At 44.4% G+C, this 69,327-nt stretch overlaps 8 protein-coding genes and 1 non-coding gene across 13 annotated transcripts; 5 read left to right on the top strand and 4 right to left on the bottom strand.

Moving 5' to 3' along the window:
* Window positions 1–23,259: 23,259 nt before the first annotated feature.
* LOC133924339 (chlorophyll a-b binding protein CP24 10B, chloroplastic-like) lies at window positions 23,260–24,442 on the top strand. The gene is made up of 2 exons (XM_062369830.1): window positions 23,260–23,544; window positions 23,625–24,442. Exons 1-2 carry the CDS (start codon window positions 23,330–23,332, stop codon window positions 24,172–24,174), a joined length of 765 nt encoding a protein of 254 aa, XP_062225814.1. The 5' UTR covers window positions 23,260–23,329; the 3' UTR covers window positions 24,175–24,442.
* A 2,758-nt stretch (window positions 24,443–27,200) lies between these two features.
* LOC133924338 (PLAT domain-containing protein 1-like) lies at window positions 27,201–28,332 on the bottom strand. The gene is made up of 2 exons (XM_062369829.1): window positions 28,201–28,332; window positions 27,201–28,114 (listed from the first exon to the last, which is right to left on the bottom strand). The coding sequence occupies exons 1-2, from the start codon at window positions 28,246–28,248 to the stop codon at window positions 27,596–27,598; spliced, it is 567 nt and encodes a 188-aa protein (XP_062225813.1). The 5' UTR covers window positions 28,249–28,332; the 3' UTR covers window positions 27,201–27,595.
* Window positions 28,333–32,944: 4,612 nt separating this feature from the next.
* On the bottom strand, window positions 32,945–33,968 carry LOC133923528 (PLAT domain-containing protein 3-like). Its single transcript, XM_062368811.1, has 2 exons — window positions 33,782–33,968; window positions 32,945–33,674 (listed from the first exon to the last, which is right to left on the bottom strand). Exons 1-2 carry the CDS (start codon window positions 33,833–33,835, stop codon window positions 33,180–33,182), a joined length of 549 nt encoding a protein of 182 aa, XP_062224795.1. The 5' UTR covers window positions 33,836–33,968; the 3' UTR covers window positions 32,945–33,179.
* A 2,150-nt stretch (window positions 33,969–36,118) lies between these two features.
* LOC133924337 (uncharacterized) lies at window positions 36,119–41,491 on the top strand. Of its 5 annotated transcripts, none has more exons than XM_062369825.1 (13): window positions 36,121–36,402; window positions 37,072–37,145; window positions 37,427–37,510; window positions 37,670–37,750; window positions 38,015–38,095; window positions 38,965–39,057; window positions 39,178–39,357; window positions 39,479–39,546; window positions 39,679–39,730; window positions 39,877–39,930; window positions 40,056–40,148; window positions 40,390–40,456; window positions 40,935–41,491. In XM_062369825.1, the coding sequence occupies exons 1-13, from the start codon at window positions 36,261–36,263 to the stop codon at window positions 41,024–41,026; spliced, it is 1,161 nt and encodes a 386-aa protein (XP_062225809.1). In that variant the 5' UTR covers window positions 36,121–36,260; the 3' UTR covers window positions 41,027–41,491. The 5 variants fall into 5 exon arrangements, 4 of the variants coding, with proteins under 4 accessions (XP_062225809.1, XP_062225808.1, XP_062225811.1 ...); XM_062369824.1 differs by having other exon boundaries at window positions 37,385–37,510; XM_062369827.1 differs by having other exon boundaries at window positions 36,259–36,486.
* A 675-nt stretch (window positions 41,492–42,166) lies between these two features.
* Window positions 42,167–45,041, top strand: LOC133924336 (lipoyl synthase, mitochondrial). The gene is made up of 4 exons (XM_062369823.1): window positions 42,167–42,744; window positions 43,455–43,666; window positions 43,776–44,155; window positions 44,609–45,041. The coding sequence occupies exons 1-4, from the start codon at window positions 42,296–42,298 to the stop codon at window positions 44,735–44,737; spliced, it is 1,170 nt and encodes a 389-aa protein (XP_062225807.1). The 5' UTR covers window positions 42,167–42,295; the 3' UTR covers window positions 44,738–45,041.
* Window positions 45,042–46,002: 961 nt separating this feature from the next.
* LOC133923526 (uncharacterized) lies at window positions 46,003–46,918 on the top strand. Its single transcript, XM_062368810.1, has one exon. The coding sequence runs from the start codon at window positions 46,114–46,116 to the stop codon at window positions 46,738–46,740; it is 627 nt and encodes a 208-aa protein (XP_062224794.1). The 5' UTR covers window positions 46,003–46,113; the 3' UTR covers window positions 46,741–46,918.
* Window positions 46,919–51,864: 4,946 nt separating this feature from the next.
* On the top strand, window positions 51,865–55,498 carry LOC133924335 (uncharacterized). Its single transcript, XM_062369822.1, has 5 exons — window positions 51,865–52,118; window positions 52,227–52,300; window positions 53,153–53,282; window positions 53,863–54,171; window positions 54,998–55,498. Exons 1-5 carry the CDS (start codon window positions 51,999–52,001, stop codon window positions 55,265–55,267), a joined length of 903 nt encoding a protein of 300 aa, XP_062225806.1. The 5' UTR covers window positions 51,865–51,998; the 3' UTR covers window positions 55,268–55,498.
* A 282-nt stretch (window positions 55,499–55,780) lies between these two features.
* TRNAR-ACG (transfer RNA arginine (anticodon ACG)) lies at window positions 55,781–55,853 on the bottom strand. Its single transcript has one exon. It is a non-coding gene; the product is annotated as a tRNA-Arg (tRNA).
* Window positions 55,854–56,157: 304 nt separating this feature from the next.
* LOC133925508 (sugar transport protein MST1-like) lies at window positions 56,158–57,362 on the bottom strand. Its single transcript, XM_062371413.1, has 2 exons — window positions 57,315–57,362; window positions 56,158–57,231 (listed from the first exon to the last, which is right to left on the bottom strand). The coding sequence occupies exons 1-2, from the start codon at window positions 57,360–57,362 to the stop codon at window positions 56,158–56,160; spliced, it is 1,122 nt and encodes a 373-aa protein (XP_062227397.1).
* Window positions 57,363–69,327: the final 11,965 nt, after the last annotated feature.

Here is a 69,327-nt window from a genome sequence, read left to right as displayed (position 1 = left end):
GGGTCTGCTTGATGTCTAGAAACCGCAGGGGCCACCTCCGGAAAGCTTGCCGCGTGGCATTCGGCCCGCCTTGACCTCGGTCGCGACGAAGGGCCCATTCGCAGTCTCTGTCCCATCGGCTGCCAAACGGGCCCGGGGGCTACTGTCGGTGTATTTAGAACCAGGGGTCCCTAAGTCCCGAGGCCAAACCGGCCGCCCACCACATATCACCACCCTGCAAGGTAAAAGCAGAGACTCGGGAGAGGGAGCTCGGGGCTGCGCGTGGCAGCCCCCGAGGACTCGGTGCCCCGAAGGTCCCTCTAAAGTGCTCGGGAGAGGGTGCTCGGGGCTGCACGTGGCAGCCCGCGAGGACTCGGTGCCCCGAAGGTCTCACTCAAGTACTCGGGAGAGGGTGCTCGGGGCTGCACGTGGCAGCCCGCGAGGACTCGGTGCCCCGAAGGTCTCACTCAAGTACTCGGGAGAGGGTGCTCGGGGCTGCGCGTGGCAGCCCCCGAGGACTCGGTGCCCCGAAGGTCCCTCTAAAGTGCTCGGGAGAGGGTGCTCGGGGCTGCACGTGGCAGCCCGCGAGGACTCGGTGCCCCGAAGGTCTCACTCAAGTACTCGGGAGAGGGTGCTCGGGGCTGCACGTGGCAGCCCGCGAGGACTCGGTGCCCCGAAGGTCTCACTGAAGTACTCGGGAGAGGGTGCTCGGGGCTGCGCGTGGCAGCCCCCGAGGACTCGGTGCCCCGAAGGTCCCTCTAAAGTGCTCGGGAGAGGGTGCTCGGGGCTGCACGTGGCAGCCCGCGGGGACTCGGTCCCCAGAAGGTTCGCGCAAGATCGTTCAAAGACTCAAAGGGCCCCGTCGCCAGAGTGTCATCCAGTCAAGGGCCCGATGCCGCATTTAATAGGCGCGCGTGGCCTGGCATTCTGACATCCTGACATTCTCGGCTGCCCACGCCCCAGTGTCAGACCCGGCCATGCCCTGGCTGGGGGGCGTGGGTTCATTAAATGCACGGGTCCCGTCCCGTTTCCACTTGCGCACCTCGGGATAACGTTACCAGAATCGAAGCACTCGGCCTGCCACCCTGCCCTGGCAGGAGAACAAGACAGAGTGGGCGCACCGGGCACCTCTGAGGCTGTCCGGTGGGCCTTTTTTTTGTGGCACCCCGAAGCTTCCGCAGCGGCTAGTGGTCGAATGCGCGCCGCCTTCCTCCACCGCCCCTGTCACTTCACCAAAATGAGATGATTAGGCCTTTCTCCGTGGCACCTGGGCATTGGCATCCCCTCTTTCCCATTCAGGATATGTCGAGGTCGGCGCATCTATAAAAGGAAAGGAAGGAGGACGCTAGAGAAGACAGAGAGACGAACAACGAAAAAGAGGAGGACAAGAGAAAAACAAGAGGTCAGTCGAAGAACAAGAAATCACCACCCCCGATCACAAGACAATCAAGAAACCAGCTAGCTAGAACATAAGAGCCTCCTGCTCTTTGTAAACAGCTCTCCCTCGAGAACCAGATATACCCTTGAAGGATCTCCTTCAAGGATAGATATAACACTCATACAGGAGTAGGGTGTTACGCCTCCGCGCGGCCCGAACCTGTCCAAAAACCCGGTGTCCCCGCAAGCCATCGCATTTTATTTCCTTTTCCGCTCATTTCCCGTGCAAGCTTTTCTAGGATCATCCCCCCGGCCGAATCTCTAAAAAGGGGTCTCTCGGGATCCCTGCGACAGGAGTTCACTCTCCGACAAATACATTCAGCGTGAGGCCCCTCAATACATTCAGCGTGAGGCCCCTCAATACATTCAGCGTGAGGCCCCTCAATACATTCAGCGAAGATCTCATGAGAGGGTAACGAGGTCCAAATTTGCTTCTCATACTCATTTTACTGATTCTGCATTCGTTGCTTTCTTTGAGCCTTATGATATTGAACATGCTTTATCTGATTTCTATTGGGTCAATGCTATGAATGAAGAGCTTGAAAAATTTGAGAGAAACCAAGTTTGGGTCTTTATAGAGCCACCCTCTAATTTTCATACCATAGACATAAAATGGGTTTTCAAAAACAAGCAGGGTAAGTATGGGTCTGTAGTGAAAAATAAGGCTAGACTAGTGGCTTAAGGTTTCACTCAAATTGAGGAGATGGACTTTAGAGAGACCTTTGCACCAGTAGCTAGGTTAGAAGCCATTAGGATCCTTCTAGCATTTGCGGCATCCTAAGGTTTTAAGCTGTATCAAATGGATATCAAGAGTATTTTTCTAAATGGTTTCATATAGGAAGAGATCTATGTCAATCAACCCTCAGGCTTTGAGCACCTTAAGTACTCTCACAGAGTATACAAGCTTCAGAAAATTTTGTATGAGTTTAAGCAAGCACCCAGAGCTTGGTATGATAGCATTAGATCTTTCTTGTTAGAGTATGGGTATGTCATTGGGTCGGTTGATAAAACTTTATTCACTCTCAGGCACGGCAAAGATTTCTCACTTGTTCAGATTTCCATTGATGATATTATTTTTGGTGGCTCTTCTCATGCACTTGTGGTCAAGTTTGCAGAAACTATGAGTAGAGAGTTTGAGATGTCGATGATAGACGAGCTCAACTTCTTTCAATGACTTCAAATCAAGCAATGCAAGCAGGATACATTCATCCACCAAATGAAGTACATCAAGGAGTTGCTAAAGAAATTCGACATGAGCGACGTGAATCCCTTAGCGACGCCGATGGCTACCTTGACTATGCTTAATCCGGATGAAAATGGTGAAGCGGTGGACCAATGAGAGTTCAGGAGCATGATTGGCTCCCTCCTCTACCTGATGGCGATAAGACCAGATATCCACTATGTCATAATGCCTCTATGCGTGCTTCCAAGCTTCATTGAAGACGTCTCACTAACGAGCGGTGAAACGCATTATGAGGTACCTTAAGCTCACTCTCAAGTATGGACTCTGGTTTTCTATTACCTATTCGCTTTCTCTTCGAGGTTTTTTCGATGCGGATTTTGTTAGTTGTAGAATTGTTAGGAAGAGTACCTCTGGTACTTGTTATTTCTTGGGTACTTCACTTATGTGTTGGTTTTCTCGCAAGCAGTCTAACATTGTGCAGTCTACTACTGAAGCTGAATATGTAGCTACCGCTAGCTGTTGCTTATAGATTTTATGGATGGTTGATACCTTAAGAGACTTTGGGTTAAATTTCAAGAGTGTGCCACTTTTGTGTGACAATATCAGTGATATAAGCCTAGCCAATAATACAGTCCAGCACTCTAGAACCAAACACATAGATGTGAGATCCACTTTTTGAGGGACCACAATAAGAAAGAGGACATAGACTTGAAATACATTGATACCCAACACCAGCTAGCCGACATCTTTACCAAGCCTCTAGAACTACTAGATTTGCCTATTTGAGGGGAGAGTTTGGTATATGTCATCCATATGATATTGTGTGAGAGAAAGTTGTCTTTGTATATATTCTATCTTACTTTTGTTACATTGGCATTGTATTGTATCATGTAAGATAATCATAGTAGTTGAGTTTTAACTTGTATGTCTTTAACATTTTCAATTTTTAGACTTGAATTTAGACTAAATTGAGTAGTTATACTGAGCAAGCTTTTAATCTTAGGCTCCTAATGATGCTTTGATATGAAATATTTCAAGCAAGCTAGCTTTACTTAAGATGAAATTTGGCAATTTTATGAATCATGTAGACTATAAAATGCTACATTTTTTATCACCATGTTCGTAATTACTTTGGCTTAGTCAATACTTGTGTTAAGGCTAGTTTAATGAATATCTTGCTCTAGGCTTCTTGATTCATGTCTGTGGATTTGGGAATACTGTACTATATTTTTTATCTTTGTCAAATGTTTAGCTCATGATAGAACCTTGGGGGAACTTATGTTCCTTGTGTCGCAAAGACACTATTTGACTTGATCATGTGAAAACTTGATTCTTTGTGAAAATATGAATAATCTTGTGAAATTAAGTATCTTGTGCTAAAATATGATCCAATACGCTTGTTTTGAAGCCTTAAGATATTTGTCGTACCCAGTCGCACGACACTTTGCTTGGATAAGAGGCAACTTGAGGATAAAAATGAAAGAAATGTGCCTAATTACTCAATTTTATTTTAAATTTATATGTAAACGTTTGCAAAGCCTACTGTCATAAATGCTTGTTTGCCTAGTTTGATATTGAAGTTGCCTAGTTCTTAATATTTGTATTGCCTCGGCACGAGTGGATGTTTATGTGGTGGTCGCTTTGAACATGATTCGACTCTGTTAAATTAAATGCACCAACTAATTCTTTGTGTTTAACTTGTACAACTTTATGGTCTTGTGTCACTGTTTATTTTTTAGCCTCTGTGTATTTGTGAGCTCCATCTTCTACTTTTCATAGCCCTTTGATGTTTCTAACTTTTGTAAATACTTTGTGGTATACTTGTGAAAAGTCATTAGGATTACATGTTCATGCATTGCATAATATTTTGTTCTTAATATTTGTATTACCAAAGGAGGAGAAATGAACGAAAAAGGGGAGAAATGGAAATTTTGCACCAAATCAAAGAAAAATCTTGCATAAATGAAAAGCATTCATTAAGGGGGAGCATTTGATTTTGTATTTTTGAATTGTTATTGCTCTTTTAAAGTTTTTGGATTATCTTTGTCTCTCTTAGGTCTTATGCAACCTTTCTTATGTCAAGTGACATGTTTTTGCTCTTTTTCTTGAGTTTTTTGTCACTTGGATGAGCCTATCTTCTTCAAACTAAAAACTTTGTGCTTTGAGGTATTTTCAATGCACTCATCAAAGGAAAGATTGAGAAACTAAGTTAAAATGTACCTTGGTTTATATGTGATGAGTGATTGACAAGGTTGCCGATTTGGTTTGTCGAGTTTTGGATTGCTTGAGTTTGGTTTGAGCATTTTGATTATGGATTACCTGGAGTTGGAGTTCGAGAAATATGTTTACTTCTCTCATGGTGTGGAGGCGACGGATCCAACTTGGCGATCGACGGTGGGTGATCGAGGCTAAGTGAGTGCTTGGTGTCAGACAATCAAGGAGGCCGGACGGAGTCGAGGGTGATCCTAGCTATACACGTAGAGTCAAGAAAAACATGAAACGGGGGATGAAGACTGCGTGTTGATAAAGTCAAGCGAAAGGGATGCTAGTACAAGTGACAAGGCGGTCCGAGAGATCGGGAGCGGGAGAGACTTACCGGCGGCCAGGATCGCAAAACGAAGTACATGTGTTGATATCATAGTGCTTGCTTAAGGTGTAAGCAAGTGGTGAGTCGTGCTTTAAGAAGTGTGCAAAGGGTTTCACGATTGGACCTTAAAACCATAGGAGAATTGGAGGAGTATGTGGCACCATCGTGAAGCTTGCGTCGAGGTGAAGCTAAGTCGTAAAGGCGTCATTGCCGTTCGATGAACGGAGTAAGAAATAGACCAAAATACCCTCGGTTGTAGTAAGGAGTGTACTACAAGAGAGATGTATTTTGTTAATAAGCTAGGAAACTTATGGGTCAAATTTTTTAGGCCTATAAATGGAGAGGTAGGGCTATTAGAGAGTTTGAACCAGCCACTTAAGCCTCTTGTGCCACACATTTGAGGGTCTAATGCTAGGCTTTTAGAGGAGAGGATGATGAGTACTTAGCCTATGTAATAGGTGTGAGTTTTTGAGAGAGAAATCTTTATAATCCGTCTAAAATAGAGCGGGCCTATTTGAGTAATGAAGTTTATGTTTTTGCTTATACTTTAATTCTCCTCCTTCTAGTCTCTCCTATTGCAAGTTTGCAAATTTTCCTTTTTCGATTGTGATTTTCTTATTGATTTTCGTTTTTACCTTTGAGCTGCAATTTTTCAACCATGAAAAGTTGTTCTTCTTATTGTTAGAGACATAAATGTTCATATACTCATGTATTTGATAGAGTATTGAATCCTCTTGTCTCTAGACTATTTGCTTCTTTCGGTGATTGTCTTTTTACTTTATTTTTCGTTCAAGTTTCAAGCTTTTGTGTTCAAGTATACATAGAATAGTTTTGAATAGAGGCTATGGTTCATATTTCATCTGTGGAGTTATGTTGACTTATAATTTTCTTTCTCATTTTGTCTCTCTAAAGTTTATATTTTTATTTGTGCATTTTTGACAAGTGTTGGGTGAAAAAAAATAGGTAATTTATTTCATAAGAAATTTATAAAATAACTATTCACCCTCTTTAGTTGTCATTCTCGGTACTACACTAGCATTGGACGTCCGTCCAGGAGGTGTCTGACAGGCAGTACAACATTCTGCAACAAATCGGCAACCCGGGTTCTATCCCCGGCGTGAGAAGGTACAACACCCGTTTTTTTTTAAAAACATTCTGTGAACACAATCACAATAAATTTGAGTGTTCTGTTTTCAACACTTAAATCGAGTGTAAGCCCCACCATGAACCTAAACCTTGTAAAATTCTTCTGTCCTACAGAGTGTGCTTCGCAATATATATGCACTACTCGTATATGTTGTACCGATGTATACCAGTTCACACCATCATCATCATCATCATTATCATCATCATCATCATCATCATCATCATTATTATTATTATTATTATTATTATTATTATTATTATTATTTTACAAGTGCGGCTCTAAATGCACGCCCTTCATTAGAGGGCAAACACCATTATTATTTGAGCATTGGCCTCTGAAGAGGAATTTTTCGTCGATCAGGTTCCGAGATAAATGGGTAGGTAATAACTAGAAGAAAAGAACATTTTTTGCTGATCCCAGCAAATTAGTCGTGCTCTAACACCGTGGAGACCTTACTGCCGCTGCACAGTACAATTAGTTGGGCACAAACAAAAACAGAGGTCAAAAACTACTGAAGGTTAGTTGTCACTTGAGAGCACAAGTAGTTTGCTTCAAAAAGGGAAAAATGCAAAAACTTCCTCAAAATCACTTAGATTTTGACTTTTTCTCTTAAAAGTTATTTTGTTGCAAAAAAAAAAACCCTTAAAAATTTGACTTTGTTGCAAAAAAATCCCCCCAAAATTCAAAAAAAAATCACAAAAAAATTCTAAAAAAAACTAGAGACAATTCTAAGACCTTCTGTAAAATTTGTTTTCAAAAATAATATCCTTTGCATCATATTTCATGGAGAGGAAGTTTGGAAAAAAAATGTGCAGCTCATTTATTAACTCATGTTATTTTAACTTTATCATGTCTACCATTATTTTTGTTTAAGTAAACTAATAAAAGTGGTTTCACTAATTTTTGGGTGTTATGGATTAGTTATAAATTAATCTATCTGCAATACATTTACTCAATCATGCATGTTACAATAACTATTTCAAGATTTCATGCATTTTTATAAAATAGAGGATCATGTAAGAAAACTAAAAAAATTGTTTCATAATTTTTAGATTAGTAAATATCTAACTATGCATTTAACTCGAATTAATAAATGAGCTGTACGTTTTTATTTTTTTTTAAACTTACTCCCCATGAAATATGATGCAAAGGATATTATTTTTTGAAAATAAATTTCACAAAAGATCTTAGAATTGTCTCTAGTTTTTTTGAATTTTTAGAGGTGTTTTTCAACAAAACCAAACTTTTGAAGGAGTTTTTTGCAACAAAATAATCTTTAAAGGGAAAGTTAAAATTCAACTGACTTTTGAAGGGTTTTTGCATTTTTCACCTTAAAAAAGGACACAAGTAGTGAGTGCTTGATTCTGACCCTTGTCTGAAAAAGAGCGGACATTAGCGGGCGCAGACCTCCTTTCATTCAGGAATCTGTCAGCCACACTTCTGCGAAAGATCAGTGACAATTCCCTGCTTCCTAGTCCTTTCGATATAGTTTTGTCTGCTTTCTGAATGGCTGAAACCATGGGGAGAGACTGAGACCCATCGGGACACAATCTTCTACAGTACTAGATTCACATGTCTTTTGCAGTACTGCAGAGGGTCATGCTCGGACCCATCGAGCTCGAACCCCAGAAGAAACTACTCCCGAACAAGTCCAAAAGACCTGCCCGTTCGACACGTTTCTGCAGCTACTAACCTAGCCTTACTACTAGTCTACCACTAATTCAGAAGCTCCACCAAAGCAGCCAAGCAGGCCGCGAGTGGCAGCTGCTGTCACAACCGAGAGATTCCAGCACCATCGACGGCGGCCGGGGCTCCGTTAGCGTTAGGTACAGCACCAGAACGATCGACGGCTATTCTTGGCTACCTCACTAGCGCAGCACAACGTGAGATGAGTACAGGATTTCGGCGTGTTTGGTTGGTATCATAGCCAAGCCTTAATGAATACAAAGTTTAGCACGGCACGTCAAATATCTGACAGCAAATCAAACGCTAGCCATAATCAATCAAACCTACCTAACTGAGGTGTAACAACATGTGACAACAAACGAAACATACATCATCTCACGAATTACGACGTAATTCTACCTGCATTGCCAAGGATGTCTCTCACGCCGGGTCATTGCAGCAAGAGTGACAGCAGCCACATCCGCATGAAGTCAGCTGCAAGTCGAGGCCTTTGGCCGTCGATGGAGCTCGTCTACGCGCTAAGAGTGTGGTGGGCTGGTGGCACTCACCAACCCTGCAGCCAGGACGACAAGAGAACGGAAACTACACGTCAATTTACCTCCCTTGCATACCAAGTTTCCACGGAATTCCAGTTTGCGCTGCAAGACTAGGACCCCTCCTCTCTCTATATGTACTCAATTTACTCATCTCTTACTACACTCCTGTGCACTTCACACAACTGCAAAAAGTTAGGAGTAACCCAGAAAAAAAGAGGCTAGGCTCTGCAGAAACCCAGAGAGAGAAGAGCGAGTTAGAGAGAGAGATGTCATCCATGATATCAGGGGACTTCGTCGTGGCCTACGTGCTGAAGAACGCCTGCAAGGATAAGATTAGGAAGGATGAAGCGAACGCCGTCGACGGCGGGGCGGCGGCACAAGAAAAGAAGAAGGCCGGAGATGGAGGAGCGTCGGAAAAGAATAATCTTGATGCTGGCAGCAAGGGAGACGACGGAGGCTTCTTTGGGTTGGCGAAGAAGAAGGTGCACCCGAATGTTGAGGGAGCTGGAGCTTCTTCTTGAGCTACTAGTAGTACTATTTTGCAGCAGTAGCACTTGGTTGGCACTTGCTAAAATGGAAATTATTTGTGTCCTTCTTGAAGTCAGCTGGTTTCAGCCAAGATTGTAACTGGGCCTTTTTCCTTCCCTCCCTCCCTTCCTTCGTGACTGAATAAGAAGTGTGCAACGGAAACTAAGTGGATGCACACTTTTAGGATTTTTCATTTTGAAATTCTCCTAACTGATTTAAGATTTTACGCCCCTTCCTGAAAACAGTTTTAACAAATAAACATATCTATTGGGAAAAATGCCCTAGCCTATGCCCTAGCCTATGAATACCTCGATAATGTACTGCAGCATACTAAGACGACTATAATTCACAAATTAATATAGCATAAGTAAAAATAACAACGGATCAAAAATAACCTCATATATATATGATTGTAACATAATCTTAGAGACATGATGATAATTTTTTCTGCCACATCTTCCTATAAAATGAGCCCCCCAAGTGGCAGGTCGGGGTACATGACCTTTTTCACTCATTCCATAGACTCTCTTCCTCTCATTCTCTCTTTTCTCTTAGCTTAGTGTTCTTCTCCAAGCTTGAGTCTCTCCTGTTGGGAGGAGCTCTCACCGCGCTCTGTCTAGGACATGTTTCGTGCTCCAATAAATGGTGTCGTCCATGGGGATCTCCAATAGATGGTGTCGTCCATAGGATCTCTGCTTCGGCCTCGCATGCTCCGTCGACTCCGTGCCAAACATGCGTTCTGTAGGCTCTGCATCGGACCAGGCTCCGACTTTGGCCTCGCATGATCCGTCGGCTCCAACCGACTTCGGTTTCGTGAGCTCCGGGTCCATGGACTTCACACTGGATCACACGTTGACCCTATTCTGAAGTCGTGACTTAACAAGTCCGGCCTCGCAGGGCTCCGGTGCAAGGCCAACTTCCAAGTCGTATGGTCCGGAGTCAATCCCACGTGTCAGCTCTGCAAGCTGCGTACATGGGTTGCTTCGGCATCGCGTGAATCTACCTTTGCTTCGTGGGTTGATGGGTCACTTCGACCTTCCCGAGCCTCCGAAGTCATCCTTCGTGGGTTGCTTCGACCCTTTGCGGGCGAACCCTTCGGCCTTATGGAGCTTTGGCTAGCAATGGCTTCACAGGTGCCAACACCTGGCATCTGCTGCAAGCTCCAAACAACCTCACTAAACATGGGTTAACCCACATGCACCCTCTTTGACCCGATTTGCCCTGTGGGCCCAATCAACTCTAGGCCGTAGAGGTCAGTCACATGGAGCTCCGTACGTCATATGTTATAAGCCTCAGTCACGTAACGCACTACCCCGACTGCCTCGTTCCTCAGAAAAAACCCACAACGATGGCGTGAACAATCCTGTCATAGTGGTACTTGCTCTACACATCGAAGGTCATAGGCTTTGGTTGCGTGACACGCTGTCTCAATGGCCCCATGCCTCCATAAAAGCCCACAACGATGGCATAAGCCCATAACAGTGGCACTAGCTCCGCACCTCGAAGGCCATAGGCCTCGGTCGCGTGATGCTCTGCCTCAACAGCCCCACACTTCAGCAAGAATCCCACAATTATGGCATTAATAAGCCCATCACCGTGGCACTAGGTCCGCACTTAGAAGGCCATAGGACTTGGTCGCGTGATGCACTGCCTCGACGGCCCCGCGCCTCGGCAAAAGCCCACGACGATGGCTCAGTCAAGACGCGTCCTCCGTCCGCTCGCGACCGAAAGATGCGAGGGGGTTAGGGGATAATGTAGGATCCATGACGTGCCCACCGCTCACAACCGAAAGACGCGAGTCAAAATGGCGGGCACTGTGCAACGATGAATCAGGTTGCACACTAAGCCAACCAATAATAGCTAGCTTAGACGGTCCTGCATATTTTTCGTAAACCCTATCAAAACGCATTACATTACCTTCAAGCATTCACAAGAACCAAAAAGGGCTATTGCAAGGGTCGAGATCCCCATATTTTTTAATGGCACACGAGAGTGTGATTAGCTCCAGGGCCTCAATATCATCACGTTGCCCCTCGGTTTCAGCGTTAACTTCACCTCCGGAGAGCTAACCTTCCCTATTCTAAGGTTTTGGGATGATATTTTTCTCGGTTAACCTGGATTCTTCTACTCGGAAGAGGGTACTTCTCGGGTGGCTCACGGAGCTACTCAAAGAAAACTCAGTACCCGATTAGGTGACCTAGGGGCTACCAGGACCCCGATTGGATAGAAGTCCTACCTGGAGGCTCGCCAACGTTTCAATTAAGGGTAAAGTGTCATGAGCATTGAAAAATATGATCGAAAGGAGATGGCCAAGGGTTCATAAAAATCATCAAACTGATGGTTTTTATATCCAAAAGACGCTTACATGCATAGGTTGCCTCTCCGAGTTCCTGGCTTTTTAGCAACTCAGAAAGAAGGAAACACAAAGAAAAATAACGCTAAAAGTCCCTAATGGTGGCACCTACACTTCAGGTGTCTCCTACCACAAGGGCTGAGGTAGAAGGCGGCCCCCGAACTGCCATAGCCATTGGACGAAGAGGAGTTAGGGGACTCTATGGAGTTCCTTTTTGCCATCTCGGTCTCCTCCTCCTTTGCTTCCTTCTCCTCCTCTTTGATCTCCTTCTCAAGGAGGTCCCATTCGATTTCCCCCTCGTCATATGAGGAAACGTCGATGACTTCGATCGAGGAGCCCGCTTGGGCCAAAGAAGGGGATGTGGTGGCTAACGATGGCACTTTCGGCGATGGTGGGAGCACGAGGGTTGGAGTTGGCTCCAGCTTTGGAACTAGCTCCAGCCCTAGGCGTGGCCCCTTTGGATCGCCCGCCCTCGGTAGCACTACGGCTAGCGGAACCAGTGTCGGCATCAGAGGTGACCCGACCGGATCACTTGCGCCTGGAGTGGAAGAAGACGCCATGATCAACGAGGGAGGATTTCTCTCTCTTGCTCAACAATCAATGGCTCGCGAGGTAAACCTCTGTTTATAAAGCTCTGCCAGTCGTAGGCATATGCCTCGAGAAGGAAACGGGGTCGTCGCGAAGCTAGTTCCGTGACTTTTTCGATTATTACTTAGGGGCACGTGGTGATACCTCGGTTAGCCCCATGATGTTTCCGAGTTCCACTTGATGCCTTGGTTTTTTGCACACATGTCTTGTCTCATTTAATGTTCGAATTTCTTTTGTCGCGTGTGAGGGCAGTTGGCGCAGGACCCTAGGAGAACATGTGCATTACCCCGTCAGACACGCTATCGTTACCTTCAGTCATCATGTACTTGCTTCAGAAAAAGAGAAGAATATCTCACCACCACATGAAATCTTCGTTGTGATGGTTCAAATTTCGAAAGACTTGCCGTTAGAGAGCCTTCTTGGACCACCACGCTGCCCCTCAGCTTCTACATCGACCTCACCTCTGGTGGAGCCATCGATTCCGCCTTCGACCACCACCGCGGGGCTCCGAACGACACCCCATCGAGCCTCGCCACCGTCACATGAGGCAACCGCCTAGGGGGTCACGGCGCCACGCCACCCCTCGGCTCCGACGTCAACCTCACCTCTGGTGGAGCCATCGACTCCACCTCTGGCCATCGCCACTAAGCTTCGGACCACACTATCTCTGTCGAGCTTTGCCGCCACTGCAAGCGTCAACCGCCAAGGGGGTCACGGCGCCATGCCGTCCCTCGGCTCCGACGTTGACTCCGCCTCCGGCCACCACCATGGGACTTCGGACCACATCGTTTCCGTGGAGCCTCACCGCCACTGCACGTGCCAACCACCAAGGGGGTCACGGAGCCACACCACCCTCGGCTCTGTCGTTGACCTCACCTCCAATGGATCCATCGACTCTGTCTCCGGCTACCACCGTAGGGCTCCAGACCACACTGTCTCCGTCGAGCCTCACTGCCACCGCTTGCGGCAACCACCAAGGGGGTCACATTGCCACACTGCCCCTCAGCTTTGCCATCGACTCCACCTCCGGCTCCTGCCATGGGGCTCCAAACCGCGTCACCCCCGTCGAGCCTCGTCGTGTCGCTTGCAGCCACCGTTGGGAGGGTCTACAAGGACGAACAGTTGTTGGGGATATCAGGTGGGGCAGGAGCTAATTCTTTATACATCTGCTTGCTCCTTGGGACATCGAAGCCAATGGATGAAGGGGTGTTGTTGGGAAAAATATCCTAGCCTATGGATCCAACTATGTACGACGACATATTATGGTGACTATAATTTTCAAATTAATATAGCGCAAGTAAAAGTAATAACAGGTCAAAAATAACCTCATATATTCATTGTTCTAACATAATCTTAGATGTATGATAGTAATTGTTCTACTCTATCTCCGTATAAAATGAGTCCATAAGAAGTGGGCAGGGGACATGACTTTTTTCACTAATTCTGCATATTCTCTTCCTCTCACTCTCTCTCCTCTTGGCATTCTCTCTCTGGCCATACTTTATCCGACACACGTTTCATGCTCTAACAATATCTATTCTGCTCCACAAAATCCAACATAAAAAATGAAGCCATGCTTCACAAGGGCGAGACAAAGCTTCGGTTGAGCAAATTTAGCCGTTCATTGTTTCAAGAATTCCAACCAGAAGGCAGTGTTTGACATTTGGACAGGGCAAGACAAAGCTTCGGTATGGCAAAATTTGTCCTTTGCGTAGGTGATCTTCTGCACTGCTGTACTTAAAGTATACGCTAAGATACAGTACTACTCACTTTAGTAAAAAAAATCATTTTGAATTACGTGCAATTAACATATTTTAATTTTGTCCATCATATTTTTAAAATACTTCGATTAGATTTTTGAAAATGGTATAACTAGACTTACCGTCAAAAGTAGATTTATAATATTACAGTTTTATTATATTTTAAATATATTTTTATACTAGTAATTAATAGTTAAAGAAGTGGATTAGTGACCGTGTCTATATATACAAAACGATACGTTTTGTAACTGTAGAGGATATTAACAAAGCTCTCAGATAGGGAAATCTGACCCTAGGTTATTAGGTCGCCTGATACAACACTCACGACAGGCGAAGCTAACAACAGAAACAACTGAAAATTAGTGTCAATTATGTGCGCTTAATCAGTGGTCATCTACTGCAATCTACTCGTATCCGGCGAGTTCTAGAGAGTTCCTCGCGTTGACTTCTACAACTGTGCAACACTGCGTTTGTATCTCTCGTGCATCTTGCCTAGCCAGGCTAGCTGTACTAAGCTCATATGGGCAATAACCTGAGAAGCGAGTCATCTTGTTCGGATACAGGGAGTAATGGCATAGCAAACCAACATCCTCAGCTGCAGACGCTCGCTTGCCGTCAAGGGAGAGCAAAATCAGCTCGTCCGGCTGACCGAGCAGTTTTCTCACCTGCCGCCGGCTAGCTTGCCTCGTAAGCCAGTTATTCCGAGTGTTACCAACAACTACCCTTTATCTCATCTCTAGCGGGAGTAGTTTTTCAGCTGCTACAGTAGCAGCACAGGGATGCGGCGGACTCCGTGCGCTCGAAAAGTGCTCTGCAAAATCAATTTCGGCTACAATAGTGATGCGGGAGCGGCAGATTTACCGGGAGATCAGAGATGCGGTAATACTGTTTATAGTGTATGTACGTGGGTTTAAAGAAAGATAGATAGTAATGAAAGGAGGTAAATATAGTAGATGTTGAAGATGAAAAGATAAAAAGTATTGTAATAGTGTTAGAGGATATTGTAATATCGTTATAAAAAATAAATTTTTAAAGTATATGTTGTAGATAGTTTTAGCAAGGCTAGGACAATTCTTACCTATTATTGCAAATTTTGAAAACGACCGCATAGTTATATAATTTTTAAATAAAATATAGAAAAAATATATATTATCGAACTAAGCAACTATGGTGCTATTGGGTGCAATCGGATGGATATGGACTGAGGTTCCCATTCTATATCTTATTCTATATTTTAGTTAGAGTTAGACAGAATAGTATTAAATACTTATTTATTCATCTTATATTTCTATCATATTTTTTACTTGAGTCTAAAAAAACAGATAACTCTGTAAGTTTTCGTTTGATTGGACGGATGAAAATTATTCAATTTATTTTCATCCCCACACGGTCCATAAAACAATAAGGTTGCAATCAGAGTGTGTACAGGGAGAGGAATTATATGGATGTAGAACTAACAGCATTCAAAATTTTCTTTTTACTTGTATGTGACAATCTACCTATTTATTATTATATTGTTAGATAAAATCACAACATATTTTTTTATAACACCTGCCATTTGGGTTGGCCAGAACTCATCTTATATCCTACCTCACTTTTTTCTTCTTGGAGTCAAAGTTTAATATCATATAAATTTTTTAGACTAAGGTCCTGGAGCTCCCGTCGGCAAGGCTTGCACCTGGAGCTCGTACATCCGCAAAAATTTAGGGGAGACCACGGTATTCTTTGGATGCCAAATTGTAGCTCCTAGGAATTAAATCCTAGTTGACTTATAACCTACCAATGATGCTTTACCATCACACTACGCACTCATGTGCATCTAGTATCATATAATCATTATTGTAGCCTATATTTATTTCACAATCCTTAAGTTGGACAGTCGGGCAGGAATTATCGGTCCTGTTTGCCACCCTACAAGCAACTACTAATCTTTGCATCGTCTCGCAGAACTAGTACTTAACCTTTTGTTTAGTGAGGCATGGATGGTATCCGCGGTCTGATTCACGATCGATACGTACCAGCGTCAGCATCCTACAACCCAGATCGCTAATGGAGCATGGCAAGTTGGCACCTGCTGGAACAATAGTATTTTTAAATTTAATTTAATTTAATTCTAAATATAACACGAACAAGTACTGATGCAGATAATCAATATTGACTAAATTTCGACTAGCTCTGACGAGTCTCGACTAGATTCAACTATCACTCGATTAGATCTCGACTAGCTCCTTGAGTAGTATTTCGACTAGACTAGATTTCAACTAGCTCTGACGAGTCTCAATTAGATTCGACTATCACTCGAGTAGATCTCGACCAGCTCTCGAGTAGGATTTCGACTAGCCACAAAAAGACTCAACTAGATACCCGAGCAGGATTTTAACTAGATACATTACAACAAATTTAACATTATATGATATGTCAATATCATCTTAAAATGGTCAATTTTTGTCACAGATTAGTTTTGTGATATAAATTCATCGTCATGAACATCGTCACAAAAGCCATGTCATATAATGTATTCTATGATGAAAAATTTATAGATCATCATAAAATTGTCTAAGGGCTGCTCGGCCAGGCAGCTCATACTATATGACAAAATGTGATCGTCACATAAAGCAGTCATTTTATGACACAAAGATTGGTCATGCATTCTCTTCACTTTACCATCATGGCTGATCAGTATACATATTGCAATGGGATTTGTGATGAACATAATTGTAATAGAATATGGTTGTCACAAAAGGTAAGCTAATATATCATTGCATTTATCACAATTGAATTTACATAAGCATTTCATATTTGTGTTCCCTCCACAAACAAAATTGGTACATTTATGTACATCCAAACAAAAAAAAAGACAAAACCAAGCAGGTATCCACTCTAAAGATAACTTCACTATTTTCAAGCCCTGAAAGAAGAAAAACAAGACACATAAAATTAGTTGCAGGATTGGTTACATATGCAAGCAACATATGCAGTAAACTTAAAAGATGTACTCAAAAAGATATGTAATTTGAAGTGTCCCCGGCTGCTCACATTCACAAGCTGGGAGCACCAACTATAGTTTACCAGTTAACAAACTACAAGAACAGAGGATGGAAGATGCTAAAGCTTTTCTTGTGTTAAGATCACAAGGCCACCATTTTGCTTGGTGCCACTGCTAATAGTGAGTGCAGGAAACAACTAGTAAAAAGGGTTCTTTAATAAGCAAAGTACGTTGGAAGCACTACATTCAGTTAAATTCTAATCTAGTGAGTGCAGGAAACAACTAGTAAAGGGTTCTTTAATAAGCACTTGGTTCATATTTCAGACATGTGAAGTGAATGTAATTAAGTATAAATAGAAACAGAAACTAAAATGAGAATTGAGCCTCCTGTGAACTTCATGCATTCACCTAGCATTGAAGGCATCGCATAAGCTAGATAGAATCAGAAAATGATATTGAGAATGCTCTAAAGGAAGATGAGTCAGGTCAATCAATAATATCATAATTGTGCTTAAATCATTTTCATTCTCTTGATTTTAGTGCACTGCATCTTCCCCTCGGAGAATCCAACAAAATTGGATTGTAAATCTCCCAGAACATAGGCAAGTGATTGAAATGATTAACTGTGTGTACTAGTAAAAAAATTTAACCAAATGAAACAGATTATAACATGTAATACAAACAAAATCATGCATTGAAAAGCTTTCAATGATTGTCTGGTTCACTTTATCATTGCAACTACATAGTACCATACGAGAACAAAAGAGGCATTGAAATGCATCCAATAAGACTTAAATGATCAAATAGGATGAACAAATTACTTATGTATTTCAGATGATGTAGTCATTTTCCCCTAAACAATTTTACCAACTGCAACATTCAAGCGTAAGTAACACCCGTTGATCCATAGATTACTACTACCTCTGTAGCAAGCCAATATCTAGTTGATGCAACAGGTGAGAAGAACTAACATGCCATCCATTGACTCTGCTCAGGACTAGGCGGGCAACGGGACGATCATGCACATTATCGCAGAGGGAGTCTTGGTCAAGTAGCATCGCTGCATCCACTCTCGATGAACTCCTGAACTCCGCCACGGTCGGAGGAGAAGATCCAGACGATTAGGGTTTGGTGATGCCAGCATTGTAGAAGGTGACTTCACTTGGGGGCACTAAGCGAAGGTAGTAGATGAACTAGGAGCCAAGAGAGACCGTCGACGGAGGTGGATGTCGTCGGAGGAAGTAGACCAGGACAATGAGAGGCGTCGATGACTCAACAACCAGGATGTGGCGACGTGAGCACGTGAGAGAGAGAGAGAGATAGGGAGAGTGGAGTAGAGGGGGAAGCACTACAGGTGGCCATCGGTGTTGGAGACCAGCGGATGTGGCAAACTTAGATGGCGGTGGTGGCGGCAGGGAGGAGCACGAGAGAAAGATAGTGAAGGGGATTTCTGATTTGGGGAAAGAGATAGATACAATGGCAAGTGATAAGGGGGGAAGAGAGAGAGATCAAAGGTGGCTACCAGGTGGGCCTAAAATATTGCTATTTTACATTTTACCCCTCCCAACCAAGTTCCCTTAAATTTGATTGGTCCAATAGTTTGTATTACATGTTTCACTCCTATTGTCATACAAATAGTCAATGTCAAACTGATGAAATTACCAAGAATGTCTTTCTTTTGATGGACTTGGCAAAGAATCATCATAAATATATATATAATGACGGTTTTCCTCCTTTACTATGATGGTATTTTCCAAAATGTCACAAAAATAGCTCTCCGAATTGCCTTACACCGACTCTATGACAAAACATAGAAGATCATCACAAATAATTAACTATATATGACATTTTGGCTCTTCATCACCATGCTTTAGGTCACAAAAGACCATATTTGTTGTAGTGATATCTAATACAGATTACAGTGTACGTACCCGATGGCGACGTGAAATGAAGAGGCCCCCGTGATGTTGAAGCAGTAGACGATAACGAAGATGATGAAGTAGTCAAAGTAGATCATGATGATGTAGAGAAAGTATATCATAAGTAGTCGCGACGAACACTTCAAAAAAATCTTATTCGTCCTCTCCCGATGTAGGATCCTAAGAGCGAGGGTTCTGGAGACCTGCTCTCCCGTTCGTTGGTACACGCTGGTGCAGTGGGATGGAGTAGACTACGTGCGACGACACATCAAAGAGGAATTGACAAAACCCTAATTGTTTATATACTTTGTGACGACAGCTGGCGAATCTATACAGAGGGAGAATCGCGTGGTTGAGATGTATCATGATCGGACTCTGTTACGCGCCATAATCAGACTTTTAATAGACACGATTTTCATATATTTATCAGTTTGCTCATGTAGCAAAAAGAATAATGCTACAAAAACAAGCGGATGTATGTAATGCGACAAGAACTCCACGTTAAGTGGATTTAAAATGGGAGTGTTTAAAGAAAACTGGTTTATTTTTATCAAGTCACATGAGATGAGTGCTTAAATGAGTGTTTAAGTTTGTTTCATGTGCTTAATGTGTGTAACAAGATGGTTAGACCTATTTAAACACTTATTTGCACGAGAGAAAAAGAGTTTGTATACAAATACTTAACGATGTTTCAACGTTCTCTCTATTTTAGACACTCGTGCCATTGTACCTGGCATAACACCGTCGTTAGTCAAGCTGTGACCCTATGACACTTACCTCTTCCGGCTAAATCCGCAAAAAAATTGGGAAAACAAATTATCTGCACCATCCCGATTCACGCCACCTGTTTCCCCCACCAATTCAAAGCAATTGCCTCGACTCCGAGTAACTTGTTCCGTCGGAGCGAATCCAGCTAGCCGGCTCTCGTTCCGCTTCCCCGATCGAGCTGCACCGGTTCCCTACAGAAACTTCGGCTTCGTGTTCCAAAAACAAATCGAGCCATACGGTCTGGTGGCATTGTGTTGCGGAGGCTTTCGATGGCACCTGTTGCCGATGAAGATGGCAAGCGGCAACCTCCTCCTCTGCACCTACGGCGGCCTCTCAATCTTCGCCAGGGCCTTCCCCTGCCGCCTCTGCTTTCGTGTCCCTGCTCGGCGCCGCTGCCTCGCACCTCCCCTAACCGCCGCCAAGGTCCACGTCGTCGACCGGGTCAGGTCAGACAGCACCGACCAGAAGTTGTAGTGGTCAGTGGCGGATCCAGCCTGTGTTAGGGTGGGGTGTTGGGCCTTTTACTCTTAAGTTTTTTGGGCTAGGTCCGTGCTATGTGAGAGAGATTTCTTAGATTTTTTCTTAATTTTCTCCTTTATTCCTCCTGGGCTTCGTGAGCTAAGCCTGTACTGCAGCCCCCCTAGCATGGGCCTTGGATCCGCCCCTGTAGTGGTTCGTGTGAGTGTAAACCTCAAAACTACCGCTCAGTTGTTACTAACCTTACAGTAGTGTTCCTCAGCTCAACGAGTTGAGGATATGAAATTTAGACCTACTAGTTCCTACCTGTTAGTGTTCATCTGATTATTGTGATTTATCATTACAGTTGTCGATTTGCAGTGTTCATTGCACCTTCCATTCTTCAATCAATTAGTCGATTTGATGTTGTTAGCAACAACTGAATTATTGGAGTGTATGTCATTATTGGCTTACGGCTCGTTTGTCTGATTCTTTTCTTCCCTTTGGCAGCAGTGAGTCGTGGAAGGATCTCGGCGGTGGCGGTCGGCTCGACAGTGATTGCTGATAGCACATGAAGCGCGATCTCGCTGACGGCTTCCACCTCGGCGGGGACAGAGCTTACCATTGACGATGGTCGTCGAGGCAGTTGACAAACAGGGCTGTGGCGTCGTTTCGTCGAGCGGGGGCGACAAGTAGAGCTGTGGCATCATTTCGTCGATTTATTAAGGATGTGTTTGCTTGATAGGACGAGGTTTCGTCGAGTTGCTTTGTATTATTTGAATGAGAAGGAGCAGAATAAATAGAGCTATATATGTTAAATAGAAGAGTATTTGGTTATTTGTATCTGAAATTATATGAGCGGATACAATGAGCTGATGTTATGTTTGGTTGGCCGAATCTGAGGTTGTATAAGCGAATGCAAGAGATGAGATTGTAATTAGTTACGCTTATGAAGATGTTTTTATGACACTAACCAATGAAGTCTTCTGTATGAGCAGATGCAGAGTCTTCATCTGTCCATTCAGGATGAGTAAAGCTTAAATCAAGTTTCACTCCTCAATCAGTGTTTGACGATCAAATAGGCTGAGCAGAGTCAAGAGTGATTCTGGTGGTACACGTGAAGGTCAAGTAAAGCATGAATGAAGAAGTATGAAGATAATGTGTTACAAAGCCAAGCGAAGAGGATACCAATACAAGTGATGAGGTGGCTTGAGGGATCGTGAGCAAGAGAGACTTGCTGGCGGTCAAGATCACAAGACAGAATATACATGTCAACATCGGAGCGCTTATTTGAGGCAAAGCAAGTGGCGACTAGTCACGCTTTGAGAAGCATGCTAGGGTTTCACAGTTTGGCCACAAAACCGCGAGAGGACTAGAGGGTCACGTGGCACCATCACAAAGTTTGTGTAAGTTGTAAAGAAGTCATGGTCATTCTATGGATGGAGGAAAAAATGAATCAAAATATCCTGATGGTAGGTAGGAGTATATTATCAGTGAGGAGTATTTTTGGAACAAGAAAATTTAAGAGCCAAGGTACATCCCTAGGCCTATAAAAAAGAGTAGAGCTATGGAAAAGTTTTGGACCAACCATTTTAGATCTTAGGGATAGGTTTTGGAGAAAAAGAGAGGATAGGCTTGGTCTTCATAATAAGTTAGAGCTTTTATGAGAGAAATAACTTTCTAATTTGCCAAAAATAGTACTAACCTATATGTTTAATGAAGCTTGAATATGCTCATGCTCATCTCCTTCCACCCTTCTTCTTTTGGTCCCCTGCCTTCTTTGCAAGTTTTTCTATTTTCATATTGATTTTTATTTTTGCCTTTGAGCTATAATCTTTTTTATCTTGAGAAGTTGTTCTTCATATTGCTAGAGGCATAAAATTCATATACTCATGTATATGAGAGGATCTTGAGCTTCTTTGTCTCTAGATCATCAATCTATAGAGTTTCTTTGCCTGATAATTATCTTCTTTAGTTCCTTTGCAAGTTAAGAGCTTTCAAGCGCTAAGACATATGAAGTGATCTTGAATGGAATCTACGTTTCATACTCCTTCCGTGGAGTTATGTTATCTCGAAACCTTCCTTTTGAACTTTCTCTGTTTGGCTTCTTCTTGCGCGTTTTTGAGGAGCGTTAGATGAACACGAAATAGATTATCTATTTTATAAGAAATTTATAAGAAGTTTATTCATACTTCGCTAATCATTTATCTTGATCCTATAATAATAGTCGTATGTACCAAGTGATTGCCGCTCAAGCCCTAATTCTGTTCATAATATTCCCAGCCAGTAACTATATGTGTCCGTAACCACGTAGTAATATAAATTTGATATGGACAGCTTGTTTTTCAAGCGAAAAGCTCTCCTGGTTACTGTATCATGGTTGTGACAAATGTGAACGAGGATGCTGTGGCTGCACGAGTAGCTGCTTTGTTGATACTAATGTCATACAATTACGATTTTTGGGCGGGACAAAATTTACTTACATTTTCCTCTTCGTTATCTGGATCAATCTCATGACCTTAGTTGCATTAGTTTTTCTTCTACAAAATGTCTCCACAACATTGGTTTCTGTTTTTATTTTTGGTGAACTTGAATTTCGGTTGGTCCATTACATGCATCCAGCTCGAAGTGCAAAAGATCTCTCAGTGCCACGCTGGAGCATCGTCTAAATCTTACGACGGTATATGTCATGTCCAACGGCGGATCTTCCAGGGACGCGAGGTTCAAGTCCCCTGCCGGTGCACGTAAGAGCTCTCGAGCCTCTTTTTTAAAATTTTGGCGAGTCATTAAGAGTTTGACGGCCAGCCCCCAAAATGTTGTGCTGGATCCGCCACTTGCATCTCCAACGGTATATCGCAATCGCACTACCATAGATACAACTGCAAGTATCATCCAATCCACAGAGATATTCGACCATCTCAACCGATTACTATAAAATCTGAATCCTCTATAAGAGTAATATCGTTATTTTCAGCGTTATAACGATTTCTCTTCATAATTTTTATTATAAAAAAATTTTAAGATCATTTTTAGATAAAATTATCTAATTTTTTTTCACGGATCTCTTTATTATAAATAAGAGAAAATAAAGAAAATAAAAATATGAAAGAGTCTGAAAAAAATATGAAATAAAAAGAATATGCTTTCGAGACGACGCAGGCAGCAGGACAGGACCCCACGTTCAATTCACGTGGGGTGTTGCAGTCCACGTGGCATCCACTGCGCGGCAGGATCCGATGGCGCGCGTCCCCATTGGCCGGCGCCCTATCCACCCTACCGCCCCCGAGATTTCCCGCGCCCAAATCTTGTGGCCGACCCGCGCCGCGACGCCACGATTAATATCTGACGTCCTGCTCGCTCCGACAGACCGCCAGATCGACCACTCTGCAACAGGAAGGACCTCCTCGCATCAGGGCATGGCGCTCGCGTCCACCTCCGCCACCGCCTCAGCGGCCGTGCTCCAGACCCCGTTCCTCGGGGCCAGGCGCGCGCTCGCCAATGCCTCCTCGGTCGCGGCCAAGCCCGCGCCTCGCCGCGCGCTCGTCGTCGCCGCTGCCGCCGTCAAGAAATCCTGGATCCCCGCCTTCAAGAGCGACGCCGAGATCGTCAACCCGCCCTGGCTCGATGGCTCGTAAGTCATAGCATTTCTTCTGTCTGTCCCTTCCATTGTTAGCCAGGAGATGCTGGAACTGACGGCGTGCGTGCGTGCAGGCTTCCCGGTGACTTCGGGTTCGACCCGCTGGGTCTTGGCAAGGATCCCGCTTTCCTCAAGTGGTACAGGGAGGCGGAGCTGATCCACGGTCGGTGGGCGATGGCGGCTGTGCTGGGCATCTTCGTCGGCCAGGCATGGAGCGGCATCCCGTGGTTCGAGGCCGGCGCCGACCCGGGCGCCATCGCGCCCTTCTCCTTCGGGTCCCTCCTCGGCACGCAGCTGCTGCTCATGGGATGGGTGGAGTCGAAGCGGTGGGTGGACTTCTTCAACCCGGACTCGCAGTCCGTGGAGTGGGCCACGCCGTGGTCGCGCACCGCCGAAAACTTCTCCAACTTCACCGGCGACCAGGGCTACCCTGGTGGCAAGTTCTTCGACCCGCTCAGCCTCGGCGGCACCATCAAGGACGGCGCCTACATCCCCGACGAGGAGAAGCTTGAGCGGCTCAAGCTGGCCGAGATCAAGCACTCGCGCCTCGCCATGCTCGCCATGCTCATCTTCTACTTCGAGGCCGGGCAGGGCAAGACGCCGCTCGGCGCGCTCGGCCTATGAGTCACCGTACTCATCGATCGAATCGGCCGAGTTAGTTTTCTCTCGCGCGCGCGGTGAGGGACGGCTGCATCAGATCAGGACCATGCGTGCATGGGATCGGCTAGGGATCAAAGAAGAAGCGGCAGCAATGTATCCGTGTTCGTGGCTTCTTTTGGGTGGTGTGCTGCGTGAATCGACTGGGGAGTTTCTTTTTTTTCCATGTATGTACCATGTAATATATAGCCTGGATCGATTTCTGGAATCAATGAAGGCAGGATGAGTGAGGACATTTGATTGATTGATCATTTAGGAACTCTTAAGTAGAATTAGAAGAACTCTCAAATAGCAGTATGTAGTTTTTAGCTCATAAAATGATTCTTTAAAATAAAGTAGATGTTATGAGAAAAAATCAACTTTTGTTAATTCATTTTCTCACAAAATCACTATACTCATACAGTTCAGTCTTCAATCGTATAATCGTTTTACTAAGAAAATCATTTTATAAAAAATTTAGATTAGAAAAAACTCTAGCATATAGACGATAGCAACATTATTTGCTTGATTGCATGAGCTGAAAGCCGCATTCCGGACGCATCATCATTAACTCGGCGCAAGATAGTTTATTCCATCGCGACGAAGTTCGGCATGTGTAGTTTATTCCATCGTCATGAAGTTAGGCATGAGCTTTGGAACCACCGCCCTTGTCCTGGTTCTGGAAGTTCACAGGATCCTATGTATACTGTGTATATCGAACTAAAAGTAAATAAAAAATTAGATTTAGACGATTTATATTTAATAATAAGGTCTCATTTTTAATCTCGTCCTGGATCACCGAAATGTCGAAGCCAGACCCGTGCATGTTTAATTACCAGTGACACTCAACCACCAGCATATGACAAGCCTCACTTCACCAATGCACACTTCTAGTTAACTTTTTTGAAGTGGTTTTTTTAAAGTGCAAGAACTTTAATAGCTTGTTTATCGTACTCCAAATCAAATTAAAGAACCTTGAGTAACTAATTTACAGGAATTCAATAATTAGTAATTTACTATAAATACGATATATTTTAAGGATAGAGTACTATCATACACGTATCTATTACCTTTCACGGTAGGTTCATAAGACACATACGGATATTTCAGGCAATTTATCGTATTTCATAAGAAAACTATTCACTGATTAGAAAAGAATCCTCTTGATAGCATAATTCAGAAATATCACTCTTAAGACTTCAAGTATGATATGTCTTCTCAACCCAACTATATAGGAACAAACGGATCTGAGGGGAGTTGGAGAAGCATTGGTCAAATAGAAAGTAGAAATAACTAATTGACATCCATAACTAATTGAAGCCACGATCAGATTAATCCGATAAAAGTTTTAGGATCTAAGAACATGAGAGAACTTGTTGGGATTCATAAGAATAGATCTAGACATCTTTATTGTAATTATCTTCTCCTAAGATTAATAAGGCAAAACTCCCTCGACATGTCGGATGCGCTTGTAGGGACCGGCACCGCCATCGCCGTCGTGGGCCTCGACACACTGCTCCGACCATAAGCTCGCCGGCCCGATGAAGAACATGCCATCACGAGCGCGACATTGCTAGATCTGGGTGGATCTAGCCACAACATCGCCGGATCCTGCTGCCATGGGCACCGTGCTACCATCCCTCAAGATGCCGAGAGGGAGAGAGCCATGGCGCAGATAGGAGATAGCCCTGCCGCAGTCGTCATTGTGGTTGCACGGACTTTCAGTGGCACGCTCAGGTGGCAACAAGGCAAGGGCACCAGACAAGGGCGCCGAGGGAGAGAGCTGGCGACGCGACGAGTTTGGTGGCCGTCCAAGTCGCTCCACCCCGGGATCGACAAGGGGGGGCTTGGAGGGTCACCTATGAAAACTGTGTAAACTTCCATATTCTCATGCTAATGTGGAGAGATTTTGGAGTTTGGCAAGTCGATCTTCAGTACAGATCGATCCCCAGTATCACAGTTATTCAGCACTAGATGTTGTAGCTGCTCACAGCTATTTAGGAGACGATACATTTGCAACTCATCAAAGCGTGCATTATGCAGAAAAAAAGAGAGCCTTGTTAGACACCGAAACAGATTGGGAGCAGCATCAGGAAAACAAATCAAGTCCTTCGCATGTTGTACCGTATGCACCACATCACAGTCCAAACTGAGCTGCTCCACACTTTTCGCTTCACTATTGTCAATAGCTTTGCAGACTAACTTGCCAATATCATGCAAGTAATTGACAATGAGCAAGAGACGAAAGCTTACTGTTTTCATGGCACTTTCTCTCCCAGGTGCAGCCAGACATATTCTTGCTGCTTTGGTTATATCTGTCATTGCTTCATCTATTGGTCGGTATATGATGGACCGAAGTGCTGTTGCAGCGCATAAAGTCTGAAATATTTAAGCTGATGTCATGCAGTAAGGAAGGACCATCGAGTTGACAATAAGCTGGCCCTTATGCATGTATGTATGTTTGCTTTCCCCAAGATATAGAGTAAAATGCTATCAGGCAATTTGCTGAACCTATCGTCATCCTCCACATGATTTTGGTCGTTATTCGACTCTATGAATAATCTGACGGGACTTGTACACCTTTGAAGCTTGCAAAGGGCCCTTGTACTCGAGCTATGACGGATGGAAAGGGCGCTTGAGCACCTCTGAACTCCGATGCAAATATGCGAAGAAATTTGTGAGTCCGTGTATTAATCTCCTTATTCTTTTCAGATCTGTGCAAGGACTCCTCATTCTTTTCGGTTCCCACAGCGTATCGGACCTCGGCTTTCCGACGCGCTGCTGGGGAAGTTGGGAAATGACTACAACCATGCGCTTCAAACCATCCAATTCAGAGGTGACGCTAGCTGTAGGAGACAAATCGAGACCGCTGGTTGATTAAAGATGTGCGATAGTGTGAACAGACCTGACGAGATTCAAACCGTCGAAGTCGTGACTGATGCATCCATGTGGAGTATGCAGCTACTCCATTTAGTTCCACGTTGAGAATTAAGATACGCTGCAGTGGAGCTACATTTTCAATTCGTGTAACAAACGCCAAAGGCCTCAAGCCCTCGATACAACTTATCGATTCCTTGTACAGATTCATATTCTGATTCTACCGACACAGCCTTCACAGTACGCCCGGAGAAATCAACGCAAGTGAAAGAAGTATGCATACGATCTGTTAGCACCTGCAAACTCCGACGAGTTCACAAGCACCAGCGCTCTGCTCTCCCTCTCAATCTCTCATTTATCTGACGGAAATCTGGTGGTTTTTGGATCAGCTACAATAGTCGAGTTTCAGACGTTCAGAGAAGTTCAGAGAACTGCGAACTTGCTGCAGCTGTTCTGGGCTTCTTCATCTATTTATTCAGAGAACTTGCTACATTGCACATCCTACAATCGTGGCACAGGCAGGAGCTTCGATTTACAGCACGGTCACGAGCGACTGCTCCCGCTTGGCGCCGCAGTTGTCGACGACCTTGTACAGGCGGTAGGGCGGGGCGTCGGTGGCGAGCCACTGCTCGACGGTGAACAGCTGCTGCGCGCACCCCAGGTGGGGCCCCGTGGCCGTAACCTCGACGTAGTTGCAGTACCACCCATGGTGCGCGCCGGCGCCGTCAGAGGTGAGGTTCGCCCAGCACGGCTCCTGGCGCATGCAGGGCCCGCGGCCGCTGAAGATGTCGAGGTTGCCGCGCTCGTAGTAGTTGTGGCCGGCCCCCATCAGCCCGCCCCACCGCGCCAGGTCCCGGATCCGGATGCCGGTGCCGTCGGCGCCACGCAGCGTGACCCCGATCGTCGAGTCCGTGCCGCCCTTCCAGATGGAGCCCGTCCGCACGTACACCGTGTACACGCACTGGTTCTCCGGGTCCGACAACGCGGCCACGCCGCCGCCGCCGCCGCCGCCCACGCCTGTGACGACGGCTCCGCGCGACGACGCGCGCGCCTAATGAATCAAGCAACGCACGAACGGTGCGAGTCAAGCGACCGCTGCGCATGTAGAGAGAGAGTAGTAGTGCAGGATGGGCTTACCGCCACGGCAAAGAAGACGAGGAGAAGGCAGCAGGAGAGCTTCTTCATGGCCCGAGCATGGCTGCTTCGCTGCTTCGATCGATCGAGCAGCGGGGTACTATAAGGGGTTGGCCAGGAGGAGCCAAGGCACGCCGGGTCCACGTGAAACACGACGGCGAAACACGGCGAAACACGACAGTGACACTTTAGGGGGCGTAAGGCCCGGTGGTGCGTCCACGTGAAACACGACGGTGGACACCGGCGGCGTGGATGGAATTGAACTCAAGTTAATTCTGACGATCACTGTTCAGAAGGAGACCGCATAAGACTGTGTTTGGTTGAGCTAAGTCTTTTAGTTTTTTACTGAAAAGTTAGCTTCTGACAGATGGTTGATGATTTTTGCTATTGGCTTTTGCAATAAAATTTTAGCTTCTCAGCACGTCAAAAGGCAGAAAAGCTATTTTCAACCAACATCTTAGCTTATAATTCATTTCCTCATAAGCCAGTTTTTCAAAAACCAGCTTCTCAGCAACCTATTTGGTTGGGTTTTTTCTGGCTTCTTCTGAGAAGCAGAAGGCAGAAAAAACCCAACCAAACAGGGCCTAAGTTTCGCCATAATTTTGCTCGGTTTGTGAGAAGGACATTCACTAAAAGAAAACGTATGGTGGTCGCCGGCAAAGACGCTGGCGAGCTAGTATGTGTCCAGAGAAGTAGCTGGCGAAGACGGTGACATTATGCGGCGGACGTCAGTCGAGGAATTATTCGGGCCAAGTGTTTGTGGTCTCTAGGTTGACACAATTCATCACTTGCAGACACGGAGCGAAAGGAGGATGTGGATTGGATTCCAGATATTGGCGCATAATGTCGAGGACAATCTTATAGGTTATCAACCAAAACTCGTATCGGGCCAGAGCCTTTCAAAGGTTGCAATGCCCTTATCCTATTCGTTCTCCGCTCTGTGTGGTTGGAGAGGAATGATATAACATTTTATTGTTCGGGCGCCCTCTCCCCCTTTCTGGCATCCACATGGCGCCACATTGGCAAAAACGCAGATGTGGCGAGTCATTTTGACCTGATCAACCTGCCACCTCAGCCCATGGTCCATGGTGAACCACCCTCTGTAGCCGTCCCGGTCCACCAAACCTTAGACCTAGTCCATAGCATAGTACAATGCCTAGTTGACTAGAGACCAAGTCCAGTGACTATGGGACCCACCAGTCAGTGACTCGTTATTTCATGAATTTCCAAAATATTTATTAAATCCGAAAAATCTTTTTTAAGAATATTCCAGGGATTTTCTCCTGTTTTCTTTTTCTAGAATTAATATTTGGGAATCTTCTGAGAGCTATTTCTCCTTCGTTTCAACTTCAATTTCGACAATTCTTCTAACAAAATTCATCTAAATTCAAGACCTATCCATCTATACCAATTTCATAATTTTTGGAGCTCATTTGGATTTTTATTTGAATTTATTTTGATGTATAAATAATCTTTTAGCTTATACCTTAAATAGTTTCAATGGTAGATAAATGTGAATAATCATGTGTTAGGCTTAAATGTAATTCCAGTAGGAATAAATAGTATCTTAATTAGTGTAGTTAATAAATAAATGTCTAGTAATTAGGTATAAATGATAGATCATCGTAAATAATTACATTAAACTAGGAAGAGTAATTATGGCGCATGTAGAATACCATGTAGATGTATACTTGTGTGTACATACACATGCTCATATACATATATACGTAAGTAACACACTTGCACATATAGGCATACATGCATACACATACGCATAGAAAACCCTAGTAATCGCTTCACAGCTAGTTAACCTATAGAATCACGTCAAAGTAAATATAATGATTTCATCTAGCTTTCTCTCAAGTTCACATAATAGTGTAAAATAATAACGATATCATTTTTGACATATAACAAAACATAGTCATTATACTTCAGATTCACATAATAGTATATAATAGGAATGTCCAGCCCTTTAAAACAACCTGCATTGTTTTCCTCGGTATTATTCCTATGCTTTGTATTTGGATTTGCTCTTGAGTTCAAATTTGGGTTTATTCGACTGAGCATTTATCGGCGTTAAACTGCATAGGTTAGAAGTACAAGAATATGAGGAATAAGATGAAAGGCATGACCCATTTGAGAGGAACCCTAAAAACTCTGATGATAAGGAATGACCAAAAGATGACCTTTGTAAAGGTAAATCCCAACTCCTCGATTATGTTGAACCTATGTTTTCCATAATTAAAATGTCGAACATAAAACTTGAGTATTATCCTTGCATGTTATGTTCATTATTTTAAACCATTATGATAGTTATGGCCTATACTAAATTAAAACTATGCATTGTTCACAAAATACCTTATGCCATGATTAAACTTAGGATACTCCATCATTTTCTATAATAATGATGGATGATGTCTTGATACTATTATACTTAGGATTGTTACTTCATCTCTTTGAATGTGTGATAATCAATCAATTGTTATACATGCTTTTACAAAATGTGTGTGTGGTGTTGCGGTGATTGTTGGTGTGCACGTGTGAGTCAAAATGCGTGTGTTGGTGTTAATGGAACCTATGAGGGGATCTATTTTGGCAGGGGTGAGTAAGGTGTACCACTGAGATGGGGCCACCTTAGGGCAGGTTCACCTTTATGGTGTTTCTATTAGAAGACACTTGTCTCAATTGTATAAGGATCGGTTCATTGTGACATCCTACCTATCAATCACCATACAACCACATGCCTTGTATGCGATAGGGTTTGACCTCACAACTCACTAGTTGAACACGATATCCACTCGGAGGCTGGTAGTGGCAATGGGAGCCAAGATAAGACTCGAGCAATCTAAGTGAAGTCAGGTGATCTGGTTTGAGACTCTAAGTGAGCCATATTTATCACGAGATACTGATAATGTGTCATGTGGGTGGATATCATGGCAATACTTGGTGGGTGATATGAGTATTGGTGTCCTGATCTTTCAATGAGAAATACACGTCGGTTTGGTGAAGATGACTTTGACAATTTAGCTACACTCATATGACGACAGAGCATCTGGGCAATTGCTAAACCAACTCCTGTAGATTACTGACCCTACTATGGTTCACAATCAGCCTCAACACAAGGTTCTTTATCCTTGCAAGTAACCAAAGAACAAGCAAGAACAATTAAAGGCAATATGAAATTGCGAATATAGATGAAGAACGATATATTGATGTGGTGGGATTCTGCAAATTAGTAAAGTGGGTGGTAGCAAGACACAACTAGAGGCAATGATGTTTGGTCCTAGGCAAAATTATGTTTCAACAAAACTCAACTATTATGGCCGCACCTGGCCTCTATTTATGGGGAATGCAAGCCACCTGGACATTACAATACAATCTAGTGAATTAAAATCTGACTCTATCTCTATTTATTACACTGTCATTTCATTTTGATGATTTGAGTCACTCACGAGGAATCTGGTAGTGGGGTCAGATCGGTTGGAAAGATCACAATGTATCATTTCCAAATTGTATTTAAACACTTCCATTAGACTCTGTATGAAAGAGATATGATCTTTTTATTATACGATTATCTACTGAATCTGAATCGAATTGGAGGTTGAGTTGTAGTTGACTTGGAGTCTGATTTGTCTTGGACGTCCTTCCTCTTGGGGTTCGACTTGTCTTGGGTTCTGACTTGCCTTAGACTCTTGGACCCGGAGTTCGACTCGTCTAGGACTCGAAGGCCGACTTGAGCTATCTTCTCCTATATTTCTAAGTAGCAAATATCACAAGATTTAATTAGTAGTATCCTATCCTCATGAGTATGAATACAAACAAAAAGGAATGAGCTCACCTTATGATTTAATTGGCATGCACACACTCTTATAATGAAACTTTACATAAGTGCAACAACCAAAGGATTATTGTGGTTATATCCGGAAGAGGGATGTCCTCGTCAGTGGGTATGGGATATCGTTATGATCACTCCATCACTTGCCATGATTGGATGCAAAATATATCATGTGGGTAAAATGTATAACATCTGCAGAGTCTAAACCTATCCGAATAACCGTGTCTATAGTAAAGGACAAGCTATGGTTCACTCAAAACTAAAACCCCATTCCTTGATACTACCCTTAAACATATATCAAACCTCTTGAGTAGTGTTAGAGCTTGTTGAGTAACTTCCGTAATGAGATTTGCTTTGTTGAATTCATATAAAGAAGTCGTAGCACGAGTATGATGATGAAGCATTAAAGATTATGTCTACACCCAAGTTGCATGTGGCATTAGGCTTAACAAGTTTTCCGTTCTCGAGCTCTCATTCGATTGAATGGTCGGTTGTGGATGTAAAGGATACTAACCGTAAGATCGATGTAAGGTTTTAATTAGGTAATATACTTTATTCGAAGTATGACTATGTTATTATTGTATTGTATTAGTTATTGATCTAAAGACTGATACAAGAGACACGAGAAAACCCAGAAATAGGGTACGGCAGTGGTAGCTAGTGCCTCCGGATCTCTAGATTAAAGCTGGTTTGAAGCTTCAATAGGCCAAATGGAGTTTGGTTCTTCACATTGTGAACTACTCCTATGTTTTGAGTGCATTAGTGTTGGTTGGTGTTTCGGCATTGTGCTGGTGGGCATTTGAATCTGTAGCACCAGGTGTCAGTTGAGGGTTCCTCGCTCAGGCATGGAGTTCTCCCGTTTTGAGTCGGGTGTTTGTATCTTTCCTTTTTCCTATTTTCGTATCTCGTTTCAAAATTGAATCAAGGGAAAAGAGTATCACTTGAGCCAGTACATTATTCACGCAAAATCCATTTTCATCACTCAAGTCTGAAAGAAACTCTTGAACGTTCCTGCCGTACAAGAATACCGGCAAGTGATTTCTGTACCAAGTTGTTCAAACTTCAAACAATCTCAAAGAGTTGCATCGCCACGACAGCAAAAAACGACAGAACCGACACTGACATTTGGTTCCGACACCCTCACTTGTCACTCCTCGGCATCACCGCTCTTACTCTTTGCGCAGATGCTCCGCTCAGTGTAGAGCTGGTACGGCGGCGCGTCGGTGGCGAGCCACTGCTCGACGCCGAACTCCGCCCTGGCGCACCCGGCGTGCCGCCGCGTGGTGGTGACTTCGACGGACTTGCAGTACCAGCCGTGGTGCTCGCCGGATCCGTCGGAGGTCAGGTTCATCCGGCACGGCGGTGACGGTAGGCAGGGCCCGCGCCCGCTGAAGACGTCGACGTTGCCGCGCTCGTAGTAGTCGCGGCCGGCGCCCATGAGCCCGCCCCACCGGACCAGGTCCGCGATGGTGAAGCCGCCGCCGTCGGCACCCCAGAACGCCACCCCGATCACCGCGTCCGTCCCAGCCTTCCAGATCGACCCGGTCTCCACGTAGATCGTGTACACGCACTCGTAGCTCCCGTACGCCGTGCCCTGCAGCGCCACTGCCTGCACGCCGGGCGGCGATCTTGACCCGGCGGCCTGTGCACGGATTGGCAGGTGAAATCAATGTTGAGGATGTACGCGTACGACGACATTGCCACGAGACGGTCAGGGGAATCATTTAGGCTCGGATAAACGAGACGTACCAAGATCACCAAGGAAAGGAGGGCGGCGAAGGAGAGTAGCATCTTGTCAGCCATGGCGAACAATTCGAGAACCAGACTGCCTCGCACGTTTTGCCGCTTTGGACAAGTGATGGCCGGTGTCAGCTGAAGAGGCTCACGACGGTGGCATATAGAGGGAGTCAGAAGTCAGAACAGTGTGTGTTGCTGAATTTTCAGAGGGAGCACGATGCTGGCATATGCTAGCTAGTCTAGAACATGCATTTGGCTGGCAAATTAACTAGTTAGTTGCAGGAACGACGATGATGATCGGATCACAAGCAGGTGGCCAGGTGGCGATCGATCATGTGATGCACACGGCAAATGGGGATCCAAGTCAAACAACAGGAGCCCATGCTTAATCAAGTGCTTGATGGGCGCCTTAAACAAATGTGCATTGAGTATTTGCGCTACACTCTTTCCGAGCAAGTGGAGCACAAGTGCACTGTGCACAGAAGGAAAAAGAGTCATCCATGTGAATCGTAAAGTTGCAAACATGCTAGAAGAGTCATCATTTCTTTGGCATACAGATCATAATCACAAAGTTTAATGGTCTCTTCTCTTTCTAATGCAGAGAATGAACATCTGGCATTAGGTGCTCCCTCAGCCGTTCGATTGAAGAAGGATGGCTCAGATCAAACGCAACGCTGGAGGTACAGCAGAAACAGGTGCACAGTAAAACCGGCCACTGTTGAAACTAAAAACTGTACCCATCTATTGGAACGATAAGAATTTCTCCGGATGAAGCGACTATACAGATCTAAGGGCCTGTTTGTTTCCAGCTGCTTTTGGTTTCTGCTTCTGTCAGAAGCATAGAAGTCAGAAGCCAGAATAAACGGGTTTGCTGAGAAGTGGTTTCTAGAGAAGCCATAAGCTGCTTCTGAGGAAAATGAACTAGAAGCTGAGAAGCTCGCTGAGAGTGGTTTTTCTGAAAAGTTATGTGCTGAGAAGCTAAAAAATTATTGTAGAAGCCAACAACCTATTTTCAAAAGCAGCTTTTCAGAAAAGTCAAAAGTAGAAGCTCAAACAAACAGACCCTAAATAACTTGATAGGCCAACTTTCTAAAACCCATGCAAGTTTTTTTTTTTTTTGTCTATGACACGTTCATCTCTCAATCATGCACACGAATCACACATGAACATCCAAATCACCATCAATTTCATCTAGTTCATTGCCAATCTAAGTTGTTGTATAGAGCAGGGATACAAACTGTGATAAATGGAGGCTCAAGTGAGGAGAAGTAAGTCTAGATCGGGTACAGAGAGAGAATTTGGAAGAGAGAGATCGGTAAGGGAAGGAATCGGTAAGAAAAGCTCAGAAGAAGGAGCTGAAGAAGGGAGATGTTGTTCAGTATATTCTTCGATGATTGCTTCGGTCCGAGCCTTCTCACCTTTGTAGTGGCCCTCTCTCTGATGGCTTGGCCCACTCGATAGCGAGAGAGTGACGGTTAGGCCCACTTGGTAGAGGGTAAGCTAAGTCCGTGACAATTTACCCCTTGCAAGTCCAGTCTTATATGGTGTCAAATATCTCAACACTATTTGACTACATAACTTGATACTTCTGTGACTTTCAAAATGATTTGATAGTTTTTAGAATGATTTGTATAGTCTCCTCGACCAATAAATTAGATCCGCTACTCTAATTTTTACACACTTAAACATGATTCAAAAGTACGTGAGTATGAAATCTAAATAATAAAATGCTTGGTCGGTTTAAATGATCTCTAGATATCGAAAGCAACATTAGATATCACTATGCAACCCTATAAACCTTAATAAATCACCAATACACCACACAATGCGATCAACTATTACAGGGTATTTGACAACATGAAATAGTTGAGGTGATGGGAGGCTAGAGAGAAAAAAACTGGTAAGCGTGTTTGCGATAAACCCCCAAAATTGCAAATGAAATTTTGTGATTTTTCAAAACTAAATTAGTATGCATAAATCACTCTTCATCTTCTGTTTCAGCGGAAATTTGTTGTATGCTCACACCTAACGATATTATAATTCGCTAAAAGGTACATACAAACAGCAGGATAGTTTCATTGCCCACTACGAGCATCACGTGAAGGCTACTATGTCAATATTAATATCTGTGTTCATTATATCTGTGGTGGTCGCGATGTATACAATATTAGGTTTGACTGACGTGGAAAATGTTTTGAGAATTTTATTTATTTGTTATTTTAGCTTATAATCATTAATTTATATAGTCATATATTTTATTAACATAAATAACATTGTTGGTAATCAAATGGTTAATAAGGAAGTTTTTCGATTTTTTCCCAAAAAACCACGCCAAACTTCAGCGAAACGAACCAGCAGGAACTGGCCGGCGCGTCCATTCCGTTTCGATCGAACAAAGCCCCGAAAAATAAAGCGAAAATAGGAAGGGACAGGCCCGGCCTCCTCCTTCCCGATTCGGCAACCCTAGCTGCCTCCCGAGATCCCGTCAGCCATGGACGGGCTCCTGTCCAAGCTCCGCAGCCTGGACGCGTATCCCAAGGTGAACGAGGACTTCTACAGCCGCACCCTCTCCGGTGGCATCATCACGATCGCATCCTCCGTCGTCATGCTCCTCCTCTTCGTCTCGGAGCTCCGTACGCCTGTCGCTCGTCCCTTTCCCCCTCCCCGCTTCTCGATCTAGGTCCTTGGGTGGTGCCAGATGCTGGTGCGCCACTCAGGTGCCGACCCCTGCCGCATTAGGATTCTGGCGTTCTCCCCTGGATGTGGCAAGATCTCGTGGTCTGGTTCGAGGGTTGGTGGAGTAGATGGACCTGACCACGCGTAATTTGGTTGATGCGAGTGGAATTGAGGGGCTCTTTCGACTATACTGTGTAGTTATACAGTGTTTTGCGTGGCCTGGATTCTGTTTCATTTCACGAGTAATTGGAAAGTTTAGGAGATGCTGCCGTTACCTTTGTTCTGGTATGTTTGGTGAATCAGGTGTAGGAAACGACGCACCATTTTGATTCATTCCAGTCATGTTTATATAGCAGCTAAAAGTATCAATTTGCATGTGTAATTCTCAGTTCCATATAGAATTTTGAGGTTAGAATCCAACTTTTCTACTGTGGTTGGCTGCTTTGATTCCGAACTTCAGGGCCAATCAGATTTGCTTACTATTGGCAAAAATGAGGTTATAAGAATCTATCGATAAGTTTACCTAAATAGTTTGTTAAAATTGGAAATGAATGACTGTTTTGAGCTTATTGTTTTAGATATTCACGATTCGTCCTTTATCCACCATTTAATGTTTCACCATGCAGGATTATATCTTCATGCGGTTACGGAGACAACACTAAGGGTTGATACCTCAAGGGGAGAAAAACTTCGCATAAATGTAATGTATAGCTTTCGTTTGAGTTTCTTTGATCCCTGTTATTTCATTTATATTCTCAAACTGTTTCATTGTCACCCTTTACCAACTGTTCGCAAACACTCGTCCTTGTTTTTTAGTTTCGGTTGCTTGCAAGTTGTTCCTTTTTTCTTGTATGCTTCAGACATTGGACCTTATCTTTCCAGATTTCTTTCCTACATGATAATTTTGACCTTTTCTGATCTATACTAATTTCTGTCCAGACACTTGTTGACATCTACCTTTGTCTGATGCCAAAAATGCAGTTTGATGTCGCCTTTCCAGCCCTTCAGTGTTCTATAATAAGCCTTGACGCAATGGACATCAGTGGACAAGAGCACCTCGATGTGGTACGCATTTGTCTGTTGTTATTGTTGCTACCGTTGTTGCTTGAGATATTTCTTTCTGGAGATATTGTATAGCTTTTCAGACATTATAAGTTATGTTTAATCGCAGATGGTTGCAGACTTGCAGGAACTAACTTTTTCCAGTATGATGCTCTTATGTAGAAACATGATATATTCAAGCAGCGAATTGATGCCCATGGCAATGTTATTGCGACGAGGCAAGATGCAGTTGGTGGTATGAAGGTTAGATCATTGCTTGTGCTGTTAAAAGTTGCAATTATAGCCTGTGGAATATATAACAACATTGCCTCAAAGTCAAGCTTTTTCGACACAATCACAAATCTGAAGTATTATGAAAATTTCTTTTTGTACACGGAACTGTTCTCATTTCTTAGCATAGCATATATTGGGTTCGCAAGTGAATTGCCTTCTAGGTGGTGTGTGTTGCTCAAACCCTGACATGTTTTGTTATACCTAAGGATGCATGTTTCCTTACCTTGTTAACAGATGGAAAAGCCCTTACAACATCATGGTGGAAGGCTTGAACACAATGAGACCTATTGTGGATCTTGCTATGGTGCACAAGAAGTATGCTTCTTTCTCTTGTGAGATGATATTTCATCCCTGACCCACAAATATGCAATTGCATTACTGCCTTTTGTGTTGCATGTACTACTTTTAGACTTAAAGATACATGAATTTTGTTAGTTTATTGTTCACTTTTGTTCTGATCTCAATAAGGTTGCCTTTTTGCAAATGAACTTCACCAGTTCTAATTCTAATGAAAGAAGACCTCAGAATATATACATGTCAGCTGATGTCAGCTGTTAAACTGTTTTCACCAAAGTTTTTTATGTGAACAATGTGGCCCTTGTTTCAGTCCTATACAGGATATTACAGAGCAAAAGGCAGACCTGATAGTTACATTAGGGGTTATTGCATATATTTGTGTTTGTCAGGCCATTTTTATTTTTCTTAGCATATATATTACATACCCGAACCATGACCTAGGATATTGATCTTCCTTTTTACTATTATTACCATTACTCTTTTACTTTTTATATATTTATATCATCTTTTGTGGCTCTTGTTGAGTTTCATCTCTATCCTACCCCAACTTGCCTGGGGCAAAAGGCTCAGTTGTTGTTAGCATATATCTTTCTGTTAACACTTCTTCACTTTGCTTACTGTGCAACTAATTACATGACTGCTTTAGAACCTGTTGTCGTCCATTGGTTGATGTTGGTTGGGGTTATCATTTTAAGATTTTAACTCACCAGTGCCTTATGTTGGCCAGTGTTTTCTTCTCTGCTCAAAGATTTTTTTACGCTTTTCTTCTATTAATTATTATGTTTTAAATTCAGATGCATCAGATTGTTATATAATGTTACATACATGTAGCGCACCTGCTATTCTATTATGCATTTTGACTTAACATCTTTCCTAATTTAATGTAGTCTGATGACCAATGTTGTAACTCGTGCGAAGATGTTCGTGAAGCATACAGGAAAAAGGGTTGGGGTGTATCAAATCCAGATTCGATTGACCAGGTAGAACCATCTATATAGTACAACGACCTGCCACATATATAATATTAGTTTCACTTTTTGTAACCCATGTTCCCTTTACCTTCAAGGCAATTATTATGTCTGATGTGCACTGTTCTGTAGTGCAAAAGGGAGGGCTTCCTTCAAAGTATAAAGGATGAAGAAGGTGAAGGATGCAATATTTATGGCTTCATTGAAGTTAACAAGGTTGCTGGGAATTTCCACTTTGCTCCAGGAAAAAGCTTCCAGCAGTCAAATGTGCATGTCCATGACTTGCTTCCATTCCAGAAGGACAGCTTCAATGTAATCATACTTGAGGAAATCTGTAAAACTTTTTATAGCTATGCATCCTGGCAGGAAATTTATCATTTCCTCACCAGCACTATTCGTTAAACATTAACCATCGTATTCTTTACTATGCCAGGTCAGCCATAAGATAAACAAATTAAGTTTTGGAGAATACTTTCCTGGAGTTGTTAACCCCCTTGACAGGTAGCTTCCTTTTCTTATAATGCTGTTTTCCTCATATGGTTGTTTTCTGGGTTTGTTTATTACAAAGTGAGAAAATATTCCCTAAGAAAATTGAAGTGATAATTTAACGTTCTTTACTTGTAAAATGTGCAGGGCATATTGGGTGCAGCATTCGTCTTATGGAATGTATCAATACTTCATCAAGGTTTGTCCTATCCTGTGAGACCTCCTAATTAAAACAAGTATAGAAAGCTATGTTGCCTTGCTGATTTGACCGCTGCTCTTTTTTTAGATTCTTATATTTACAGCATGACTGAAGTTAGAATATTTGATCCTTTTTTGGTTTTCCAGGTTGTTCCCACTGTCTACACTGACATAAATGGACACATTATTCTCTCAAATCAGGTAATTTCTTTCTTTTCTTTTTCTTTTTCTTTTTGGGGACAAGCATTCTTGTGCTGCTGATGCACATATCTTTATGCATTATGATTTTCGTGCATCCCCTCAGATGCTTTAATTCATTGCCACAGTTCTCTGTGACGGAACATTTTAGAAGTAGTGAGAGTGGTCGGATACAAGCTCTTCCTGGCGTGTTTTTCTTTTACGACCTTTCGCCAATTAAGGTACCATCTTGAAGTATTTACAATTGACACTGCTATTGTAAATAGATCATGTAATGCTGACCTAGTTTTCTCATTTGCTTCATTTTTTTTCCTATGTGAGATTTGCTTATTCTCCTTTTAGTAATGGTAAAATTTTGAATGTGCTGGAAACCTGCTTTTATATTTTAAATGCTAAATAATGCCTTTTGCATTGATGTTTTTGCAGTACGTGAGTATAATGTGGCATCAATGGCTTTTGCAGGTCACATTCACGGAGCAACATGTGTCATTTTTACACTTCTTAACTAATGTTTGCGCTATTGTTGGAGGTAATGTTTCCTGTGTCCTTTTTTATTTATGCTAACTAGCCTCTCTGTTATGCACCTCTTCTGTTTGTATGTAACTATGTTTGTTGAACCACTTATGATTCAATTGAACATTTGATATTTATCATATTTTGGACATGGGTTTTGGCCCGTTTGCTTCGACCATAAACCATCTAAAGCTGTGTTTCTGTGCAAAATGTAGCTGCTGGTATAGCTGAAGCTGGTAAACCATTAATGACAGTTGAAGTTAGGCATAAATTTGGTTGTGGGTTCTTGTATCTCTGGTTGTCGCCTGATTCAGACTATTCCTGACTTAGTCATTGAAAAAAAAAAAACCTAAACCATGGGCGAAATATGCACTCTTCTTTTAGTTATGTTTTGAAGTTATCTAAAGTAGGAATTTCGAGAAGTATACCAAGTCTTCTACATCCTTCAAGCAGTTCTACCAATAACCTAAGGAGCATGTCTTCTTGATGTGCAGGTGTGTTCACTGTTTCTGGAATCATAGATTCATTTGTATACCATGGCCAGAGAGCAATCAAGAAGAAGATGGAAATAGGGAAATTCAACTGAGTCTTGAATATTGCCTTCCAATTGCTGCCATTAATCCCATTTCCAGGGCTTCCTTTGGAAGAACTCTAGTTACAGTAGAGAGCAAGTCTGCTCCAAGTTTCAGAAAAGGGTGAACCAACGTTTTTTTTTTTTCCTCACGGCTTTTGCTCTTGCTGTGCTTGCCTCGCCTGCTTGCTTCTAGCAAAGATACCAGCAAGCAAAACGGTCATCATGTACACTTAGATGCTATTTCACTCAGGAAATGGAACATTTCTGAGGTTCTCAAATTTTGTATGCTCTAGTCTAACAGGAAAACATTTTATTTTCGTTGTAAATCTGTGTAAGGGGGCTCAAGCCTGTCTGTAGATTTTGTTTTGTGCAATTGTGTTGTTTGTAACAGGTTTTTTCCTCAGACATTTGTAGCTTTTACAGATCAGGTTCAAAATGTAAAGACCATTTTTCAAGGAAAGAGTTTCTATTCTTTAACCCTGGGTTTTCTTTGTGTACTGAGTTGAGCTGTACAGTCACCAAGTCAATGAGCATTGTATTAGATATTCAAGTTGATTTGGTAGTGACGTGGATTAGATACTGTGAAGTATGCCCGTCAGCTCTTATGCTTATGTCGATTAAAATTAAAAATGCCCGCGTTCTCAGTTCTGGAGCAAGAGTTAAGTTGTCTCCGAAAGCACTCTCCAATTTTTTGCTTATTTTTCGTCCACTTGTTCATCCGTAGACCATATCCCACTCTTACAGAATCTACAGTTTTCCCCCTCAAGGAATTAACGACTGTCTCCGTCTTTGTAAGTCTGAATATGAATGTAAATTTTATTGAATTTTGTATGCATAGTTATATGATCGGCACTGAAATCCAAGGATTTGAATTTGAATATGACTTGACCCATGTAGGTTTCATATTTCAGTTGTCTTAGCACACCAGCTTACGAATGACGATGGCCTCGTATTTGTTATGTGAAATGGTGTGCCGACAGGCTCTCGCTTCACATTCACGTGTATTATATCTACATTTTTTCAATTTTGAATTATATTTTTCAATTTTTAATAAAATAATATTATTTAAAAAATCTACGAATGACGATGGCCTAGTACGCCGAGCTACGTAGAAGAAGACGCTTTCCAGGGCCGAACACGCCTCACAGGATTTCGCTTTCATCGAATCCTCTCTTCCAAGTCCGCACCAAACAAACTCCATCTCGTCGCCTCGCACCCCACCGCGTCCGTCCCCACTCCACCAACCGCCGCCGCCGGTCGCGCGCCCTCCAGGCCGCAACCATGCACGGCCGCCGCCACCTTGCGGCCTCCCTGGCCCGAGCTCTTACCCGGGCCCCCTACCGCTCCATCTCCTCCACCCCGTCCCTCCTCCAAACCCTCGACTCGTCCGCGCCGTCGCCTCCCGCCGCGGGAGCCCCTCCCTCGGCGGGGCGGCTCGCGGAGCTGCGGCGGAGGCTGCAGGCGGACGCGCCGTCGCTGGGGGACTTCGCGTACTCGGTGGAGGTGGGCACGCGGCAGCGCCCGCTGCCCAAGCCCAAGTGGATGAAGGAGACGGTGCCTGGCGGCGCCAAGTACGCGGCCATCAAGGCCAAGCTGCGGGAGCTGAAGCTTCACACCGTCTGCGAGGAGGCGAGATGCCCCAACCTTGGGGAGTGCTGGTCCGGCGGCGAGACCGGCACGGCCACTGCCACCATCATGATCCTAGGGGACACCTGCACGCGCGGCTGCAGGTAATAGTTTCATGATGTCCATTTTACGGTTTGTGTTCGGTATCGCAGACAGATGCTAAGGTTGTTTAAGTTGTGCCGTTCGAGACCTTGTCGTGATATATTTTGATTTTAGAAATCTGAATGTGTTATTCACCTGCTCCGTATGCTAGACATTTAGATTGCGTGTTGACATTTCTGTTTTGTGCTCTAAACCTTAAGCTGTGTGAATTCATATGATTTGATTTTTTATATTCAAATATTTCATTTTCCTTCTTCTAGATTTTGTAGATGCTTTTACTCTGCGAGTGAATTGTGGATCTTAGCTGTTGCATAGTAGTAATGTAAGGGATGCCAAAATTTATGAACACAAATAATGCAGTTAGTTCTACTTAGGGATAGATTGGTAAGAGTGGATGATTTCTATACGAAGCAATTCTGTGGAAAATCTGCTTATTCTACTGTGTGTGGTGCCCATTTTCAGGGGACCTGCAGCTTTAGTTGTTTAGGCTACATAATTTAGCTGCTTTGTCACTAGTTATGTTTTGTGTGAGCCTGCATGAAAAGGATGTGGTGCCTTGTTGTTTTCTTTGTCAATTTGTTCCATGGGCTTGCTCAAAAAATTTCAGATATTGCAACCTACCTTGTTGTGATGTAGAAGTCACCTTTTGGAGAAATGGGCTCAAGGATCATGTTTTAGTTGCTTACGTATTTGAGAAGTTACCAATTTGCAGATTTTGTAACGTCAAGACATCTCGCACTCCCCCTCCACCAGATCCTGATGAACCTTCCAATGTCGCTCAAGCTATTGCCTCATGGGGCCTTGAATATATAGTCATCACAAGTGTTGACCGGGACGATTTACCTGATCAGGGGAGTGGTCACTTTGCTGAAACAGTGCAGAAGCTAAAGGCTTTGAAGCCAGAAATGCTTATTGAAGCACTTGGTAAGAGACATTCCTCACCGAGTTTCTTTGTTTTTAGGTCATCTACCCTCTGTCAAATTACTGTATTAACCGTTCCATATCTTGTACCCTTATGCGACTAATTTTGCAGTACCTGATTTTCGTGGAGATCCAAGCTGTGTAGAGAAGGTTGCAACATCTGGGTTGCATGTTTTTGCACACAACATTGAAACGGTGGAAGAGCTGCAAAGAAGTGTCCGAGACTATCGTGCAAATTTTAAACAATCTATAGATGTTTTGAAAATGGCAAAAGAGTATGCTCCTCCTGGTACCCTTACAAAGACATCAATAATGTTGGGCTGTGGAGAGACTCCGGATCAGGTTATTAGCACCATGGAAAAAGTGCGGGCTGCTGACGTTGATGTTATAACATTTGGTCAGTACATGAGGCCATCAAAACGTCATATGCCTGTTTCTGAGTATGTTACACCTGAAGCTTTTGAGAAGTATCAGGCCCTTGGTGTTGAAATGGTATGCCCACCTGCTCCACTTGCTTCCTTTTAGCTTTTCACATTATACAAAACATTTATCGCCGACACGTTTTCTATGCTACATCTTATACATAGCAAACCTATTATCAACCATAATACTAGGACATAAACTATTCTCGACCCTAATGTCTATGTGTAGATTATTTGACATTATTGGTAGGCAGTTAAGAACTAGCTGCGCAAAGACGGAAGCGTGAATAGATTGTTTAGCCCTCCTGTGATTCTATAATTGGTAACCTAAACTTATTTGAGAGAAATGAAGACCATGGAACTTGTATTTTCGTGTATGCTGCAACAGTGCTTCATTTGCAAAGTTCATCTCTATCATCGTTCTTTTTAATTCCCAGAATCTTTCTCACTGTTAACGAGATTTAAGCACATATTTAGTTGGGGTTGCTCAGAAAACTTCATGGTCTTAATTCTTGAATGCCAGGGATTCCGTTATGTTGCATCTGGGCCAATGGTTCGATCTTCCTACAAAGCTGGTGAATTCTACATCAAAGCTATGATCGAAGCTGATCGGGCAAAAACATCCACTGCAGACTCTCAAGTTCGTAATTGACAGTTCCTCTCCATCCCATGACATTGCTATGCTGCAAATAAGCTCCTCGCTGTTTCCTAGTCGGAAGAACATGTTGATTTCTGTCACCATTGCAACCACATTCATTTTTATTAGAGAATAATTCCTGCCGGGTCCTCTGTGCCATTTCCGCATTTTCTCATGCTCCCTCGCTAGTTGAATACTCCATGCTTGAGCTGGTCCTTTTTTTTATGCGATCAAAATCCATTGTTGTAACAGTAGGCCATCACCTCCTGTGTATTTTGCTTGTATAGAATGTGAAGAAAGGCTTGGACCTGTTGTGTCATTGATAGATCCAATCATCCAATCTTCTTGTAGATCATAACAATGAGATGGAGCTTGCCAGTAGTGCACAGATCCTGAAACACTCATTGCTGGAAATCTACAAGACCCGCTTTTCTGTGGCCAACACGCAAGGCCCTGCCATAGGCTCAGGGACGAACGGTAGGGGGTGCCTTGGCCCAAAAAGGAGCTGGCCAGTATTGCAGTAATGCTAGGAACATGTAGTTCTGTTGATATTATTATTGTATTGTCAACGTCCGGTTCAATCTCAGTGTCCATGCCCCACCATTTTCTGCAGCAGTGGACTAGGGTCAACCGAGCACTACAACGGATGCAAGCTCTCGCTTATGCGGCTTCCCTGTAGCTGCACCCTCCTAGGCTCCTACTTGCTACTGGGATTTCTGAACACGAATCACCCAAAAATATCGCCAAAGCTAAATCTAAATTAACCGGCAAGCTAGAAAAGAACGCACGCGTGGCCATCGATCCGAGCTGTACTACATACAACTAGTATCCATCCTCATCCTGTCACCTGCTTATCTGAATCCGATTCAGACGCATGCTTCTCCCGTGCTTCGACTCCGTTCAGTTCGCCAGAGCGAGCAATATTAAACTGGACGATCAGCTAGTGCTGGTGGTTATCAAGAAGCAAAGGCGTGTGCCCAAGTGGGCTGCTGCGTATGTTCGAGCACATAGTTAACCATATCAGCCTCGCCATCTGACGCGTCCTTGTCTGCCCATGAGCGCCACCCTTCTGCCTCCTCTATGGCCAAACCACCCTTGACGCGCCCAAGGGTCCGCGCTGTTCCTCCCGCTCGGATCAGCTCGAACCCCACTAGAAAACGCGCGCAGCCCCACTGGGCTCGCTCGTTCGGTCCCTCTAGAAAGCGAGGGCCGTTTCGACGAGCACGCGCCACTTTACGCCTGCCTATATATTTGTGGCTGCACATGCAGCTCCTATATGTGAGCACACGACTGCAGCACCTGGGCTGAGTGGGCAGGCTAAAGATTCAGTGCTCGTGCCGCGTATCAGCGCTGCTAGGTGTTGCGAGGAGAGTGCAAGTGCGCGTGCGCGCATGGCGAGCTTGTGGGAGCAGCCGAGCCTCGAGTTCGGCGTCAAGGTCGTCAGGGCGGCCGGCCTCGAGGCGGCGGATCAGCGGCAGCTGGAGGAGGGCGGCACCCTCTTCGTGAGGTACTACGTCCCGGCCGGCGATGGGAGGCGGCGGCTCCGCGTGGACACGCGGGAGGTCCCGCGCGGCGGCGGTGACGCTGGTGACGCGTTCTGGGGCGAGCTCGCGCGCTTCGAGCGCTGGGGGGCCGGGGCGCCGGGCGGGGGGGTCGTGTTCGAGCTCCGGTGGAGGCCCCGACCGTCGTCCGGACTCGCGGCGTTACTGGGGGCTGGCAATAGAAGGAGGCCGTCGCGGGTGCTGGCGCGGGCGGAGCTCGCGTGGCGCGACGTGTCGCTGCCGCCGGCGGAGAGGTGGCTGACTCTTTCGCCCGCAAGCCGCGAGCTGGCCGGGTGCAAGGCCCCCAAGCTGCTGGTCGAGGTCGAGACCATCCACTCCGTTGCCAGTGAAGTGGCGGAGAGGAAATCCGGCGGCACGAGAGATTGCTGCAGTGCCGGCGAGTGCTGCGGCCAGTGTGGGTGGATCGGGAACGAGGAGGACATGTTCCTTGCGGCCACGTTCAGCCAGCAGCTGTAGGCTTATCACGTAGCAAAACTGTACCCTGAACCTCGTTAACTAGGTTCAAAACCACTGAATGTTAGGAAGGAAAACCGAAAAGAACAACCTATAGTTGTTTTGATCTCGCTGCAAAAAATTGTGGATTTGAGGCAAACCCAAGCATGACGTTTTCAAGTTTGGATCTCTCTATTTGTTATCTGAAATGGTGTTATGCTTTGCGCGGCTCTTGTTTGCACTGTTGTGTGCCGCCGAGTCCAATGATCTGCCGCGTTCGCTGCTAGCGCTGTGGACGCACCAGATCGCCTCGACATCGGGATGTTAGTTGGGTGTAGGGCGCACAAGGGCGGGGTCCCGTAGACTGCTTTGACCCTCAAGCTGTGGCTAATGCTGGGCTGTTAATCCATCGGTGTTCGTGGGCTTGTGGGGATTTAAAAAAAATATTTTCTATTAATTAATATAGCAAGAATAGACGGCCATTTCAGGAAAACAATTACAAAACTAAGCGGTTGTCGCCCTTTCATTTGGTTGTCAAGGATTTATCACCCAACAAGCAGGCGATAAGTGAGGTCCACATTAGCAGCAGCTTAGGAGACCTATCATGGTATAGTGTCACCCGATCAATGAGCGATTTTTACACTTCTCACATATTCATTGGGTGACAAGTTTACCTCACTGTCAAGCACTGTACAACATAATATTTTCATATGAAGTCGAATGGAGATGATTTTTATATAAAAAATACAAGACAAAAGTTAACTTCTCTATACAGGTTTTCTGAGCTACTTATTGTATCCTTTTTTGGGCGTTGTTACTGAAGGAGAAGGAGTGGGGCATAATGCACGCTGCATAACGTCTTTTGGAGACTACCACAATAGATATCTTAGCTAAGCATGAATGGAGATTTAGCAACAAAATTTGTGTTTGATGTTATCGCCTTCTTTGTTTGCTAAAGTAATAACTTGATCATTTGTTAGTGGTCTATCTAGTCAATGGCTGCAACTTTATAATACGTATCGGCTACGTACATACTTTGATGTAGAAAACTTTGTAATAAATATTGGCTACGTACATACTTTGATGTAGAAGCTGTGATATTTTCTTTATCTTGACGAAATAAAACTCTTTTATCTTAAAAAAACTTCTTAGTAGAGTGACGCACAAATCCCCTGTGTATTCAAGAAAAAGGGATACGATCCACGTGACTATTTACTAAGCATTCTGCATTCAGTCCGCTGCAACCAAGGCCGAGCTAGCCGGCAAACAAGGCCAGCGTGCGTAGCCTAGCAGCCAACGGTTCAGGGACTCAGCCTACTGGCCCAACAATGGCCCATGCAGCCAGCCTAGTGCAGTGCATGCCATGCAGCAATCCTCTTCTTCCCTAGTCAACCTAATGTGGTTCGATCAATCGAATGAAAAAACGAAAATGGCAAGAAACTCAAGGATGATTGAAACACCTGTCCAACCAGGGACGGATCCACCAGAGGAGACGAGGAGCGCATATGGGAGCTCCCTAAGCCTCTCTTTAATGTTTAGGCATAAAAGAGTAGGAAGAGAGGAAGAAGAGCCCATATTTGATGGATCTAGATCCGCTACTGTGTCCAATCACTAAACATCGTCACCCGACTGAACTATAAAACAAAAATTCATATGGAGTACTGAGTAGGAGCCAATAGATGAAGCTTGCCTACTTTTTTGTATTGATCTGAGGAATAATATTTGAATGTATTTAAGAGGTAAACAAAATGCTTGAGTCATATGTGGTGCCTTGCTGATGCACTACACACTGTTCGCCGTGCTCATCCAGTGCCCACTGTTTTTGCGCTGCATGGCCGCATCACCTTGACCTCGATGCACCCTCAATTCCCAATCCCTAGTCAATGAGGCAACAATGGCAAGTGGAATATGTTGTGGTAAATAAATTGGGCTATGGTGGGCTTGTAATTTCCCAGCCTAAGAGCACCTAAGTTAGCATTTTTCAATCTAGGGATCAAAACATAGAGCACTTTCAACCTTAGTTAGCTTTGTTACATCAACAACGGCTGCTATCAGGGCTTAGTCTCTTGCTAACTCTGACGTATCTGGGCCAGCTGCCCAGGATTGCCCCCTACTGGCTACACCTCTGCTTACAACACCACACGAATTCGCACGGTCCAGCTGCCACATATGATTATGCATGGAGGCTACATGTGATTTGGCAAAGAAATTTTATAGGAAGAAGAATCGTCCCATGAGGATCCGTTTATGTTGTATGTTCTAGGCACAATGATTTAATATTTAGTGTCGTACACTGCATATATATATTACTACACTACTATAAAAAGGTAGATTAGTACCGGTTGAAAAATAGTTTTACTGTCGGGTCTAGAATCGGCACTGAAAGTTCTTTTCAGTGTCGGTTCGTGCCCCTAACCGGTATAGAAAAAGTTTTTCGAGCAAAAAAATAAACGAACCGGCTCTTTCGAGCTAGCTCTCCTGCCGCTGCCACCGCTGTCGTGCTCCTGCCGCCGTCGCCACCGCCGTGCGCCTACCGCCGCCACCACCACCACATACACAAATCTACTCATCTCATCATACAAACACATCTCACAATGATCCAACCAATTTCTAACTAAGTAGAACTACAAAATCAGTTGAGCATTCTATGATCTAACAAAACTCAGCTCCAATTTAACTTTGCAAGACAAGAACACTATAATCTGAACCATTACAACAGGCTATACAAATGACATTGCAGAAGGAATCAGGTTTAGAAAACGCCAGAGCAAGAGCCCACTATCACTAACTACTTTAGAAGAGGAAGAATATGAACAAATCAAGCTCATCATACAAACTAAGTATGTCAACCATGTCTGGCCGTGACGGCTCCAGCCGGACCATGTCAACCATGTCTGGCCTCACCGACGATGATGGCAACCCCACCGGCGATGACCGCCGCCGCTCTCTGCCAGCCTCCGGCGACGTCGTCGTGCTGCTGTTGTAGTAGGTGGAATAGATGTCGTCCTTGTCACAGCTGTCGTCCTCGATAAGGCCATGCGAGTACTGTTGGTACTTGGCCAGCATGTACTGCTCCACGTACAGCCGCTCGCTAGGTGTTATCGGCCCCGGCCATCGCAAGTCTAGGCCATGCAGTGTTGAGATCGCCTACGCCATGATTCATGTGTGGCGGGATGAACTCCCGCGGGCACACCTTCTGCATACATGCATGGGACCGAGGGAGGGAGTGGGAGGGAGGAAGAGATAAGGTGGAGCCCGGCGGTGGGGAGGAGGCCGGAGCCTAGCGGTGGGGAGGACTGGATGAGGCGTGGGGAAGAGATAAGATTGATCTGTTGGATTTGGTATCCAGCGATGGGGAAGAGATAAGACTTTGAGCAAAGAGCCGGACTTGACGTTGTGAGCCAAAATTAGGTCGTAGGAAAAAATCAGGTCCGGTGCCTTCGGTGTCGGTTGGTTCTGGAACCGGCACTAAAACCGACTATCAGTGTCGATTTCAACCATGAACCGATACTGATAGTCGGTTTTCAGTGCCAGTTCTTAGTGGTTTAATCATTATTCGTGCATGTACAATTAAAAATCGGAACTGATATATTTTCAGCGCTGGTTGTGCAGCAACCGACACTGATGAGCCGCTACTTATTGTCTATTCTATAGTATAATGAACTTATCGCAATCTATATTATAGCTCAAACTGATTCAAAAGTTAAAAAAAAAATCCTACACCACAAGCTAGGGTTTGACACAAAAACCCACAAGAACAAAATAGAGTGAAAAAAGTTATGGGAGGGACCTTCTAATGATCCATGCGGAATAATGGATGCGTTGAGGTGGATGAAGAGACGTGACGGGCTACCTTCTTTATTCGATGCAGATAAAGGGGAACAGAGGAAGAAGAACACGGGAGAGGTCAAGAGCTCAAAGCTCCACGCTAAAGGATGTTACATTGTACCATAAAACATGACACAGTGGTATTTCACGTCGTGTTTTGCCACATCATATGTAGCCTCTGCACATAATCCTATGTGGCAATTGGACTATATGAATCCATGAGGCGTCGTGTCATAGACCTACTACGTCAATGTCATGGTAACGTAAGAAAGATTTTCTCAAAGGATTCATTTACAAATACATTTAAAAACGCTAAATTATAAAAAACTCCAGAAGAACAAGCGCCGAACCATCGAACTGCGCTCTCATGTCTCAACCAACGCGCTGGAAGTGCATTCCTAGCAGAAGCACTCAAGAGATTTTCAAAGCATCTTGGCGCCAAACGAGCCAATAAGATGTACAGGGCCCACGAACTAGTCACTGAGCACAGACGGATGCCTCCCGGGTCCTATGGCATTTTTCAAACATAGTACTTCTTGTCACACGAAGCGACCGAGATAGACGAGAGAGAGAAAAAGAAGCCATAAAGCACCTGACCTAGCGTAGTTACCTGCCCCTTTTATTACACTCACCTTGACATCGAGACATTCTAGTCACATAATTAGCCGTTGCGTTGACACTAGGTTCAGTCAGGCTCATGTCGTCAGTGGGTGATCATAGCTTCCATACGAAGAGAGAGTGGTATACACATGGACTTTTTCATCGCGGCGAAGTGCATACCTAAAACACAAGAAAATATTTGGCGCAAACATCATATGCCATCCATCCAATTCCCATTTAAAAGATACGATTGATCCTACCATTACACTAACAGAAGGGTTATTTCACAAACCCTTCCACTAATAAAATGATGATGAGATCAAATCGCAAACTTTGAAGAAAGACCGGACATATGATATTTATTTTGCACCTATTTATTAGTTTGCGCATAAGATTTCCCTGAGCGGCGAGCCACGTGCCCACCGGCACCTCGCCCCACAGGATCCTCTACGTCCGCCCCCGAACCGCTCGGGCCGATTTCATCCAATCGCGTACTCTGAATAACGCCAGAACCCCGCACCGCAGGCTACACGCATTCCCGGATCCACTGCTCCTCTCGGGCCCCCCGCCGTAAACAACCCCTCCGTCGTACTCGCCCCAGACGCCACCGACAGGTGGCTCCCGCCTCATCCGGACCCATATGTCAGACGCTTGAGCGTTACTGTTTCATTGCCCACTCGCAGCGGTGTCACCGGCATATTTTTTCGAAACGAGGTATCTGCCACTGGCATTTCGCTCTGCGAAAAAATCGCGAGGCAGCGTGCCGAGCTGAGCAGGGAAAGGCGGCAGTGCCCGAGCGTGGGCATCCCTCCCTCGTCCCCCGTAGCTGCGGCCGCTCCGTAGGAAGGAGAGCAATGGAGAGGGCGGTGCCGGTGCGGAAGCCACACACCTCGACGGCCGACCTGCTCACCTGGTCGGCCACGGGCCGCGACGCGGCCGCCTCGCCGGCCGCATCCTCCCGCCCCAGCCTCAAGGTTCGCTCCTGTCTGTCGATCCACTGTGCTGCTCTTTTTCCGGTGTGTGCGAATCGGTTCGCTGCCCCTGTTCGACGCGGCTGACTTACGGCGGTGTTGTTTGAGCAGCCGGCCGCGGGGATCACGCCGGCGATGTTTGGCGCGCCGGTGAGCGAGCAGGAGGCCGAGGATCTGAGCAAGAGGTGAGATCCGTGGCTTCCCGTTCCCGCATTCCGCGCTGATCCGCTCGATCTGTACCTTTTACTGCATTCTAGTTTGGTTAATCCGATTCCGATCTGATCTAGCGACGTGTATTTATGCATTCGTGTTCTATTCGGATGTGTGCTCTGGCCGATCCGATCGATGTTTCAAACTTAGGCAGCCTGCTTGCCTTGCACTGGTTTTCGCGAGAAGTGGCAGCTGCAAATGCTCGTAATGCCTTCCCATGGTGGGTAGCTGGAGGGTAGACGCTCGCAGGCGGTTGGTTCATGTTAGGACGGACCGTGTGCGTGGGGTACAGTGCAAGCGTGTGAGGCTACTAGTGTCCAAATTCTTCGTACCAGTAGTGGATTGTAGGTGGTGCTAGGGTCCAAAGTTTTTAGCGCTACTGGTAATGGTTACTGAAAGTGATTTCAGGGATGCAAACGGCCAGCGTTCCTTTAAATTTTTGATATTTCTGGTGTGAGTGATGCCTAGCTGTGTGCACCTACTCGCTGCTGTGGCTGTTACTGCCTGTTTACTATGTTTTACTTCTGGTATTTTCAAATGTATCAAGATTTCTTTTTTACATTGGAGGGTGTAGCGAAATTTTGCGCAACTGTGATGAAACCTTATAGATCGTGTTTTTTTTTATGTGTATGTGTTTTCTTAGGGAATTGATGTTTTACATGAAAATGTGTACTCGGTAATTTTGTGATGGAGTGCTCGCCATGGTAGCTAAACAGCTGGGGATGTTCTTGTTGATGTAACTTCAGCATTGCTTCCAAAATTGATCTGTTGTGCTTCTCCAAAGATAAAATATAATGAACTCTAACCTTCCTGTTGGCCTTTTGTAGTGAAAGGAAATTTTGCTCAGGCTCGAAGTTGAAAGAAATGACTGGGAGTGGGATTTTTGCTGCACAGAGTGAAAATGGTGATTCAGAGGCTTCAAATCCTGCTAACAAAACTTCCGTGAGGATGTACCAGGTACTGGTTTTGTTCAAATCCTTCTAACAAACATCTTCTCCCCTCTTTTTGATGGTGAAATTTTGTACGTCTTGGTATTATTTTAGTTGCCCATTGCAATTCGTATTGTTTGTTTTGGTATACAGAATACGTTGTGGCACATTTTGATCCCTTTCTGTTAGGAAAAGGTGCCATATTTGATATTTCAAAGGAACTGCATTTGCAAGAGCAACTTATTGTTTAAGTTTTTTGTTTGTCCTTTTAGGCTTGTGCACGGGTATTAAGAAAGTTACCATGTGTCCTTATTTCCCTACTAAAAGTGTGCTCCTTAAATTAGTTTGTCTCTCTAACCACTCATGATGACCAATGAAAAAGAGTTTGTTCTTGGAAAATGTAGCAAACGCTAAAGAAGGCCAAATAAAAAAGAACACTTTGCAACTCCTAAATGGACAAATAAAAAAGAACATAGGGAGTACTACTTTTAGGTTTGTCACCTTTCATGTTCCACAAAAGTTTATGTTTCTTTTAGATTGATTCATTCTAAATCACAGAAGTGTTGTCTTCTAACTATATAACTAACGGATGCACCTTTTCATGACAGCAAACTGTGACTGGAATAAGCCAGATCTCATTTAGTGCTGATGGAAGTGTTTCTCCGAAGAAGCCATCCTCGTTACCTGAGGTCGCTAAGCAGCGAGAGCTGAGTGGTACACTGGAAGATGCTGATGCTAAAATCAATAAGCAGCTTTCTGAAGCCAAGACCAAGGAGCTTACCGGGAGTGACATCTTTGGCCCGCCTCCTGAGATTCCTGCAAGGCCATTGGCTGCTCGTAATATGGCGCTACAAGGAAATGTGGATTTTTCACTTCCACAGCCAACAAGCGTCCACACATCAGTTAAAGTATCCAATGTAAGCGACTATAATACAATCTTCCTATTGTTGTTTTGATGTCCGTTTTATTCCTTTCTTGGCTATATATGTCCTTCTGTGTAACCAGCCAAAGGCCTATTATAGAGAATTTATCTCGTCATGTCTTTATGTTCGGAAATAGATTTCATCTTTGACTTTGACTATACATGGCTGAACATGGACAACAATGTTCTTAATCTAGTATTTCATTTCACACACTTCTTTATGGTTTTATTTGTCATATTTTCTTTGAATGGTGCAATTGTTTTAGTTCCCAGCTAATGCGATACAATTTTCCACTGTGCACATGCATAATTCTGTAATGCTCTAGTGATGCCCATTTGATGTGCTTGCATGGTTGTGATTTGCATGCCTGGTTCATTGATACTATGTTAGTTACACGCTTTTGTTCCTTGCATGGTCAATGGTGATGAGATACCTTTGGTTTAAACTAACAATCAAATCTGTCTGCTGAAATGTTGGCCAATTGATAATTCCAACCTGGGCTTAGACTATTGCTTGAATCTTACTTGAGATTCAATGCTGATTGGATTTTCTCAATAGGTATTTGTACCATCGTTCTTTAGGATAATAGAAAAAGGAAATTTTTATGTTTGTGTCACAAGGAATGCATTTGTAAACCTTTCATATAAATGCACTAGCTACTATAGAAAGCCTAACAGCAGCACATAGAACATCCACTCATGTTTATTTGATATTTTCCTATTTTGACTTGATATTCTTGGAACAAAAGCTAGCTGCTTTTCATCCTGTTAGCGCGAACATCTTACCCTCTGAATTTATGTGAACTGAATGACTTTTGTAGCCTGCCGGAGGTCCAAGCAATATATCTTTCAGCGAAGAGCCAGTAGTGAAGACAGCGAAGAAAATTCACAACCAGAAGTTCCAAGAGCTGACAGGCAATAACATCTTCAAGGAGGATGCCCCTGCCTCAGCCGAGAAGTCTCTGAGCTCGGCGAAGCTGAAGGAGATGAGCGGCAGTGACATCTTCGCGGATGGACAGGCGGCTTCCCGAGACTACCTTGGCGGTGTCCGGAAGCCCCCGGGTGGCGAGAGCAGCATCGCGCTGATCTAATTATCGTAGACTGTTCTAATTGGGACTGGCTAGTTCTTGACCTCCCAGTTCTTGAATCGTGCTTGAGGACCTTAATTTATGTTGGATATCTTTAGTCTAATATAATGTAGAGTCAGCAGAATCTGACTCGGCTCATATCTGATGTACTTGTGCGTGATCTCATCTCTGCTTTGTGCTACTTATATGTATCCGAACTAAGAACTTGTGCAATAAGTTTTTTGGACTCATTTCTGAGCTTATGGCATCATTGGATGTTTAGATTGTTGTTTGTGTTGTAAATAGATAAATGCAAGTCTATGCAAAAGGCCCGCTCTTTTGATAAGACGGCGCCTTCTTCTGTTCGCGCTCTTAGACATTCGTGGCAAAACTCTCGACCAGATTTTGATCATTTGGTACACCTCTGAAAACGAAGATTGAAATATATGGAGTAGTTTCCTGTAACTACGATGGTTCCTCGTGTGAAAAATAAAATGTGCCAGTTGCTTTTGATCTAGAAAGTAAGGGTAAAAAAAACGACTCCGCTGGGGATCGAACCCAGAATCTCTGGTTCCGTAGACCAGCGCCTTATCCATTGGGCCACGGAGTCGTTATTGTTACGCAATTAGTGTACACTTGTTATAACCATTATTCCTCTGCTCAAACCAACGTTACTACGTCATTCAATATTGCATGACGTATTACAATTTACAAACATCACAAAACAATCGTCGCACAAACATGAATGTATACTGAACCGAATTGTCTTTTCTAGTCCTCTCAAACAACTCCTCAGATGACGAACCGAAACACATTTCACGAACGTACGAAGAAAATTTCATCGTTACTGGAAGCATGGCTCACTTTGGCCCCACTAACCTTCGCCACTGGAAGCATGGCTTCCCGTCAGCTCATCAGGGGCCCTCGGCGTTCTTGGCCGGCGGCTTCACGAAGCGGCCCCAGTACCAGTGGCGCGCCCAGACGGCGCCCATGGCCTCGAGCGGCACCCCCTTGGTCTCCGGCAGGAAGGCCACCACGAACGCGGTCATGACGGCGACCCAGGCCGCGTAGTAGATGAACGTGGCGTACTTGAAGGCGCACAGCATGGAGAGGAACGTCTGCGTGAGCACGAAGGTGGCGCCCAGGTTGACGGCCACGCTGACGCCCTGCCCCGCCGACCGAATCTCCACCGGGAATATCTCGCCGGGGATAACCCAGGTGAGCGGCCCCCACGACCACCCGAACGCAGCCGAGAAGACGCACGTCAGCGCCAGCACCGCGATGGAGTACGGTCTCGCCATCGCGGACTCGCCATTCCGTCCGATTTGCGCCCCCATGATCCACGCAACCGCAACCTGGCAGATGATCATAAGGAGCCCACCAGTCAAGAACAGTGGCCGACGGCCGTACCGGTCGACCGTGACGGTGGAAACGAGCGTGGAGCCCAGGTTCACGGCGCCGAGGATGACGGCGCCCATCAGCGCAGCCTTGCTGCCAAACCCGGCCGTCTGGAACAACACCGGCGAGAAGAAGGCGATGACGATGACCCCGGTGAGCTGCTGGAACAGCGGCACCGCCACGGCCATCACCAGGTGGTGCCGGTGCTCCCTCCTGAGGATCCTACGGAACGCGCCATCCTCGTAGGCGCGCGCCGCCTCCACCGCGCGCGCCACGTCCTCCAGCTCGGCGTCCACGTCCGCCTTGGCGCCGCGGACGCGCCGCAGCGCGGCGCGGGCCTCCTCGACGCGCCCGCGCACGATGAGGCTACTGGGCGTGTCCGGGATGAGCAGCGCCCCGACGAGGATGACGGCGGCGGGCGCCGCCGCCAGGCCGAGCGAGAGCCGCCACCCCCACGTGGCGACGCGCGAGGTACCGTAGTTGACCAGGTTAGCCGCCAGGTTGCCGATGCTGAGGAAGAGCTGGAACCCCGTCGTGAAGGCTCCTCGCCACTTGGGCGGCGCCGTCTCCGCCAGGTACACCGGCGCCGCCTGCGCGCCATCGCGCCATGCAACGACGTCACATCACATCGTGAGTTACGTACACCCAAGTTGTCACGTACCAATCATGATACATCATACTTGCAAAATGCAACTAGAGCTTGAAGATCAGTTAGCGTCATATTAGCTGACTAAACATGTGTGGTTTTTTTTTTTTACCGAAACGAAACATGTGTGACGTTAAAGTTGAGTACGAAAGGTAAGAGTTGGTAGCACGGACAGAAACTCGGCAGCCAACCAGTCGAAGAGAACCTGATGCCTGCACGAGTTGCATCAAAAGATGACGCAACTAGGCATCCACTATTCGCTTGAGTTCGATGTGTTACTCAAAAACCAGCCACTGGCCCTAGCAACCTCGAGAGATGGCAGCGAACAAACGAAGCAAGACGGCATGCAGCATCTACCCTTCCTATCTCCGCGTGCTACGGTGCTATTATTTCAAGGCCATGGCCAACCACTTCCGATCCTTTGGTGAACAGCACCTATCACTTCATGTCTTGTGCAGGAAATTTTCCCTGATATAGCCCTACCAAACTCTTGGACTCATTTTGTGAACATAATACAATCACATCATTTCAGTTCTCCAAAAAAACATTTCAAGACAGTTTTTCCTTTCCTTTTTTTTTTTTTGCAACGAAAAGTGTTGCTTTTGTATTTGAGTCCCTGTCAAGAAGAACACTAAAAGTTGTATTTTATAGGCAGCTAGGGAATATGTAACTTCATATCCATAACCGGACCACCATAGGTGCAATGGGGGTTGCTTGAGGGTAGTCTGTAGCTTTATCAATCTGTAGGTCCACAACACATCAGAATCACAGGAAGTCCAATATATTTCTCTATAACTCCTGTATTGCACAATGCACTCGAACTTCTGCAAGAATTTGGTTTATGTTTTATCCTATTTTAGCAATGTTAAGTTGCTACTATTATATATGGTGTTGCTAAATATAATGGAAGCTTGGCTCTGCTTTCATAAACTGGAGCTGCCTATTTTGGTGAAATGGTTATGTGTCATTGTCTGCGATATATTTCCATGGTCTGCAAAATTATAAAATACATATTATCTCAAATTTGCCTAAGAGTTGTTATATATATTTTTTCCCACTTTTTGGAAAAGCATCGGTGCAGTTTTGAGTAGGACCTATAACATGGCTCCGATTGCTACCAAAATGATCGCAGTTAATTCGCCGTATCTCAAACCAAGTACCGTGTTTCCTTTATGAAAGAACTAAGCTACACCTCCAGTTTAAGCAGCGTGAAGAGAATGAAGCTTTGTAGTTCAAGTGAAAAGAAAGTTGCCACTAGAGTAGTGCAGAGTATTTGAATTTTCTAGTTTGAATCTGAATTCTAGATTAGATACTCGAAAGAGTATTGCTAGTCTACTACTGTACCAATTAGCCCCAGATTAGTGATTTTTAGAATAATCCCCTGATTAGTGATTGCACAAGTCTGGATTATTGGCAAAAGTTTGCAATGCCCTGAATAGGGGGCGGAGGATTCGGATGTAGATTGGGAGGAGTGGCATTGACGGGTAATTTTCTTTAAATTTGATGAGTAGTATAGTAAAAACCAAAATAAGTTAAAATAAACTTCTTTTCACAGCTTATGAGATTATTACAATCTAAACTTCAGATTATGATAATCTGAACAAATAAGCTAGCTATTTGTTTCAGCTTACAACAAATAAACTAGTTTATTATAATTCTAAGCTAAAATAAATAGAGCCTAAGTTTGGTTTAGCTTTCGCTCACTTTTGCTACAGAAGCAGAAAATTGAACCATTAAGTCCGGTTTTGAAAGTAGTTTTTATAAGTAAAAGCTAATAAAAGTTATCATTATTACTAGAAGTCAAAAATGAGTTTGGAAAAGCTTTTGTATTTTCTGAGAGATAATGTTCTAAGATGTATTAGATATATTATACATTTCATTCGTATTAAAAGCTAATTTAAAAATAACTTTTTTATAAATAGCTTTTCAACGATAACTTTTAAAAGCAACTCTTGAAAAAAAATTAACCTGACCAAATAGACTCTTAGCAGTGTGTCCATGCGAGAATTTGATGTTAAGTGAGCGCCCTCATTCCCTCATCAAATTTTCCAATTCTCGAGCAAGCCCCAGGAACCTTAAAAACGTCACTGGGAAGCCCCTCGCTACTCGGATCGCGACGTGTGGAGCAGCAGAATCGCGTGAGGTTTGTCAGGGGTCGAGTTGCATGCCCTTTGGAGCAACAAAATTATGCATCACGGCCGGGCGACCGGTGCCTGTCTGTGGTTTGGCTCTTTTCTCATTCCCGGTCGTGCGATTAGACTCGGTTCTCCACGGCGGCGCGCGTCGGGCTGGGGTTGCACGCCAGTTGCCGGCAATGAAACCCGGAACGGGACCAAGGCCTGAACGGGACGCAGATTTCCTCTAGAAAAAAAGAGAAGGGAACGAAAGAGAGATTGAGAGAGCACTCAGGGAGAGATTGCTGATGGGCCATGAACAAGAGGACCTTGCTAAGTGGCCACTCTAGGCTCCTACTACTTTTGAAAGGAATTTTTCACTGGACAACATTCGTGGGCCTTCAGCTCTACTGGGCGTCTGGGCCTGACTTCGTGGTCTATCAGATAGGTCCCGATCGGAAGCGGGAGGAGCGAACGAGGTAGAGGCGTGATCCTCAATTTTTTATATTTTTTGTTTAATATTTTCAAGAATGCATTACATTTGAAAACATTATATATATAGGTTATCGTCATCTATTTAATAGGCGAGACAAAATCTTGCTCGTTAAACAAACGAGAATTTGTAGGTCTTGACACTCAATGCATTTAATAATTATAGAGAGGAACATCTCGTCCATTCAGTTGGTCAGAATTTGATCTCACCCGTTCAATGGACGATAACTTGGTCTCCTCTGTGGCTGTGATACTGGATGGACTGATTTAAAAGGTCTCGCACATTGAATGAGTGAGATCTTTTGGGTATTTAATCCGATCGCATCAGCCCTGTCGACGTTAGCAGCTCATTTCATACCAACACAGCCGAGATGAGAGGAGAGGAGAGGAGAGGAGGGGAGATGAGGAAATTGTGCGGCAAAGCTCTGCTGGAGGAAAAATGTATGTTTTTTCTCTGATTTTTTTTTTTAAAAACCCGATAAGATAGTCACTAGTGCAAGATTTTGATATAGTTTAAATGCTAGATTTATAATTTTTTTTATAAACCTGATATGATAGCCACTAGATATAGGTTAGAATGTAGATCTAATTTTAAAATTAAGGTTACATATAGTTTAACGATTAGATTCTACACATTTTTAGCAATTAGATGTAATATTTAGACATATGTTAGGTAATAGATGTATGATTTGGATATAGTGTAGTTATAACTGATTTTCTGTCCAGTCATAACTGATTTGATAGATGTATGATTTAGAGATGTTTGATGTAGCGATTCAGGAATATTTTGTTGCAGTATAGATTACATGTTGGATTATATTTGTAGTTAATTTGTCATTGTAGATGTAGTTTTATATAATTATTTATGCTGTGTCACAATAATATTAGTGTTTTTGTCCATGGTTGCTAGATATATTGGATATGTGACAGTTTATGATTTTTTATGGGGATAGTGAAATAATATATGATCTGAAAGGGGTATTACTGTTCGTATTTCACTTAATAGATAATGGTATCTCGAGACCTATGCACAAAAGTGTCTGATACTTGTACATCTGTTTGATGCGGAATTTCAAAATAGACCCAAGGTTAAAAAGATGACTATTAGCATTATGAGCAAACGAGTAAGAAATGGTGTGTACTGGGAGGTGTACCCGCTCTGAAAAAATTCAGTGTGGAAGATGTACCTGTAAGATGTTGTGCACAGAGGTTGACCTCCTATGTTCCTTGTGCAATGAAAGAATAAGAAGGCAGTGAGGGGGATGTAGGGTGGGGGATACGCTTAGGAGGAGGGTGATGAGGAAGAGTATGAGGATGATGTTAATCTGGATGGTGCACATTCATTATAGTATCCGATTGAACCGACCGGTGAGGTAGACGAGGGGAACAAATCCATTCTCTAATTGAACAGTTGGAGCGGGATGATCTTTAGGCTGACGAATTCCCTGAGTATGACATCTGAGGACGATACTCCTGTTCCCGCGGACTAGAAAAATCCCAACTTCAACAATCTTATGGTGAATGAGAGGAATCAAATGGCCTAGGAGTATACGTAGAATGAGGTGACTTAGGATGCTAGGTATCCTACTAGTTAGGTCATGAATGATGTAGTGACTCAATAGGCGACATCGCTTCGATGATAATTTTATGTTATGAAGTCAAGCAAGAAGAAATATAATATCAAGTACGTACAGGCGGGTTACCCATGGCGGATGCACGACTTCAAGGGAAGTGAGTTGACTATTAAGAGGTATCAATTGTGGTTGACCACGCTTGCACGATAGACAAACTTGAGCCCAGCTATAGGAACATCACCTCAGCGTTGGTCACCAATGTGACATATGCTCAGATTGTGAACAACTTGAACTACGAATCAGGGTCCATAATCAGACAAATTGAGGAGTATAAGCACACTATCAGCTACAACAAGGCATAAAGGGCAAAGAGGAAGGCAATTGAGATAAGGTTCGGGATCTAAAGCATCATATGACAATCTGCCAAATTTAATGCAGAACATTGCTTGAAGAAACCCGATGACGTATTACGACATTGATAAGTACTTATTGTTGTACTTATTACACTGTGTGGCCAGATCTGCAGAGTAGATGGCATGAGGCATTTAGGTGCAAACTTCTTTTGACAATTCAAGAACAAGAACTTCATGAACATGTTCAAGAGGTTGTGTGGTCAAAACCAGCAGCGAAAGTTTAATGCTTTTTAGAAGACACTAGATGAGCTGATAAAGAAGCAAACACATGAGCATGTAGAGAGCCCCGTGACTGGACCAGAGGACGAATCAGTACCTCTTGAGTCCTTGCCAACAAACAATGAAGCTGCCATCACGTGGAGGATCGGGTCATCTACCAGATCATTTAGCGAGTGAATTGAGAATGAGCCAAAACAGAAGTGGGCTATTCTCTATGACACAAACAGGGCTAGGTATGACATTATGACTATTAATTTAGCAGAGGTTTACAACTGGGTGATGAAAGGTGTGAGGGGGTTGTCGTTGGAGGGGATTGTAGAGTTTATACTTTAAGGGACCTGCGAGTAGTTTAGGGACTACTATTCTGTAGCACACACGATGTTGAATGATGCTCATCTAATTTATAGGATGAAGATGACTAAGTATATAGAAGATAAGTCGGAGAAGGTAAAGATGCATCGGGTGAAGATCATGGGAACTGGACAGCACAGATATGATGGAGAGGGGGCAAGCATTAGAGAGTTATCTACGAGTGTACCATCTTCAATGATAGGTGTGTTTGCACCTGCTACGAGTCGATGCCACTGTAGAAGCCATGCTCACATGTGATTATTGTATGTGCTACGACGAGTATGAGGACTCGAAGGTACGTCTCCGAGTACTTTAAGAAGGAAGCTCTATTCAACACATGGAGCCATGAGGTCTACGATTGGGATTTATATTTCTTTCATGAAGGAACTTGAGCCTGATTGTGTATTCATCCTTGATGTCGGCAAGATGAAGCAGAAGAAGGGACGGCTCAGGACTATGAGGCTCTGTAATGACATGGATGAAGTGGAAGCTAGGCATCGCGTGAAATTATGCAGTAAGTGCAACGAAACATGACACACTTACAAAAAATGCACCGTTGGTATCCCAAGTGTGAACCCCGTGGAAGTAGGTCCTTCCGGGTTTGGTGCAGACGGGAGACGTCCTCGGGGTTGTCGGTCGGTGGCTCCATCGGCTCATTGAGATTGATTAATGTTATAATTCATAGTGTGATGGATATTCATGTGCACAACATTGTACTTTACTATTTTAGTAACGAGACTGTCACTATGTACGATATTGTAACGTGTTATGTTGTGATTTATTCACATATTTATGTATGTTTTGAGTTGTGAGGAAATATTCAAACAATATTCTAATTAATTATCAGGAGAATTGTTAATCATAATTACAAACTCTATGATTAACCAGAATACTATCCCAGTAGTCTGCACGTGTTTTGTGCCCAAGATCGGAACACATGTCTTACCAACATATAGTATCACAACAAGCTTAAGAAAGAGCGAGTAATTAACATTATATTACAAGCCTTTAGAGGATCATCATTTTCAACAATTTTTAACAAAATATTAGAGAAATTACACAGCAGAAACAAAACCTATTGACAACAAAAGAAGGGTGGAGTCATTTGTCCTGAGGCACCACCCTAAAACACCGTCACTCCAGTAGTTTGGACTACTCATTCCCGCTACCAACATTGGCGGGCGTGAAGTGAGACCAACTCATCCTCAGTTGTAGAACCTAAAAAAATAACGTGAGTACGAAGGTACTCTCAAGACTTAAGTCATATAGGGTACATATAGATAACCCGACTCCAAGGATTATGCATTGAGCCGCTAGCAAGAAAAAGATCACAAGGTTAAGTAAAATAACATGCGACCACGACATTGACACATATGTGTGAGTATTTATACTTAATCAAATATACCTTTCCAACCTGTAAACCTCAACATAAACATGAACGTATGTGTAACTGGAACAACAATTAACATATCTGTAAACATAGCCATCTCAACCACATACCACACCAAAATCACATTCGTAACTCTACGACTGCTGCAAATAGACAGAAACATGCTCATAACCGAGAGCGCGGTAATTCAAATTGTTCTTACACTCTACAGGGGGTACATCTTTACCCACACGACACGATGACTATTCAGCTTGTGGTACTCGCTAAAGTACACACAAGGGGTACTCGTGACAACTTTCTCATACCCGGAACCATAATTGGCACATGCCCCTATGGCACCGGGGTTACTGCGAGCAAGTCCCGACCATGCTCCGGCTCCCTGACACCTTGCTTCTTCTCATTCTTTTTCTCTTACACGCCATAGAGCCGCAAGGAAAGTGTCAGCACAACGTATGATAATCGACTCACCTTACCATTAGATCAGCATGTGTTTAATACAGAAAGTGCTTGAGCCAACTACAACAACGATCGATACTTAAACGATGCAAGCGGTCGATGGTGTCCGGGCTCCTCTCCTGACCTATCTAGGGGAACTTCATATCTGGGCAGGAGAAACATCCCTAATACCACCCATATCTCACCTCATCATCACAACTCATCCATCTTAACCTCGTAACCATTATTGTAAACAGTAAGTAAGCCATAGACTCACAAACAACGGATGCGCCGTCTCTCAACTTTTACCAAGGACGTAAGCAATGCTAAGCATTTCGATTAACCTTTAAAACTAGACACCAATTACATAAAGGCTACAAGGATATGGATGAACAATAACTCAAGGTAGAGGTAATGCAATCAACTTAGGTTCTACCCATACAAACGCGACATCAACTCACTAAACATGCAATATACATAGAGCATAATTTATCAAATTAAATTCCATTCAATTTGACCAAAAGTGTGCAATATACTTAGATGCTTGCCTTGCTGCTCCGGTGCGTGCCTGACGCTACCCACACAACACTCCCAAAACTCTGATAGTTCGGCGTTGTCCTTGATCACACCTGCGTCACTCTTCGGTCCTTTATTCGCTACTTAAGAATGCATGCAATGATGAGCATAAATGACATACAATGAAAGATACTCTACAGTGTATGGCAATAGTGCAATGTATCATGCCATGAGTTTAAAGCCTCAAGGTTTTCTTATTTTGGATTATTGACAAACATTTAATATTTCTTGGATTAATTAAGCTTAAACCTATTTTATTAACCAATGATATTCCAGTACATATTTCATAGTTCCTAGTATTTTTAACATATAGATTATGCTCATACAAACCCAAAAAAAATTGGTTTCATAATTTTTGGAGCAACATACAATTTCCTATGTATTTTTCAAGTTCCAACCAATTTAACACTTAATTAATAAATCAATTTTGTTATTTCTGAATTAACCGGATTATTAAATGGCCCTAAACCTTTTTGCATCGGTGGGGAGCTGCCTCAGTTGCTGATAGCTGGCCCGACGTTTTGATCATGGGTCAAAATCGACGCGCACCACAGCTGTACAGCGTCGGGCAGCATGAGCGGCCTCTCCGGCGGTGAGTGGCGGCCCGGCTCGGCAATCAGAGGGCAGAGGTGGCACCAGCGCGACAGGGGAAACACACCGGTGGCACATGCAGTCAAATCATGTATATTAAACCGATAACTCCAACATTAAAATTTGGTGGGAATTGTTGAGATATTTTTGAATTTTAATGTTTTCTTGGCTCTCCTTTTCCCTTTAGACCGGCAGGCCATTTGTTTTTGTTGCGGGCCGAGCCCTATGTGCTGGTGCCTCAATAGGGCATCGGTCTGCTAGGGCACAAGAGAGAGCTCAAAAACTTGCGAATGGATGCATAGAGGGAGGTCTGGCGACCGGTACGGCGACAACGTAAATGCCTCCAGATCCCTCAGGATTGTGGGGCTGGAGGGCGCCGTCATCGCGTCTATTTGAGGTGGGCTTCCGCTCCCGAGTCAAAAGAGAAGAAAAACTTCCATCCCCATTCGTTTCACTCTCTTTTCTCTCTGATTTGGCACTTCGCATGGAGCTAGAGTCAAGAGGAGCTCGGTTGTTGCTCTCTGTGCGTCGGTGCTTGGTGGATTGTGAGCTGGAGCTTCTGATTTGGAGTTGATCGGAGCTGTATTCGCCAAGGCTCGCTCGTACTTGCAGTGGTGGGACGGTTGAGGCTTTGTATCTTTGTCTTCCCTCTCGTCGGCGACAACTGACGGGTGATTGGATTTCTAGAACAACGGCTAGTGAGTCGTGGCTTGCCTCATTCATTAGTGCTTTTCAGTGGATTACACTGTGAGTATTGTCCTCCTTCTATGTCCTGAACAACATGGTTGCTTGTGGTTCTAAAAGCTCAATGATGATGAATTTTACTGAACATGGACATATAGTCTAAGTACAATAGACAGAATTTGTAAGGTGCTCCGATAGCTTATCTCTTCTAGTCAGGTTGTGAGAGCTGTAATTTTAATCTCTCTGGTTAATTCCTGTATACCTAGTCATTTGATTCAGCTGACTCTCTGTTCACTGCCTGCTAATCTGAAATGCTCTAGATATGGTGCCACTGTGATTGTTGATGCAGTAGAAATTATTGATCTATTCTCTAAGTGATCAGTTGGTTTGGTGCTCAATCATTTCAATGTCCGCGGTTTTGTTTCCTTTTATAAATATAAAACTGCTCAGTAACTTTGTCTAGAAATTAGTGTTAAGCTCAAAAAAGGTGTTTATTAGATCCTGTGTCTAGATGTGATCTTAAACTACATGCCTAATTTTTTATGACTATTATGTTCAGTATGTTCAGTTAGGGAGCAAAAATTTAATGTTCTAGGGCCAGCTGATTATAGTATCTTGAGAGCAAATTTTTAACACATCAACTTGTTGTTCAGTTCATTTTGATATATGGTGAATGATCCTATTGGTTACTCACTAGTGGCTCATTCTTACTTATATCATAATTATCTTGTATGTTATGTTTTATTTTTATTATGATATATATGATATATAGGTATTCTTGTTCTTATTATCGCACTTTATACAATACACCGAACTTGCCAGGCAACCAATTTAACGTTACTGCTGTGGCAGATCGTGGTTCCGGCGATCATGGGAGCGCACGCGGAGCTCAGCGGCGGCACGAGGATGACGGCGGGGCACGGCGCGGCGATGTTCGCGCTGGCGTGCGCCGTGTCGGGCGAGTTCTGCTGGGCGTGGGGCGCGCTGTTCTGGGCCGTGCGGGGCGAGGGCATCCGGTCCGTGGGCCAGGCGGCCGCGGCGGCGATCGGGTTCGGGCTCGGCTTCGCGCAGATGCAGTGCTTCCTGCTGACGCTGCGCCAGCTCAAGCACGCCACCTTCGCGTACTACGCCGTCTCGATCTGGTCGTGACGCGTGAACCGCACGCCTCCCGTCCGCCACCTCGACCTCGACGGCGACGCATGCATTGATCCGTAGACAGGCAGCATCACGGAACAATGGCACCGTTCGGCTAACCTCGAGGAGGCTGGTCCTGGACTCCTGGTCGTAGCTACAGGCCGCAGCTCGGCAGCTGTGCTCTGCTGACCGTTGATAAAGATGGACGGTGACCCGAGCGTGGTGGCAGCCTGGCGCTAGTGCACTAATATTCGTTGCACTCATTTGTCACTTCAAGTCTTCAATTGAGGAAACAATGCCACGCGCATTCATTCTCTCACAGCGTGTCGTGCGTGAGCCAGTGAACTTAGCCCGCGTCATGATACCCCTTTCCCTTTGTACAATGCATTGCACACACCGGAACACGAACACAGATAGACGTGAGTCCTTTTTGCGTGATGTATGCATGCATGGTGGTTACGACACATACTTGATCAAGTCGCCAAATGGCATGGCTTCAATGGGGATGTACAGTTGTGAAAAACTGAAAATACTGGAGTCACGAGCGACTAGGAATGTACAGCTTTTGAGCTTTGCATTGCACCAACTGATTCGTTTCGCTGATGGCCTTACAAAGCTGCCCTGACGGTGTCCAACAGCTTTGTCAGCCGAATTAGTGCTGCCAGTATAGTATACTACACGACATACCTATACATGCGATAACCAAATCAGCGTGTGCCACTGCCACCACCACAGCGAGCAGATTCGGCGTTACGGAAAGCTCTGCTCTAGTGCGGCTTGTCACACACGCGACTTATGGAGTTCGGCCCCCGCCATCTAATCTCTACGGATCGGATCAGTGACTTCCGTAATCGTTGCTGCATCGATCGGGAGCACGCATGGACTCGCCCGGGGGGCGGGGTGAGATCTCAAGTGCAGCGCACGGGCAATGGCTGGCGGCGACACAAGTGGCCAGCTGACGCCGACGCATATCACAAACACATCACGTACGCTTTATTTTGATTGACTGGCAATCCTCCCGGGGAAGGGATTTTTCCGGGCTCTTTTCGCGGCGTTTGGCTTTCAACGACGGCATGATGGCGCGGCTGTCCACTCGATCGGAGTGGGGGCGATATCGGCAGCGCTAATCCGGTGGTTTATTTGTACTAGGAGCACTTTCTAGGAGCCACGGCACGTGAGTAGCGTAGAGTGCGTGCATAGGTGCACAGCCTCCACCCAAGTCGTAGTCCGGTACTCCGGTAGCTGTTTCGCTCTCTCACCCGCACGGAGCAGACGCGACGAGGTGTAACACCCAAAAAATCCCCCCCCCCCCCCCCTAAAAAAAGATAAAAACATTTCTCCTCTAACCTCACGTCAAAACAATAATCTCGCTGCCCTACCCTATCACAACATGAATCCCACGTTGACCACCTTTTCCCTACTCCGCCTCCCGCAGATCTAACGTGCACATCGCGCGATTCAAAACAGCATCAGGCACCATATTGCCACCACACGCCCCACACTACCGTCTATCCTCGCTCTCCTTTGGCATAAAAGGAGGTTGAGCTCGCCTTTCCTCGCCGAGCCACTACCCTTCATTCCCCTCTCCCACCCCTCTGCACCGCCTCCTCCCTCTGTTTTCCATGAGCAATTGGCCGTCATCGCCGCCCCGACCATCTTCTCTATCAACAGCCACCCTTCACCGGTGAGACCCCTTCTCCGCCCCTCTCCCCCCTTCCCATCTTCTCCTTCCAAACCATAACCTATCTCATTCGAGAATCAGTTGCCGCCATCGATCCTATTGCGCTGCCACCGCAGAGGAGCTTGAGATTCTGGGCTCCACCATCGGTGCGGCCCCAGCCACCAGCGGATCTGTTGTCCCCACATCTATCATCGTTCTTTTCCACATCATCAGCAAGATCTTCGCTGCCTCTACCCTCTTCCTCGCTCTCTTATCTCTCTACCTCCCCCTCTCCCTCGATCTCTCTCTGAACCAACAGAAGTGAACTGCCTGAGCCAGCCCTCCTCCTTATCCACTCACCATGCTAACAAGTGGGCCCAAGCCATCTCTCTCCTGTACAACTTACG

Source organism: Phragmites australis, chromosome 7 (genome assembly GCF_958298935.1).
Source record: "Phragmites australis chromosome 7, lpPhrAust1.1, whole genome shotgun sequence".
In the NCBI taxonomy this organism is placed as follows: domain Eukaryota; kingdom Viridiplantae; phylum Streptophyta; class Magnoliopsida; order Poales; family Poaceae; genus Phragmites; species Phragmites australis.
This window is presented reverse-complemented; position numbering and strand designations above follow the sequence as displayed.

Coding starts and splice junctions, on each gene's coding strand:
- LOC133924339 (XM_062369830.1), top strand. CDS start 23,330: ATGGCGCTCGCGTCCACCTCCGCCACCGCCTCAGCGGCCGTGCTCCAG. Junction 23,545..23,624: donor CCGCCCTGGCTCGATGGCTC/GTAAGTCATAGC, acceptor GCGTGCGTGCAG/GCTTCCCGGTGACTTCGGGT.
- LOC133924338 (XM_062369829.1), bottom strand. CDS start 28,248: ATGAAGAAGCTCTCCTGCTGCCTTCTCCTCGTCTTCTTTGCCGTGGCG. Junction 28,115..28,200: donor TCGTCTTCTTTGCCGTGGCG/GTAAGCCCATCC, acceptor TTGATTCATTAG/GCGCGCGCGTCGTCGCGCGG.
- LOC133923528 (XM_062368811.1), bottom strand. CDS start 33,835: ATGGCTGACAAGATGCTACTCTCCTTCGCCGCCCTCCTTTCCTTGGTG. Junction 33,675..33,781: donor TCCTTTCCTTGGTGATCTTG/GTACGTCTCGTT, acceptor ATCCGTGCACAG/GCCGCCGGGTCAAGATCGCC.
- LOC133924337 (XM_062369824.1), top strand. CDS start 36,261: ATGGACGGGCTCCTGTCCAAGCTCCGCAGCCTGGACGCGTATCCCAAG. Junction 37,751..38,014: donor ATGCAGTTGGTGGTATGAAG/GTTAGATCATTG, acceptor CCTTGTTAACAG/ATGGAAAAGCCCTTACAACA. Junction 39,358..39,478: donor TCCAGAAGGACAGCTTCAAT/GTAATCATACTT, acceptor TTACTATGCCAG/GTCAGCCATAAGATAAACAA.
- LOC133924336 (XM_062369823.1), top strand. CDS start 42,296: ATGCACGGCCGCCGCCACCTTGCGGCCTCCCTGGCCCGAGCTCTTACC. Junction 42,745..43,454: donor ACCTGCACGCGCGGCTGCAG/GTAATAGTTTCA, acceptor ACCAATTTGCAG/ATTTTGTAACGTCAAGACAT. Junction 43,667..43,775: donor AATGCTTATTGAAGCACTTG/GTAAGAGACATT, acceptor CTAATTTTGCAG/TACCTGATTTTCGTGGAGAT.
- LOC133923526 (XM_062368810.1), top strand. CDS start 46,114: ATGGCGAGCTTGTGGGAGCAGCCGAGCCTCGAGTTCGGCGTCAAGGTC.
- LOC133924335 (XM_062369822.1), top strand. CDS start 51,999: ATGGAGAGGGCGGTGCCGGTGCGGAAGCCACACACCTCGACGGCCGAC. Junction 52,119..52,226: donor CCTCCCGCCCCAGCCTCAAG/GTTCGCTCCTGT, acceptor TTGTTTGAGCAG/CCGGCCGCGGGGATCACGCC. Junction 52,301..53,152: donor GCCGAGGATCTGAGCAAGAG/GTGAGATCCGTG, acceptor GGCCTTTTGTAG/TGAAAGGAAATTTTGCTCAG.
- LOC133925508 (XM_062371413.1), bottom strand. CDS start 57,362: ATGACGCTAACTGATCTTCAAGCTCTAGTTGCATTTTGCAAGTATGAT. Junction 57,232..57,314: donor TTGCATTTTGCAAGTATGAT/GTATCATGATTG, acceptor GATGGCGCGCAG/GCGGCGCCGGTGTACCTGGC.